The sequence below is a fragment of the Crocodylus siamensis genome, chromosome 5 (genome assembly GCF_052110815.1).
Source record: "Crocodylus siamensis isolate JL-2025a chromosome 5, ASM5211081v1, whole genome shotgun sequence".
Taxonomy (NCBI): Eukaryota; Metazoa; Chordata; order Crocodylia; family Crocodylidae; genus Crocodylus; species Crocodylus siamensis.
In genome coordinates, this window is record NC_143399.1 from 153454555 (window position 1) to 153526643 (window position 72089).

The 72089-nt window shown below is 43.9% G+C and overlaps 1 protein-coding gene across 4 annotated transcripts; it reads left to right on the top strand.

The window, feature by feature from the left end:
• Positions 1–11145: 11145 nt before the first annotated feature.
• TRA2A (transformer 2 alpha homolog) lies at positions 11146–48264 on the top strand. Of its 4 annotated transcripts, none has more exons than XM_090046765.1 (8): positions 11146–11413; positions 21134–21267; positions 28661–28832; positions 33020–33208; positions 45171–45286; positions 45853–45951; positions 47165–47232; positions 47338–48264. In XM_090046765.1, the coding sequence occupies exons 1-8, from the start codon at positions 11378–11380 to the stop codon at positions 47346–47348; spliced, it is 825 nt and encodes a 274-aa protein (XP_089902891.1). In that variant the 5' UTR covers positions 11146–11377; the 3' UTR covers positions 47349–48264. The 4 variants fall into 4 exon arrangements, with proteins under 4 accessions (XP_089902891.1, XP_089902889.1, XP_089902890.1 ...); XM_090046763.1 differs by having other exon boundaries at positions 11150–11413; positions 45853–45957; XM_090046764.1 differs by having other exon boundaries at positions 11151–11413; positions 45850–45951.
• The last annotated feature ends 23825 nt before the right edge of the window (positions 48265–72089 follow it).

A 72089-nucleotide genomic window follows, 5' to 3' on the forward strand; every position in this document is an offset into this window, starting at 1 on the left:
GATCCGGATTAGTGCCTTGCCTCCGCGTAGCCAGGGTTGGGGTGGGGCCGTTACAGTTTGAAGGGTGTAAATCAGTGTGGCTACGGGGTATATCCGGGCGTGACTGCCCGGGGGCTCGCTCGGGTACCCCGCGTGCCTGTGCCCGGCGTGCTGGATGCCGGCGGTCTAACGAGCAGTTTGGTTTATTAAGAATTAGCGGGGGGGGGGGGGAAGCAAAACGAAGGCACGTACAAAAAAAGTATCCAAAATTAATGTAGCTGGATTTGTGCTGGGTTACTTACAGTACCTTTAAAAATAAATGCTTTGCAACTATAGACATTTCTTTTGCCTCTCTCTGCATTTGGCTGTGAGCCTGTCAGACCCACATGCCTCGACATTTCAGGTGGCACCATTGTCTGCCAGAATCCTGTGATTTTCTTGTGGGTGCTTTGCTTGTTATCCCAGTCTCCTCCTCAAGCAAAGTAATGCACAGCCTGTCTGCAAATTACAGTGTATTAATTGCTGTTCCATCCTTGTATTTCATCATCGTCAACTAAGATACTGTTATTTGTGACAGATCTTTCACCCTGGGCTTGATGTATTAATTACCTTGGCTGAAGGGGTCACCCTGAAGTCAGTTCAGTCTGCTTTAAAAAATACTGGTCTTAATATTAATTGTATCATTCATCAAATATGACTTATAGACAGAATAACTGATGCGACACATAAGGCCTTGCCTTGCCCAGCCCGTGAAGGCTGCCTTCAGTGTGAGCCAGTGGTTCAGTTCAGTGGGTCTCCACCTTGTTATGTCCCAAGCAGCCTCCAAAACTTTTGTGAACTTAGCAGTGCCCTGGCACACAACCTAAGACATCCAACATCTTCCCACAGGAGTTTCAAGAGACTTTATCCCAAGTCCAGCTCAGGGGTCTCCACTTTTCCAGAGTCAAGACACAACCCCCCCTTCCCTCCCAGCACCACCAAGCACCATCTTTTAACACAGTGGCACATTGTGATTCACTCATGGGCTAAGAGCAAGTCTACTTGGTTGGTCTAATAAAAGATACCACATTTCCTCCAATAACTTTTGTCTTCCTATGGTCCTTAGACCAACATGGCTACAACCAACACCACTGAAACATGGAAGATGCCAAATTTTGCTATTGAAATGGACACTTCACAACATGAAGAAGAAATAAGCCAAACTCAACAACTACTCAGTCTTGCTGCACTTAAAAAGTGGGTTTTTAAACCTAGAACTTTAAGAATTGACACAACATTTGGTTGATGAATAGCAGAAAGGCTTGCTTTAATAACTACCAACAAACTATAAAACTAAATGACAGAAAAATAAAAAAGACTTTTCCTTAATATTCAATAAGTGAGCTATTACAGTCCTTGTATTATCTTAGCTGCAAAGAGATATTTACCCAATGCAGGCAGGAAGTGGTTTTTTGTACAGCCTGACAGAGTACAGCCTCACTTATCAGCTGGGTGGCAGGATGGCTTCTTGGTCTACCCTGGACTGCACGCACTATCCTGGCAGTTCTGTCTTGCTTTATACTATTTAATTGTATAGCTTTGGAGCATTTTTCCCTGATAGCTGGCCAATTAAAGTCTGAACAAAACAGGGAGGAATAGGATGACCATCATATTACAATTGTTAAATTGCCTGGCTCCTGTTTTTGGATTTGTCTAGGTGTAAAGGCTTGTGTTTCCCACAGCACTGATTAGCTTAGCAGATGCATGTGATGGATTCTGAGTGGTCAAACAGGACGCTTAGAGACATTGGTTACTGGACCTGTCTTTTAAGTATTTGTTTATCAATGGGGCAAATTTGCAACAACTTGGACCAGTGATGGTCTGTTGACAAAACTCCAGACATACATTGAATGATTGAGACATTTGTAACATCTTAGACATTGGATTTTTATATAGATATAGATATATATAGTTATATATATACAACCACTATCATACATTTTCCATCACACCCTCAAACCGCATTAAGAAACTTGTGCACCCATTACAATAAATGCCCCCGTTCCCCCACACCTCCACCCATTGCCCTTCCTTAACCCAATCACAGTTCCTTAGTCCAAGTCCCAATTAGGGGTCTACGGAATTGGATGCAGTATTCCAGCTGTGGCTTCACCAAGGCTGAGGAAAGTGGGAGGATGACTTCCTGGGTCTTCCTGGAGATGCATCAGTAGATGCAAGGCAGAGTTTTGTTTGCTTTGCCAGCTGTGGCATAGCACTGGTGGCTCATGTTCATCTTGTGGTCAATTGTGACCCCCAGGTCTCTTTCAATCATGGAGCTAGTGAGAGTAGCACTACTGAACCTATAAGTATGATGTGGGTTTTCTCTCCTGAGGTGGGGCACCTTGCATTCTCTGTGTTGAATGCCATCCTGTTTTGATCCACCCACCTTGTGATCCTGTCAAGGTCAGCCTGAATCACCAGCCTATCCTCTACTGGGACCATGCTTCCCCGTAATTTGGTGTCATCAGCAAACTTAGCCAGTCTGCTTTTGACACTAGAATCCAGATAATTTATAAATACATTAAAGAGTACTGGTCTGAGTATGGAGCCCTGGGGAACACCACTGGTTACCATGTGCCATGTTGATTTGGTTCCATCAACTATTACTCTCTGGGTCTGACCATGGAGCCAGTTTCCCAGCCAGTGTACTGTAGGATTGTTGAGGCTGCAGTTCCCCAATTTTATGAGGACATCATGGGACACCAGGTCAAAGGCTTTTTTGAAGTCCAAATACATGATATCAACCTCTTCTTCTTTGTCTAGATGCATCACCTGGTCATAGAAGGAAATGAGGTTGGTCAGGCAAGACCTAACCGGCATCAAAGCCATGTTGGCTCTCTCTCAGAATGTTGCCTATTGTTAATGGTTTCTTTAATGATTTTTTTCCAGGATGTTTCCAGGGATTGAGGTCAAACTGATTGGCCTGTAGTTCCCTGGATCTTCCTTCCTTCCTTTCTTGTAGATAGGCTGTCTTCCAATCCAGAGTGAAATGTACTGGTACTGAGGGATGACAGAAGAGGATGATGGGAAAGAGATGGCCAACCTCACAAGGAAGAGAAAGGACTGGCATAGACTTTGCAGAGGGAAGCCCTCCGAAGACACCAGTGAAGGGAACAATATGGAGGATGAGGATGACAGGGATCAATATGACGACCAGTGAAAGCACTGGAATGGTGATGGGTGTGCGCAGGTGTGTGGTGTGAACTTTGTAACAGGACTAAAGTAGCGTAACTGTTAAAGTGTGTTGTTGGACTGTCAAGTGAACTACAGAGGTCACATGCCAGGTTATTATTATACATATACACACATATACATACACATACATACACACATATACACACATACACACACACACACACACAAATACACACACACACATACACATATAATAATTTTTGCCAACCCCCCGACAACATGATCCAGAAGGCTTGAGGTTGCCCAACCATGAATACATGAGTGTAGTGATGCACCACCATACTGTTGACCTGTGCAGGACACTTGCACACCCAAAATGAAAATGTAGCCAGCATCAGTGCTAAAACTTGCTCCTACAACGTAGGTGCAAACATAAAGCAGTAGACGGCTTCTTACAACTACTGCTCCTTGAGACCATGAGATCAGCTCAAAGAAACACATTCCCCCTAATCTGCACCATTTCTGTCTAACCTGCTTTTCATACCACAACATCACTTAAAAGCAAGAACACAGTCTTCCACTACTGCAAATTACACAGCCAAGTTTCACAGATTTGGGGAACTCACAGAGGTGAGTGGGCCCAAACTGCAAGGAGTGAGTCGCACTAGGAGAACCTTTTTTTTTTTTATTGTAGACATTTTATTAGCAAACAGATAACATCAAACAAATTTAAAAAATGACCCCAACCGAGACCTCAAAAAGGGAATACAAAATACAATTTCAAGAAGTTACATAATACTCACATAACTGACATCAAAATCACTTTGCTTAAACTACAGTTTTATCCAGCCAACATCTTACCCTTGCACTGGAAAAAACACCCAGCCTCTCCCCTATCAAATAATCATGCTTAATTAAAGCTGGGCTGAGGTGACCACTGCACTGACCCGCACGTGCAGTGGTGGGCAGGTATACAGAACACCACCACCCCACCCCCGCCGCCACCTGCTCCCGCTCCACAGCCCAACCTCCACCTCTTACACTCTCCACCTTGTGTGATCCCCCCCACAACTTCCCAACTGCGCTCAGCGCCCCTTCCCACACTGCCGTGCGCGCCCCTCCCCCACCAGATCTGCATACAGTTGCCCTCGCCCCACCCACTCTGCTTTCATCATGAGAATCTTCCCGGCTGCCTGGGCTCCAGGCGGCCTGCCCGCCCCGCCCGGGCTGTGGTGACCTGCCTGTGGGGACCTGGTCCTGTGTTGCCACAGGTGGTCCGAGTCCGGGGCAGTCAGCCCCTGGTGCAAGATTGGTTGTGGGGGTTAGGAGCAAAACATCTTACTTGCTAGCCCTGTTGCTCTGTGCTGCAACACTACCCTGAGGCCAGGAGGCGGGTATCAGCCCCCCGGGGCAGAAAGAAGATGCTGCAAGGATCTCAGCCCTGGTCTTGGAGCAACAAAAGGTTGCCTGCCATGTGAGCCAGCCCTTCAGGTCACTGCGTTTCCACCTTGTCCCAAGCTGCCTCTAGACCTTTTCTGAACTTAGCAGCGCCCAGGTAAAGAACCGCTGGCCTGAGGTGCCCAACATTTGACTTCAGGAGTTTCATGGGACTCTATGCCAAGTCCAGCTCAGGGGGTCTCCACCTTTCAAGGGTCAAGAAGCACCCCCAGCACCACTTCTGAGTGCAGTGGCACATTAGGCTAAGATCAAGTGAACTCAACAGCTGTCTACACAAGGCGCTAACTGCACAGTTGTTACTGGGCATTTAGTACCTGCATGACCAAGTACTAAATGACTGCACAGTAACCAGAGTTACTGCACAATAGCATCCCGGCACAGTTGTCTAGCGACACTTACTGTGCAGTAGCTTGTTACTACTGCGTAGTAGCATCACATCTCGGTTCATGCCTGGCAATGCTACTGCGCAGTACTAAAAAGCTAGATTTGTGCTCAGGCCAAATATGGACTGCCCCCTGCAGACTCCTGGCTCCCTGCTGTGCTGCCTTCTCCCTGGGAGCCCTGAATCAGCTGCACCACCGTGACAAGGCACCCCTCTGTCCACCCAGCACAAGTGGGAGCATGACCAGTATGGGGCTTCTGGGCGGAAGGCAGCAGGGTGGGTAGCCTGAGACTGCAGCAGGCAGCCCACATCTGTCCCTGCCCTCTACAGACTCCTTGGCTCTACTCCCCAGCACCTCTGGAGGGGGGAGCATCATCCACACTCCTCCCCCTGCAAAAGTAAGTTGGGGCCTATGGTAGGTCAACAGTTCCCCAATCTGTGTCATTAGTACGCATTAACAGATTTATTATAACATTGATGCACAAATGCGGTTCGTTTCCTTGGAGGTGTGCAGAGATCACAGACACACAGACATCAGCCCACACAAAAGGATGTATTTGTTTGCAAACAAGGTCAGAGTGGGGCATTGATGTCCAAATCAGCTTCTGACAAACTAATTGTGTTTGCAAGCGGAATTTATCTTCTCTCTCCTGAGCACATGTGCAGACACCGGAACTCTTACAGCTACTTCCGTTTCATACAAGCATACATGTAGTTACATCATTACATACATTGCATGTATAGTATAATTAGCTACTTAAGTATGCGGGGCGGAGAGGTGAATATGCAACAGTTCATTAAGCATGCTCAAAACCACAACAGTTCACTAACAGTTCATACCCCAAGGCCACAGGCAGTAGAATTCCAGCTTCTGTAATCAGCATGAGAAAGGCTAAGGCGGGTGAGGGGGAGAAAGAAGCCTTGGGCAGTATTTCTTTCTTATCAGGTACAAGATGCAAGCTGCGCATTTCTAACAATATTCCCCCCTCAAGATGCTTTCTGCTCCCCATTCTTAACTAGTACTCTTAACATCTGCCTTACTACTCACTAGCCACTTTGGGGCCAAAGGAAAAGCTCTCCAAAGCCACCGGCCTCCAGCCTCTTGGAGTCCCCCACAGGCCCAGCAGTTGGTGAGATTGAAGGTACCTGCAATTCTTTCCATCATGTCAACATACAAATTTGCTTCTGGGGGAGCAATTGGGGGAAACGGAGATATAGGGTGGTGGCTAGGGCTGCTCAATCCTGCTTCTCTTACTACATAGATAACAACAAGGCATATTAAGACTCCCGCCATATCCTCCCTCTCTTGAGATCGAATACAGTCTAAACTCTTCCTTTGTTACTTCCTCATCTGATTTTCTGGACTCTGATTAAGCCATCTCAGGCGCACTTGGAGATCACCAGTAGGTTCACAGCTCCACCTGCTGGCTTCTTGTTCCGAGGATGGCTCAGCCTCCGGAGTGAGCTCGTCCTGGGAGCTGGTGTCCTCTGACACTCGTGGATGTCGTTTCACACGGGTATGGTGTATCCAACGGTCATGGCTGGCAATCTTTACAGCGGTGTGGGTTGTTAAAAGTACCTGGAAAGGGCCACTCCACCTCTCAGTTAAAGGTTCCTTCTTCCACCGCTGCACCAAGACCCAGTCTTCCGGGTGGAAGTCATGTACCAGAACGTCTAAGGGCAGACGTTGAAAGGAGGCCGCATACCTGTGAAGAAAAGATAAGACAGACTGCAAAGCAATAACGTACATGTGAAGCTTGCTATTACCTAATTCAAAAGTTAAATTTTCTCGCATCCCAGGGGGTAAGACTCGAGGAGGCTTGCCAAACATAATTTCATATGGGGTTAATTTAATGCCCCGTCGGGGAGTGTTTCGAATGCAAGTAAGAGCCAGCGGCAATGCTTGAGGCCACTTAAGGTATGCTTCAATACAGATCTTGGTGAGTAGAGTCTTTAAGGTCCTATTCATGCATTCCACTTGTCCTGAACTCTGTGGTCTCCATGGTGTGTGTAGTTTCCAAGTGATGTTGAGGGCTTGTGCGACCTCTTGAACTACTCTTCCCACAAAGTGTTGTCCTTGATCCGACTCGATGGATTTGGGCAGAGAATACCGGGGAATGATTTCCTGCAACAGATACTTCACTACTGTAGCCGCAGTGGCAGTCCTGGCGGGCCATGCCTCGACCCAGCCGGAGAGCTGGTGTACCATGACAAGTAAAAACTTATGATGTCCGGACTGTGGGAGCTCGGCAAAATTAATCTGCCATGCTTGTCCAGGGTACGCTGCCCAGGGTCTACCTCCCATTCAAAAGCAAACAATTTTTGACTCTCTCGGTGAAGGCGAATGGAGAAGAAAGCATCTTTCAAATCTAGCACTGAAAATATTTCAGCTTCCCCCGGTACTTGTGTCAAAATCGTGTGTGGGTTCGGGACTACAGGGTGGTCTGAAAGAACCTTCTTATTTACTGCTCGTAGGTCTTGGACCAGTCTGTATGAGACCCCATCTGCCTTCAGCACTCCAAGAATGGGGGTATTATATGGTGAGGACCCTTCCACTAGCCATCTGTACTTCTTGTATTTCTCTATTAGCGGCTTGAGTCCAACTCTGGCTGCTCGGCTGAGCGGATACTGCTTTACCCGAACGGGCCCCTCCCCATCCTTGAGTATGATCCTTACCGGGGAAACCGACTAAGCTTGTGCAGGGGTTCCATCAGCCCATACCGAAGGGTCTACTCCAGTCATGTGATCTTCAGAACTTACTACAGGGCGTTGGTCCTCCAGGAGAGCCATCTGATAGTTTGAGCTCTGCTTGACAGGTAACTGGACCACCATCTGGTCGTCTCTGAAAAATATCTCAGCTTGCAGTTTTGTGAGTAGGTCCCACCCAGGTAGTGCAACTGGGCAGCTTGGAGAATATACAAAGGAGTGCTCAAGCAAATGGTCCCCCACTTTGGTGAGGAGTGGCTTACAAACAGGGAGTCGGGATTGCGTTCCCTCAATCCCTTCCACAAGAACATGCTGTTCACTAGTTCCTGCACAGGGGTTTTTTTCTGGAATCATTGAAAATGTAGCCCCAGTATCAACCAAGGCTTCAAAGTCTCTGCCACCAACCCTAATGGTTACCATGGGATCTTCTTGGGCTCCAACCCAAAGGGTAGTGGTCTTAGATCCCTGTCCCCTTCATTCTGTGTCCTCACCCTTTTCCTCTGCCCGCATGAGCTGACCTCTTGGTTCACCCTCTCTCTTCTCCTTCAACTTTGGGCATTCCCTCTTCCAGTGTCCTTTCTCCCTGCAGTAAGCACAAACGTCTGCTCCCACTCTTTCTCCTTTCCCTTTCTGTATCCCAGCCTTTCCAGGATTACCTCCAGTTATAGCAGCTGCCAGCGCTGCCATCTGTCGCTGAGCCTTTTTATCCTCCTTGCGCTCCTGCACTTGCTCACGATTCCCATATACCTTATATGCAATTTCCACCAGCTCTGAAATTGGTTTCCCAGCACCTCCCTCAGTTTTCTGTAGCTTCCTACGAATATCAGCAGTGGATTGACAAATAAACGTAAGATTTACCATGCGTTGATTATCTGGGGCTTCTGGATCTAAGTCCAAAAACCTGCGGAATGCCTCGTACAGCCTCCCGAGGAAGGCTGAGGGATCCTCTTCTTTTCCCTGTCTCACTTCATACAATTTAGACAGATTAGTAACCCGAGGCACTGCCTTCCCCATTGCTTCTGCTATAATCTCCAGATACCGTGCACTCAGCTCTCTTCCTTCTGCGGTATGATTATCCCATCTCGGTTCCTCAACAGGGCAGGTATCACGCAAGGTACGACCAGCAGCTCCCTCCGCTTCTACCCTGGCTGCTGCAATGCGCTCTGCTGTCCCCAACACTAATCTCCTCTCCTCCGGGGTCAGGAAGGTCTGGACCATCATCTGGACATCAGCCCAAGTGGGTCGATGGGTTTGCCCAATGGATCGAAACAGGTCCCTCATCTTTTCAGGGTCTTCACAAAAAGAGGGGCTCTAATTCTTCCAGTTAAATAAATCTGAAGTACTAAATGGGGTGTAGACAAAAGTTGCATTGCCCCCCTCTCTGATAACCTCTCGCATCGGGCAATTCAGCACCGGCCGTGATTCTACAGTCTTGCGCAAATAATAGCCCTTATTCCCTGATTCAGATGGGGCACTTGGCTGAGGCACACGCTCTGAATCATTAGGTATGCTTTGGTACACCGGTGGTGGTTTCCCTGAGGGAGGAAGCGGTGGTGCAGAGGGACTGGATCCTGAGGAGGTGTCTGATTCATCCTCGCTACTTGTTAGGGTGACAGGAGAATGAGCCTGGTACTCGGCTAATTCAGGATCCCTCCCCCCCTCATCAGACTCAGGGAGTACAGGCGGTCCTCCTCGAGTCTTTCCTTTAACAACCATCACATGAGACTTTACTAAGCATTTCTTAATCCAAGGTGGCTGATTTTGAACCACTCCCAACCAACAATCTATATAAGGAAATTGATCCCAATGTCCATCCTGCATAACTATTTCATGGATAGCTATCACTTCTTTTACTACAAAGGATCCTTTCGGGCTCCAGTGGACCCCAAATGTTGGCCACTCGAGTTGACAAAACTTAATTAAATCATCCTTTTTCATCTTCACCCCATAATCTGCCTGCTTTGCAAATTTCCTAAAGTTCTGTAAAACACAACCCAAAGGAGTACCTGAGTTTTCTACACGGGAGCTACCCGCACCCATATTAATGCCCACAAAAGTGCGCCCAACGCACACCAAATACCAAAAGATCCTAGTCACAGACCGTTCGCAAAAGTACGTCTTACGCACACCAAATACCGGGCCAAAAATCCCCCGGTACAAAACTAAATCGAACAAATCTTTGCCCCCGGATCCAGAAACCAAATTGGGCAAGGGAATTCGTATACTCACTCAGGTATCCTAGAGATCTCGAGCAAAATGCCGGAATGTGTGTCTGGCATCCTCAGAAACCAGAAATTTTGCACAGGTAGCCTTTAACCACCCGGGTACTCCGACTCACGTCTCAAGCCCCCTGGGCGAGCCCAAAAAGGCGGCTTGGTGCGCACTCCCCGTGGCGGCAGGGACGATCTTGTCACTGAGTCCCGGGGTGGTCCAAGAAGCTCCTGCCTGGCTCACCAATTGATGCACAAATGCGGTTCATTTCCTTGGAGGTGCGCAGAGATCACAGACACAGACATCAGCCCACACAAAAGGATGTATTTTTTTGCAAACAAGGTCAGAGTGGGGCATTGATGTCCAAATCAGCTTCTGACAAACTAATTGTGTTTGCAAGCGGAATTTATCTTCTCTCTCCTGAGCACGTGTGCAGACACCGGAACTCTTACAGCTACTTCCGTTTCATACAAACATACATGTAGTTACATCATTACATACATCGCATGTATAGTATAATTAGCTACTTAAGTATGCGGGGCGGAGAGGTGAATATGCAACAGTTCATTAAGCATGCTCAAAACCACAACAGTTCACTAACAGTTCATACCCCAAGGCCACAGGCAGTTGAATTCCAGCTTCTGTAATCAGCATGAGAAAGGCTAAGGCGGGTGAGGGGGAGAAAGAAGCCTTGGGCAGTATTTCTTTCTTATCAGGTGCAAGATGCAAGCTGCGCATTTCTAACAACGTGACAAATTTTTGCTGGTGGTACTTTAGATTGTATTGTTTTAAATTGGTGGTGCTCAATCTGTCAAAGTTTGGGAACCCTGGTGTAGGGTGATGTAATGTAGACAACCAGGGTAAAGTAATTCCTGTCTCATCTTTACCACCCTATCCACGAAACGTTACAACATGTCTTTATTGTAGAATTGTAAAACAAGAGGTATTTAAAGATCTGCTGTCATAGTGGATGTAAATTTCAGTTGGTGTGAGCTAGCTGCACAAGAGGAAGGCGCACACATCAGTGTACAGGGAGTGTGGTTAACAAGAAATGGCTGCTCTGCTCATGCCTTGAACCACGTCTCACGTATCCAGGTTGCAGCCCCAGAGGCTTGGCGGCAAACCGCCCTTCCCGCCTCACCGCGCCCAGCTGCGGGAAAACACCGCCTGGACCTGACTGCGCAGGCGCCACCCCACGGCCTCACTGCGGCGCAGGCGCCCTGTTCCGCACCGTCGGCCGGGCGCCCCGCGCGCGCCCCGCTGCCGGCGGCGCCTCCTTTGTGACGGGCGCGGCAGCCCCGCCCCCCGCGCGCGCGCCGGGCTTAGACCAGGCTGAGGCGCCATTTTGCGCTGCGGCGGCAGTAGGGGAGGGCGGCGCACTCGCTCTCTCGGAGGTTCTGCAGGGAGGCGGCGCTGCCCGGCACTCGCGGGCCTGCTCCGCGCGGATCGGCTCGGTCCGCCGGCACCATGAGCGACGTGGAGGAGAACAACTTCGAGGGGAGGGTGAGTGGCCGTCCCGGCCCGGCCTGCCGGGGGGAGGGGAGGCGGCCTGGCCCGGCTCCTCGCTGATATGGCTCCTGCCTTGGCCCGCGGCGGGGCGGGGCTGGGCCGGGCCGGGCCCCCACCCGACATTTCTCGCCCCGTCTTCCTCTTCCTCGAGGCCTGCCAGGCCCGCGCTCCCCTTCCCCGGTGCCTGGAGCCGCCTCCCCTGGAAGAGCCAGAGGGGGGCGCCGCGCCGCCTTCCTCTTCCCTTCCCCTGGAGCCGAGGCCTCGGAACCCGGAGGTCCCGCCGCCGGTCAGTCCCTGTCTGGAGGCTGGTTCTCGCGCCGCCGCGGGCCAGGGTGTGTGTGTGTCAGCGCTGCCCGGCCGGCGCGGGGATGAGGACGGAGCTGTGGCGGGTGCGGAGCGGGGAGCAGGTGGCAGAGACCCAGCGTCCACACCCCACCGCTATCTCCTCTGTTTTGTTTTGCAGGGACTCTGGTGGCCTTTCAAGACTTGCTCTTGAAGAACACTTCAGAGCCTCCTTGGGTGACCTTCTCTGATGAGCCAGCGGCAGCAGCTTTGTAGCCAGGGAGTGTTGCTGCCAGGGGATATAAGTAATAAAATCCTGAGAAGTGCATTGTTGTATCCCAGTAACAGCTTCTCCTGGAACAGGGGAGTCCCTAGGCTACAGGCACCAGGCTTGACTGCGTGGTTTGCTGCTGCTGGTTCTTCAGGGGAGGCGAACAAAACATGGTTTTCAACAAAACATGTTTTTTAATCTTAATTGTTCTGGCAGGGGCAGCTTTGTAGCTGCACTGTTTCTGGCTAAGTAAAGTAATTGGTAAATGGATATCCAATCTAATGAGGCAGCTGTCAGTTTGAAAAAATTGGGTAAGGAGCATGCCTGCCAGTTCTTCAAAATCTATTGCTTTGAGCACTAGTTCTCTGAGAGATTATTATTATTATTATGATGTATATATTTCTCTGTTTTTTCTTGAAAAAGAGAGCTTCCCTTTGTTTCCTGTAGCTAAAAATTGTTCTTGTGGGATCTCTGGACAGATCAGTTGCTAGTTTTATAGGGGTGTTAAAGCTGACTACCTTCAAAGTCACTTATGACCAGTTGATCAGTTTAATCAGCTATTTTAATTGACTTTTCCACTTACACTTGAGTTTCTTCCTAAACATGATTTTAAAATGAAATGGAGCTTGTGCATTGGATTTGGGAAATGCTTTGATCATATACATATAACATCACTATGTATTTATTTAAAGGACTATAAGCACAGCACTGTCAGAATCTCATTATATTTACCTTTTCATATGTTAGAAAAGCATGAATTATATTGCCTGTTTACCAGGTAATGACTTTTGCTTATGACTTGTTAGGCAGTTGAATTGGCATGGTAACTAGGAATTAAACAATGCACAACAGCACACACTGCTCATTAAACAAGTCAACCTTAAATGTTTTGGATACATAACATTTTTTCTAAATTAAGTATATTTCAGATTTAGAACAGAAAGATTTGAGAAAACTGTCTGTAGTTAGTTTGTGAAACTTTTTCAGATGTACTTTAGTTAAAGTGGTGAACCTAAGTTCCTACTTGCTTCTCTCTCAAATATGAACCTCTTAAGTTTTTTAGGCTATCTTTTAAATACAAAATCAGTAAATCACAAGTGTCAAATTAAAAATGTGTGGCTTTTAAGAGGCCAGAGTAATGTTAGGCTTTAACATTACTTTTACATTTAATTTTGAATAAGTTTATAGCTTTCTTATTAAAGTAACAACAAAAATGGTTTTAAATAATAATCTGCTTGCTTGGAAAAAAAACAACTATTTTTCAATTACTTTTATTAAATACCTTCTGAGTAGCAAATGGCAGCTCCCCTTCCCCCTTCTGTGAAATTCAGTGGAACAACAGTGGCAGAGTAGTAGCAATTACTTTTTCTGTTTTGCTATTTTTGAACAGCTGCTACTTTTTGGGCCAAGTATTTTACAATAGGAGAAACTTACATTTTTTTTCTTAAGCTAGCTTTTTTTTAGTAAATATGTTAATGAAATAAAATAGTATACTAAACTGATAATCACAAACTTGATTTGAAATGGTACTGTTCATTTGGGTGAAGCGAAACATTGTTGATACTGCAGGATTGGGATGTAAGATAAAATATAGACTGTAGTGGTCCTGCTCACTAGGTTTTTTTATGATGTTAAATATTTTTTAAAAATATTAAAAATTGCCACAGGACTGTAAATGTCAGAGCATTCATTCATATTTCAGAATATTCATATTTTAGTAAGTGAATCAGGGAATAAAGGAATTTAAGAAATCAGGAGATATAGGTGGTGAAACATGCTGTTATAAGAAGCAGTGGCATGTATATTCCTTCCCAAAGCACAAGGTACTTAGTTCCGATTTGTATGTACAGGTACCAAATCAATTAGCTTTTGTAATTGGTGCAAATTAATTAAATGCATTTTTCCTTTAGTTCTCTGTCTTGAGATGAAGAGATTATATTGAATATTTTTTCATATGTAAATATACCTAAGTTGGAAAAGTAATTGACTTGCCTCTATTTCCTCTACAAAGATTTAAATAAGGCAATTTTTAATGCCCTTAAGTAAATATTACTTTCAACTTTAAAAAAAACCTGATCTAACAGCCAAATTATGTGACTTCTACCCAGTTAATATTTAAAATAAAATAACTTCCTTCCATTTGTGTTCACTTAAATGTTTGTGATGATACAGCTATTAAACCTTTTTTTTTAACTTAATGAAAATCAGTTTCACTAGGTTACAGTGTAACTTATATATTATGATGCCTAATTACATAAAGCAGAGTAACTGGGGTTTTTTCACTTCTTTAGCTCAGCTGACCCCATTCCTAAAAACCTTGTGTCCTTGGTATTTGCATTCCAAATTCTTTATACGTTTTAACAGTGATATTTATTAGACTGTATTGCCACTGTTGCAGATGTTAGGAAAGCCTTCTAAGGATAAAGTTCATTTGTTAAAGGGGACAGTTGCAGACTATCATAAAAGCATGAGAAACCCAGGAATTCAGAGGAAGACTCTTGTTTTCAGTTGTGCTTCTCTCCAAAGTATTTATTTACTATTGCTGCAAGTAACATCATAGCTAAAAGGCAAGGAAAGAATTTTCAGTTTCTCTTCTGCAGTTGACCCTGCTTTATGTATTTTCAGTATACTCAGGTTCCCTGTGTTATTCTGTCATGTTTGTGGCACACTTACACCTCAACAGGCAAGGGCAAAAAGCCAACAGAATAGTGTTTTGTAAAACCATAAATTTTACAAAACTTGACAATTTTAATAATTGGAACTGCTTTACCTATCTTTTGCAGTTTCAAGTTACTGTTCGTGTCCCCCCACCCCCAAGATTTTTTTTTAAATCCTCTTTTCAAATTGACATGAAATAACCAGATTCTCTGGGTTGGAAGGCACTGACTGGAGCAGTAGTAAAGCCAAGTGACCTTGTTAAACTTGTTAGATTGAGGAAATAGAAAGGGATTTTAGTGTGACTGTTTACAACTATTTAACATCCATCTTATTTCATTTAATGATATTTGGGTAAAATGTCTTTGTTAACCATTTGGTTTCTTCACCTTTTCAAATAAGATGGTATATGACATTGAGGCCTAATGAGTGTAACATTTTAGCTGCCAACTGTAATGGTAGGATAATATCTACTTTCCCACTCTGGGGTCCTGCTTATCAGGAGCGTGTATTTAGTGAATATGTCTAGGATTTCAATCCATTTTATACTTCCTTTTTTCTCTAATATCAAAGCTCTCCTGAGAAATTAGAATTCTAGTTTTAGTTTCTATGATTTGTTCTTTGTGACACTTGTTTCTACAGACTTAAAGCAGAATTGTTATCTAGGGTAGTAGTATTCCTGTTGTCCTATAGTAGAAATCCCTGTAACTGGGCTCAAGAATCATGGAATCAGGAATTGAGTAAATTGCAGTGCTACACTTTAAAACTTTTTTTCTTGCTGTGTTTAGAAGAGTATCAGGGTGATGTGAAGATAATGGTATTTGCTTCTTGTGCACATATTCCTATTAGTGCACAAGGACTCAAAAAAGGCACATGAGTCTTAGTTGCATTCATGTTTCGGTGGTTGATGTTAGTAACATGCCTTTTGTGTTGGTGCTTAGCCTGTGGATTGTAGTTTCAAAATTAGGTTTTTCAAAGCAGTGGACACATTTTACCCTAAATTTCAATCTCTATATATATCTTTAGAGAGGCTTTCATTACTTGTCTTTATAGCTTTACTTTAAATGATATTTTGTGTGTTGATCATGTTGGGATAGCATTTTTTTTAAAGCTAGGGGTGAAACTTTCCTCTAACTCTTCCTTCTCCTCCCCTAGGGAGGTGGGGGTGGTAGTCTCTTAGTACTTGAAGGAGTGTGTTAAAATAATTTTCCCCCCTTCTGAATAATCCACTTACCCTAGTGTGAATAAATGAGTGCTGTTTATGTGCAAGTTCTGCATGGATAAATATAGCAGTTGTACATTTTAAGACACACAAGAGCCTTGTCAGAACCATTAGCACCTTGAGCTAGAAAATGGATGCTGTTTTACTGACTTTTTTCACATGTGCTTTCCAGTGACCTTTGTTTCTAGAGAAATCTTCCTGAAACATTACTAGCCTCTCTCAAATTGTTATCATGCAAACCAACTGTAGCTAATTAGCTAAGCTGTACTCTGTAGTTAGTCCATTGATGCCTCCAGCTCCTATGTTGCTGTTCTTTACCAAGTTTATTGCTTTCTTTCACTTACTTGGGCTTTGTCTATATTATAAAGGTCTGTTAGCATAACTGTTGCATAGGGGTGTAAAAAGATCATACTAGTGTAGCTGGCAAAACCTGGTGGGGATTCTAGCTCTTCTGGTAGAAGTCCTGCTGTTTATTAGAAGTTGGCATAGCTCTCAGAGCAGAACAAATCTGTCACGCAGTTCCATCTCTCTGGGAACCTGGTCATGTTATTTCAGCCGTCCTGTAGTATAGTTTAAGCCTTTAATCATCTACTGTTTCATTAAATGAGACTAGCAACTACCATTTGTGCTTGCAGCAGTAAGAGTGGAGCTTGTAGCTGTGTTGCATCAGTTTGAGAGGAGCAAGCTTATAGCTGAGGAATGGCTAGGAGTACTGTTATCCTGTAGTCTGTGATAACAGTTCACTTGTATGTTTCTGGCTGAAATATTTGTAATGACATGCTACCTGTAGCTGATCAGTTAATATTGACTAGTCTGCCGTGAATGGCACGTTAGAGCAAGAGATGTGCTTTGCTTTGCCCAAATGTACTTTAGTTCTGGGATGGGATGTTTATGGAATTTAAAGACAAGGTAGATGTGCACCTTTATAGATTAACCTTCAAGATTTTTGTGAAGCCAAGTTCACTTTATACAACGCTGTCCTTTCACAGCATCTGATGAAGTGAAGTGACTTAGAACAGTGCCTCTCAACCTTTTTTGTACCAGGACCCATTTGTAAACATTGGCCAATCCCAATCTGCTGCCTCCCAGCCCCCCAGGCATGTGGGGTGGGGATAGGGTGGCCAACACAGAGGACCTTCTGGTTTTCTGCTATACTGTCTTCTATTGAAGAAAAATAGAGGACATAAAGATGGTGGATTTCATATCAACAGAGAATAACCAGACAGTTCTCTATGATGGCCATCCTAGGTATGGGGGGCCACAAACAGCCCTTTGCAGGCTGGAATCTGACAGCCTGCAAGTCAAAAGCCAGGGTTTCTGAAGTTTTCTCATTTAACGGAGAATCCATCTGTAGCATTTCTGGATCTTTTTCAAGTTTGTTTCATATGTTCTTAGACTATGGGTTGAGAAATACCGATTTAGAATACAATAGATAGGCGTGCAGGAGACAGAGTTAAGGGGGGGAGGAGAATAGAGGTGTACAGGCTGTACAGACAAAGAAGCTGTAAGAACAAAGGGGCCACAAAAACTAATCCAGGTATTGAGATAATAATCCATAGTCCTTGCTTAAACCATACTTAACAGTCCAGTTTGGATGATTTTTTGTTCCACAGCTTCCACATGGATTTTAAGAAATGTAGTCTTAACTGTTGATGTGTATTGGTCACCTGATTAAGAGGGTGTGGGGGCAGGGAAGGTGAGGTTGAACGGAGAGACTCTCAAGCTAAGCATATTTGGTTTAGGCCACAGTCAAAGATAAAGCCATTTTGATGCATAGGAGAAGGCAAAACTTTTAAACCAAAAGAGCTTTTGAGCAAACTTGTCCTGACTAAAACATGTATGGACAGTCCCTTTGCTTGAAAAACAATGATAATAGAAAGTAATAAGTATTAAATTTTTTTCCCTGCTGAGGTGAGATTTTTTTTTTTTTAAGTTAGAGGTTTTCTGTTCATCCCATAATACGCGTATACAGCAATCGGGTTTACCCCATTGTGTTTCGTAATAAAACTTTAAGGCTGTTGTAGCAGGTTTTTTTTCCTTTCTCTGTTATCTCATGGTAGGGCTTGGGGGACACACACACACACACACCACTTGCCAACAAAAGAGCTCACCCTGTACTACATGAGTCCCTAGGAGTCATGAGCCTGTTTTTATTTTTTTCTGTTTTTTTTGATGAATTGTATCTTGCAGCGTCTCCCTTGTGGACATAAACTGTCTTGATAAAAAGTTGTCCCTTTGAAGTTTTGTGGGTCTTAGAGCTAGATGTTTTATGTGGTATGAGAAGACGTATTATAAATCAGTGCTACACAAAACTGTCAGATAATAGCTGTCTCTTTAGAGGCAGTCTGTATCTCCAGTTAACTTACAGCTGAAGAGTTTTGACACTTGTAAGAACTAACTCTTGTTGCTGTTTTAAAATTGGGACAGTTGAATAATCTTAAGTTTAAAATATAACAACTGAAGTCACTTAAAAATAAAACCCAAATGGATGAATATTTGATCTACAGCAGAGGTTCCCAAACTTTTTCTTATTGTTTACCCCCTTCCAGATTTACTAGCTGCCTGTGTACCCCTACCAGCATATGGTTTATATTTGAACCCCTTAGTGCCAATTACTATTATAATGCAAATTAAATCCACCATTGCACAATTTCTCCTGCATACCCCAGGGGTACGTGTACTACAGTTTGGGAACCCCTGGTCTACAGTAAATGAGCTCTTTAAATATATGCATTCGTGTCACAAATGGTAAGTTGGAATCTCTTCATTACTGCAGTAGAGGCTTAAATTTGTATGGGCAGGAACCCTGAATCACTCCTTAAAACAAGAGTCAGGCGTATAGCCTATGGGTCAAACTATACCCCAAGGTACATTTCTGTAGACGACAGGACATATTTAAGATGGGGTAGCATCTGTTTTCGCTGTTTAAAACTGAAAATGTTTAACCCTCCCTTTTTTAGAACAAACCTCTGAGTAGGGTATATAGCCAGTAGAGTGTTATCTTCCTCATTTTGTAGGTACTCTGAAACAGTGATGAAGGAATGGACTTTTTCCCATTTCCCTTTGATTAAAGGGATAGTTTAAAAAATGAGCGAGGACACAACTACAATATTGAATGTTTAATTTTTTTCTCATTTTGACTAGAAAAGTGACTGGGGAATTATGCACACAAAAATTGAGTATTATTGGAGGGAAGAAACAAATGTCAAATACAATGAAGGAGTAGAAAAAGGGAAAGAAAAGGCAGGAATAGTGGTTGGTATAAAAGGGAGCATATTTTGAGAGAAGTGTGAGAATGAGACACTGAGCCTTCATGTATCCCTTGATTTCTGTGCAAATCTTGAGATTGTTACAGTATGAATTTAGGATTATACACTCTCATGCAGTAGAATGTCCACTGATGACAAACAGGTCATAGACGTGCAGTTTTACCCCTTTTATCAGTGTTTTGATATCAGTGTCAGGTACCATTGGCATCTCCTTTCTTGTTCTTGGAATCTTGATTAATTACCATGGGGAAGTTTGTACAGGTACTGTTGGGGGATGAATTGAGAACTGCAACTTCTGTTTCAACTATTCCTTTTTTGTGCTTTTAAAGGAAACTGAGGTTAAGAAAACCTATGAAAATTGACTATCGTTTTAAAGGGGGTGGAAGAAAACACTAGAGAACTGATTAGGTGAACTGTAGAGTGAAAGACTGATCTGGAAATAGGCTATAATATTAGCAGAGTAAGAGATACAGTTAGAAAAATGTAGTGATAATCAGTGCGTAATCAATAGTAAGAGAAATTATGAAAACAAGAACAAAATAAGGATTGGGGTGGGCTAGGAAACCCTTGCAAGGGAGACATTTCCTGTGCCTTCATTCCGTTTATTTGTGCATTTTTAATACTTTTATGTTTAAAAATGTACAACTATTTTAGGCAGGTTTAGGCCATCAATAACCAAGTTCCCTGAAAAAAGTTTTTAGGGAAAAAAAAATCCCCATTTGCTCTTTGTTTGCTTGTTTTCCTGGCTATTTCTCTTTGCATGTTCATGCAAGTGAAAATGTTCCTTCCTGTCTCTACTGGATTGCTTTGAACTACAGTATCAAAATGGTATTTAATGCTCAAGGAAAACAGGATAACAATGAGGAAGAAAATTGTTGAAGAATCACGAACTTTTTAGTTTGGGTGTTGTGCATATCTATGTGCATGTATTATGTAAGTATGTACATAGATGGATTTTGACTGGGAAGCTGTGCTCTAACCAGCTGGTTAAACAAAACATAATTTAGTAAATTTTTATTAGACCAGCAATCCAGCTAATTATGTTGAGAAGTGCAAACTCAATGTTTTGAGACAAATATACATTTTATATCAGAACATCTTAATATATTTTGCGCTAATTAATTGATAATATATTTGTGTATCTTAACAGAATTTCTAAAAAATGAGGAAAATTACATAGTCTGAAATGGGAGGAGGGTAACTTTGAAAATACAGTAAAAAATAGATAAATTCAGTAAATTCGTTGTTAAATCCTACAAACTTATACAATTTTAAAGATTTTTTTTCAAAAAATTGTTTTTATAAAATAGTTACTTGCACTTTACCTGCTGGCTTGTCCATTTTGGTAGATAACATTCTGAACTCCAGCAGAGTCTTTATAATCCCCACGTGCTTAAATATACTAAATGTTCTTTTTCCATTAAGGTTAATGTTCGTGAAGAAATTGAAGAGTTTTTTCCAAGAATGTGGAAGATAAATCAAGATAAAAGAAGGCTAATGAAAAGTATTAAAGATCAGAAAATTAAAATTGAATGGGGGAAAAAATTGAACAGAAGATTGGTCAGATAGAAGCACTTGAATTTTTTTTAAGGCTATAATGAATTGTTTGAATTGGGGAAGAATACACGAAGTATGAAAAATGAAAAACTCAATGAAGAATGAAGAAAAGTAGAAAGCAAGAGTGAAGTAGAATTAAAAGAATCTGGAAGAATGAATGGGTCCTAGGTTAAGTAAATGTATGGTTTATGTTCCAGTGTCTGTATGATCAAGTTGTAGATGAATTTGCATGATTACTTAGTTAATAGCGAATTGGTGATCTGGTTCAAGTAGGGAACTATTTGAGGACAGCATACAGTATTAACAGTGGGTTAACAAAGTGAAATTTGTTTTGGAGGGTGTTGCCTAACCATTTGTTTTTCAGGAGCAATCAATATAATGTAATTATTGTACTGTAAATGTTAGGAGTTAGGCATATATGCAGCCAATGCCATTTGTAATACTGTTTTTTTTGTTAGGAGTCTCGCTCCCAGTCAAAATCTCCAGCTGGGAGTCCTGCTCGTGTAAAATCGGAGAGCAGGTCAGGATCTCGCAGTCCATCGAGGGCATCCAAACATTCTGAATCTCACTCTCGGTCCAGATCAAAATCCAGGTATGTATGTACTCAAGCTGATAAATGTTAATGCAGCAAAGGAGTAGCTCTTTGATGTATAGTGTTCAATTAATTTTGTCCATAATATCCAGTAAAAAAATAACCAGAGGGAGGAAAAGAAAAGCCCTAGTATATTTTCCTAAGAAATTTTCTTTTCTGAGGAAGGAGCTGGTTTGCTATGTTGGTTGGCCTAGAAATAAGTAATAGTTATTGCAAATATTTAACATGGTTTGTACTAATATTCAGCTTTTGTAAGACATACCAGCTTATAACTTTGAGCTTAGGCATGCTGTACTCTGACTAAAAAGTTAGGGAACTGTCTCAGTTGTTGTAATCATCATCAGACCCGGCTTGCACTGGTGTGGTGTATGTGTGGCTCCCCCATTCACTGATTTTCATCTTAGTGTGTTAACTCTAAGCCAGGGGCCGGATCTGGCCCATGGGGCCCCTAAATAATTTAGAAAATTAGTATTGATCTGCCTGCCTGTCCAAAAATGATAGGAGTCAGGTCAGTAGGAGCCAAGGGGAAACGGCAGCAGGACCCAGCAGCCCTGCAGCAAGGCCTGCCCAGCTCTGTGCCCCCAGAAGCCTCTGCCCACCAGGGGCTTCTGGCCTGGGACACTGGGAGTGTTCCTTCCTCCCTCCACCTGAGAGGTAAACTCAGATAAGAATGCAGGGGGGAAGGACAGAGGAAGATCATAGGTAATAGCCCCAGTCGTTGGAGCTGCGCTAGCTCCGGCTGAGTCCTGTGTCATGGCCATGCAGCTGGGAGGCATGTGGTGCTGCAGCAGCAGGTAGGAAAGCAATGGCAGCTACAGGCAGGGGGAAGGAGCAGTGAGTGAGTGTGCGGGAGTACAGCGACAGCTGAGCAGGAGCGTGGGGCCTGTGCTGGTGGGGCCCCCGCACTTCCAGCTGTTGCTGCGCTCCCATGCGCCCGTTTTCTGCCCCTTCCCGCAAACCTGTAGCTGCCATGTCCCTGCATTCCTGCCCACTGCCAGCTGGTCCAGCACCACATGGCTCCAGACTGCATTGCTGGCACATGGCAGCGTGGGGCCCATGCCAGTACCCTGGGGCCAGGAGCAGGAGGGGTAGAGGGCAGCAAGTCCCACACACATCCCATCGTACACCTGCACCTACACCCCCTCCTTATGTACCCACTACCATGCATGCAGACCCCCACACACCCCAGCCACACTTTAGCCCCCATACCCAGTCCCCTGCAAACCCCATATGCACCCACATACACACCCATATGCTCCCACACCCCACATACCCACCACCAGAGTTGTCCCTAGGGGTGTGTGGGGTCCAGGGCATATCAGCCTGTGGGGCCGGGGAGTCGAGAGTGTGCTGAGCCAGTGGAGCGAGGGTCGTGGGTGGCTTGAACTGGCAGGGCCCAGAGTGGTCACCCTGATTCATGCCCCCCACCCCACCCCCTATGCCCCCCACTCCCCCACAATATACAAGAGTAAGATTTCATTTTAAGCTATTGTGCAGTCACCTCTGTGTACACTACACAAACGCATGTAAATCAGGACAAAAGTAATTTTTTGAAATCAAATTAATGTAGATGTTCAATTTTTAGAATATAATTTGGTATTTTTCTGGTTCTGGAATGGCAAAACCCCTTGCTGAGAGGAGTACTTCCAGGGGCAAGGGGAGGGTCTTCTGATGGGAAAGGTCAGGAGTTAAGGTGGTAGAACTTCTAGCCACAAGATGGTGACCAGGGGGTGGGGCACCTGCCAAGGGCCAGGGTCACCCATGTGACCCTCAACAGCTTGCAAAAACTCAGTAAGCGGCCCTCCACCTGAAATAATTGCCTGCATAGTCATGTAAACACATTGGAACGCTTTTAGGGTGGTTCCTCTAGGTCTAAATGCAACCGCAGCATCAGTAAATGTAACTTTCTTACCTTTTTGTTTATTCAAGGGGAGCTCTGTCTATAAGATTTGGCATTTTAAAGTTTGATTATTACTTTTAATTTCAGAAGAGGGGATACAATGTAGTGGTTACCCTTCAAGAGTTGTGTTGTATTCTTGGTTCTGTCACAGTTTTTTGGTGTAACCTTAGGTGAGTTCCTTAGCATTAGGAACAAAGGCACAAAGTTCAGACAGGGGCTAATGCTTTCTTTTTCTTTTCTATTTAGATTTAACAATCTTCCCCACCCCCTCTTGTATATATCCATATACCATAAAAGAAAGGGTGGCATCTGATTTTTTTGTGGGCTTTAATCTCAGTTGAAACCTGATTTCTGCTGTAATCAAAATGTTACCAAATGTCAACTGTACCAAATTAGCATTCTGTATTCCCGTGTTGCATACTGTAAAACATGACTTGATTGTTTTCCATCCTTGTCCCTACAAAACTTCAGGGTTACCCTGAAACTTTATAATATGTTTATTTTCTTAAATGAAAAACAAACGAACAAAACCCACCCAATCCATATTGATGGGGATCTACGGAAATTGAGATTTCATGGATTTTGCAAAATTGGGCTTGCCTACAAATTCCATGGGGAGGGACACAATTTATTGAAAAAAAAAAATACTGGCTCTTCTGGAGGATTCAGCAGGCCGCTGGGGCAGAGAGGGTTGGGGGAGCGGTTTACCCCTTCAGAAGGCTGTCAGCAAGATAGCTGCTGCCCTTTGCCTCTGGCTGGGAGGCCTGCCTGTCATGTGGCCCCTCCCTTCTCCACCAGTTGGCAGCAAGAGGCAGAGCCGCATGACAGACAGCCCTCGCAGCCAGTCAGTGACAAGGGGTATGGCCACTGGGGCCTCTTGGTCAATCTGCTCCCCCACCCCTGACACTGCTTACACCATGCTCTGCTTGCAAAATACTTGTCAGGCCCTGTGTTCTGCCCACAACATTAGGGGTCAGCCACCCCTAATTTAATGGATCCCTACTTAGTGCTAAATAAAAGGATCTCTTAATATTAACAAAATGAGTCTGTTACCCCTTTACAGACAGGTGTGTTTTCCCAGTGGAAGGGAATTAACCCTATTAATTGGAGACTTGCTATTTTGGGTATCTTCAAACTTGCAAGTTACCTGCGTAACTGACCTTTTCCTTCTATGATGATCTTTGCTGCAATAAGAGTATTATTTGTTACCTGTTATCTTATAGGGAGAGTGTGTTGCAGAAACAAGTGAGGTTTTTAAACTTCTGTGTTTACTTGGAAAAACTACCTGCGTCTCTGCATTTATGATGACCTTGATGGATTAGGAAGGGAAAAAGCAAAATGAATACAGTTGTACTGTTTAAAAATTATGAGCAAGATAAATTCCATAGGATGATGATCTTCTGTTTACTAAAAAATTTTCCTTAGCCTGTTCAGTGGAATTATAATTTGTGACTTTGACTTGTTGCTACACAGGCAGAGAGAGCTCTCTTGAGGAAATGTATTCGTTTAATTAGAGCAGATCGTGTAAACCAGAGGAGAAGGGGGGCAGTTACTGTGGGCCAAATCTGGCCTGCACGTGTATGTTGCTTAACCTGTGGGGTTTCCCATGGACCACCCACATCCATGGACTAGATTAGGTGTGTGGGATTTTACTGCCACTGCTGCCAGAGCCCCTGAGGTGATGTTATTCCTTACTTGTGCAGCTCCAGAACCCAGGGAGTTAATGACAGTCATTACTTCTCTTCCCATTTACTGCCAAAATCAGGGTTTTTAAGTCTCCCATTTCCATCTTGTTTCATGCGTTGAATGTCATTTCCTGCTGCCACTTCTCCTCACCCCTTTGCCCAACTGCTGCTCTGGCACCACACGATTCCCAGCTGTGTGGGCCAGGATCACAGGACACCGCAGGAGCTGGCCAGGCCTGGCCCCCACAATTCCCTGGCTGGCTCTGTGTGGTGCCAGCCATGTTGGGCTGGTTCTTGCTATGTTTTGTGGTCCTGGCCATGCAGCTTGGAACCATGGGCAAAGGGTGGAGGTAGAGAAGTGGCAGAAGCGAGGGCGGGGAGGAGAAGTGGCAGCAAGTGGTAGTGAAGGGTCTGTGCCAGTGCCCCATGGTCAGGGGTGGCAGGAGCACCCAGTCCAGGCTGGCAGGAGCTCTGCCTGTCATGGGCCGTGAGTGCCCTGAGGCCTCGCAGCCTGCTGCTGCCACTGCTTGGCAGGGGCTATGGGCAATGAGGGGGGAGGGTTTGAAGGGGTGTCCCACTGCACACTCCACCATACACATGTACCCTCACCCTCCCTCACATCGCCATACACCCATGCACAGTCCAGCTACCTTCCTTTCCACATGCCACAACCCCCCCAGCCAACCTTCCCCCACAAACCTCATACCCACTCGCACCTCAGTATCCACACACATACACCCATATGTTCCTCCACACCACATACCCATCCCATACACATCTGCACCCTCCCCCAACATCCCACAGACGCACCCACAGCCCCCCCACAAACCTATACCCACCTGCCCATACCCTCCACCCCCTTCAACATACAAGAGTAAGACTTCATTTGAAGCTGTTATACAATCACCTCTATATACATTATGCAAATGTTTGTAAATCAAGACAGTTATTTTTTTTAAATCAAATCAATGAATGTTATTTGATATTTGATTTTTAGAATATAATTTGGGCTTTTTTTGTGGTTCCGAGATGACCACCCCCCCTTGCTGAAAGCAGTAGTTTCGGGGGCAAGGGGTGGGACTTTTAGTAGCAGAGGTTAGGGGGCAGGACTTCTGGTCCCAAGATGGTGACCAGAATCTGTGTTATACTGGAACATGTGGCAAATTAGTCAATAAAGCAATGCCGGTGCAGAAGAAAGCACAAATATCATTCTGAAATATTAATAAGAATGCCCTACATAAGATCTAGGTGTTGATTATTATTCTGGACTTCATTAGTGAAGCAGCACAAATAATGTGTCCATCTTGATTTGGACACATTTTAGAAAAGTTTGATAGGCGAAGTGGAGAGAGATCATAGGAAAGCAGGAAGAACAAGAGGTTTAGAAAACATGGCCTGCATGTGAAGTTTGAAGGAATTGGATTTGTTTATTAGATGAAGAGAGAAAAAAAAAAAACTGAAGCAGATGTAAATATTCCGATAGGTAAGAAGTTGTTGTGGTCAGCAGTCTTTGTGTGGTTGCAGAAAGAAGAAATAGTAAATCTCTTTTGGGGATCTACTTTAACTAGATTTGATACCACTTTGGCAAGGGAATTGTATTAGGTGCCCTCTTGAAGTTCCCTTCTAGTCCTTCATTTCTATAATTCTGTTTTTCTGCAGTCATGCAACTTAAAAGATTGTAATCTATCAGTGCTCATTATATGGGCCAGGCCCAGAGTCACTGAGGACCTAGTCAGGGAACTTTTGGTGGACTAGACATGTTCAAATCAGCAGGTCCTGATGATCTCCACCCCGGAGTGCTGAGGAAAGTGGCAGAGGTCATTGCAGGATTCCTGGGACAGCTTTGAGCACTCATGGTTCTCTGGCAAGGTGCCAGAGGACTAGAAAAGGGCCAATGTGGTCCCCACTTCCAAAAAAGGGAGGAAGGAGGATCTAGGAAACTATAGGCCCATTAGTCTTATCTTGGTCCTGGGGAAGCTCTTTGAGAAAATTATGCAGGAGCACATCTGTGAGGGACCAGCAGGGGAGATTATGCTTAGGGGCAACCAACATGGGTTCATTAGAGGCAGGTCCTGTCAGACCAACCTGGTTGCCTTCTATGACCAGGTCACACAATCCTTGGACACGGATGTCGCAGTGCACATAATCTTTCTGAACTTTAGGAAGGCCTTCGACATGGTCTCTCACCCTATCCTCATTAAAAAATTAGGCATCTGTGGTGTCAGCATCTACACAGTCAGATGGGTTGCAAACTGGTTGGTGGGCCACACCCAGAGAGTGGTGATGGATGGGTCTTTTTCAACGTGGAGGGATGTGGACAGTGGGGTTCCCCAGGGCTCAGTCCTTGGACCCGCATTGTTCAACATCTTCATCAGCAACTTGGATGAGGGGGTGAAAAGCACCTTGTTCAAATTCATGGTGACACTAAGATGTGGGGAGAAGTGGGCATGCTAGAAGGGAGGGACGGGCTACAACTAGATCTGGGCAGGTTACAGAGGTGAGCGGATGAGAATAGGATGGGTTTCTGCACAGAAAAGTGCAAGGTACTGCATCTGGGGAGGAAGAACCAGCAGCATACCTGCAGGCTGGGGAACTCCCTTCTTTTCAGCACAGAGGCAGAAAAGGATCTTGGAGTCATTATTGATTCCAAAATGAACATGGGTCACCAATGTGGGGAAGTGGTCAGGGAGGCTAACTGCAACTTGTCCTGCATCCATAGATACATCACGAGCAGGTCCAAGGAGGTGATCCTCCCCCTCAGTACGACATTGGTCAGGCTGCAGTTGGAGTACTGTGTCCAGTTCTGGGTGCTGCAGTTCAGGAGGGATGTGGACAGCATCGAGAGCCTCCAGAGGAGGGCCACTTGCATGACCAGGGTAGGCCCTATGAGGAGAGGCTACAGGACCTGAACCTGTTCAGCCTCCACAAGAGAAGATTGAGAAGGGATCTGGTGACCGTCTACAAACTGGCCAAAGGGGACCAGCAGGCAATGGGAGAGTACCTGTTCCCCCAGGCACTACCGGGAGTAACAAGGAATAATGGCCATAAGTTGACTGCGAGTAGATTCAGGCTAGACCTCAGGAGGCACTACTTCACGGTCAGGGCAGCCAGGAGCTGGAAGCAGCTTCCAAGGGAAGTGGTGCATGCTCCTACTCTGGGGATCTTTTAAAGGAGGCCAGATAGACACCTTGCCGGGGTCATTTGACCCCAGCATTCTTTCCTGCCTATGGCAGGGGGTCGGACTCGATGATCTGATTAGGTCCCTTCTGACCCTACCAACTGTGGATGCAAAATCGTGTAATTCTGCTTTCTGAATCAACCTGTTAAATTGCTAAAACCAAACTGCTACTTATGAAACTAGTGAAGTACTTTTGGCCCTAGGTTTGTTTTACTTCTGAGCCTAGATTTGCCTCAGTTGTGCAGATTTAAAGTACTACTGGATCTTTGTTTCCCTCCTCATGCACGATGCACAAATCATAGGGCATAGAGTTTTTATGTAGATGCTTTGCTACAGATGTTTCTTGTTAATTTGGCTGTGTGGATAATCTTTGTTTTTAAAACTTCTTAGATGCATATCAGAAGTATAACTGCCATCTCAGTTGTGCTGCTGAACAAACTTGAGGGAATTCAAAACAATTATAGATAGATTTGCAATTTTAGAAGTAGTAGATGAAGTAAAAAGTAGAATCTAAAAGGATATTTTAAATTTTGAAGTAAAGTTTATTTAAAAATCCTGTGGGGTCTGCATCTTTTTATATACCATATGTATTTGGCACATAAGCAACTGAATGCTTTTTTTTCTTTGAAGGTCCAGATCAAGAAGACATTCTCATAGACGTTATACTCGCTCCAGGTCCCACTCCCATTCCCATTCCCATAGGAGACGATCTCGAAGCAGATCATACACACCAGAATATCGTCGTCGAAGGAGCCGCAGTCATTCTCCGATGTCTAACCGAAGGAGGCATACTGGCAGCAGAGTATGTGGTATTCATCAAGGCTAAGTATTAACCTAAATAATTAATTCTTTGTTAACTGCTTTCTGTTAAAACAAAAAAGAATATTTATCTTACGAGTGCGTGTGAAAATTCCTGTTTTTGTGTATGTTAATGAAAGAGGTAAGATCTGAGACATCCAGTACCCAGGCTGACTGCAGGAGTACGAGAAAGACATTGCTTGACTACTGTTTGAACCAATTCCCTTTCACTTGATGCTAGGTGTTGCTCTGCAGAATGATGTTTTTGAGCAGCATTATGATGTCTGGACTCTGGGTCTTCAGATCTGCTGTGCCTTCCTCTGCCAATCTTTCCTCTTTGCGCCCTGCTGCTTGACTACTTATGCCTGCATAGTTCACAGCATATTGTATTCAAGAACACTTGTGACTGTGCACATCTTATCTTTACTAAAGACGAACTACAGTTAGGATCCATCTTTTTTGGACCTTTTTGGTAAAGGGTTGCCCTGTGGGCTCTCTTGTTTGTTTAAGTGTGAATCATTTCTGCTCTGTGCAGGTTGCTGGAGCATATCTAAGGAGTGGCCTCAGCATGAGAACTGAGCCTCATCCTAGTCCTCTGCATACAAGATGAAACAAATCTCTTAGTATCTAAAGAGTAAATGTGCATGTTAAGGATATACATTTTCATATGCTTTTTATGTAAATCAAAACCAAAATTTCACCTGGGAACTGTGGGTTATAATCAGTCTGTCAGACAAGGTGATCTGCAGGGTCTGGCACAGCTGTGTTAACACCTCTTCCTCTTCCCCACCCCTTCTCCGCCACCACCTGTCTTTGTCTACAAAGGGCCCCGAATTCTGCAGCAGGCTATGCCTTCCGTCCCTGAGTTTCCAGTAGCCCAGTGAGCCAGACTGCCTGGAACAGCTCCACGTGCCAAATCCAACTGAGGGGGGAAGTCAGAGTGCTTGACACCCCTAATAGTGCATTAGTTCCAAGTCTCTTCCACACACAAGCTTTTTAGAAACCATTACGTACCTAATCATAAATTTAATGACCATCTGTGGACCAGTTCAGGATCCCCATGTTGACAGCCTCTTATCTTGTCATGCGTTTCAGAACTCTGCATCTGTTTCTGAGGTTAGTTTTTCATACTCTGGGAGCCTCAGGTGGGCTGGTCTCTTTTGGCTTCCAGGTGTTTAGTACTAAGCTGTCTACACCATAAAACAGCAATAACAGCTGCAGACCACAGACTAATACTTTGATTCTCCAGATCCAAAAAAATGGTGATTTTTATTTTCAACTGTTTAACTCTCCTAAAACTTAGTACAGTATCATGGGACAAAGGTAGGTCAAAGTCATCTCCTTTTCACTTTGCAAATGTCTGTTACAAGCGAAGAACAGACATGTCAGAAAAGGGTGCAGGAATCTGATAGAGTAGCTAATACAGCTCCCTGCATGGTAGTGTATTTTTTTTATTAATAGGTGTTGCTTACTGTTTCTTCATAATCTTCCAATTATAAATACTGTCATAATCTTCATTATAAATAAATACTTTCATAAAATGTGTTCTATTTCTTTAATGTTATTGGTCTTTTTTCTATACTCAAGGATAGTTGCAGGGACAGCAAAAACTGTGTTAACCGGCACCTTACAAGCCAGCATGCTCTGTTAACTGGCATGTCGACTTGGAAGGGAAACATGAAACCAGAAGTGCCCACCGTGGCACTTCCTGTTTCACAGAGCCCCCACAGCCCAGGGGCATAGCAGGCTGTGCAGGTCCCCCCTCCCTGTCCCTTGGGGCTGCGGGAGGGGTGGCAGTGTGGTGTGAGGGGCTGCAGTACTCCAGAAGTGGCAGGATAGGTGGCGGCCCAGACAGCCTGTTTGGTCTGCTCAGTTATCTGGCATATTTTGCTATCCGGCACCCTCCATTCTCCGTGGTTGCCAGATAACAAAGCTTTTACTGTATATTGCTTCACATCATCATGCCTTTAAAAACAATACAGAATCTGGGTAGGAAGTGTCTTAAACGAAATTTTAAAAGAAACGAATCTAACCTAGTCAACTAAGAAAAATTGAGTGGTTTTGGAATTTATTTGCATAAGACTAGATCTGTTAATTAGTAGCACATTTTCAAATGTTTTTCTCTATTACAGTATAAGATTCATACAAATGAAACATACACTTAAAGCTGATACTTTAAGCACTAATTACTTCAATTTTTTATATATCTAGCTGTATATCTATATATCTATAAAATATGCAGTTTGCCAATGTTTTGGACCATAACAGAAAATTTAGGGAGAAGTCCTTTTGGAGCAGTTATTTGCTTGCTTTGTATTTATTTACCTGTACCTACTGTATTATCAGCTTTAAGTGTGTGTTTCTGCTTTAACCTTGATCTTCTTGAAGAATGTTAAGGTATCCCTTAACATTTCCAGATATTTCTTTCCTGTTTATCATGCCTTCTTACATGTAGTGTAACTTTTAGAAAATATGATCTGAGCCTCTTGTTCAAGAATTCCCTGAACAATGAAATGAAACTGAAGAATACCTAATTTTGTATGCCTGTCAGTAGCTTGAATCTGGAACTAGATTACTACTGCATATAGTCGGGCAATACAGTGAGCTTTCACTGTAGAATTTTTCCTTGTGCTGCAGAATGCCACCTGCATATATTCCTGATCTTAAGGTGGCAAACAAAAAAGTTCAGTGTAAACAAACGTTTTTGTTATGTTTTGTTTTTCTTGAGTTTGGAAAGGCTGAAAATATTTTTCCATGCTTCACTGAAATAGGGAGCTGTTTAAATCAACAGTTAAATTTATACAATACTAACTTTTATTGCTTATCCTTTTAGAGGTACCATGCAGTGATATTTTTTTTCCTCTAATGCCTTAGTTTGTTTCTTAAACATCACAGATGTTGAAAGCCTCAGTTGCAAAACTCCTGTTGCTCAGGATAACTTAAAATAGGTGGCTTATAAAAGTGATAAAGTAGCCTTGAAATAAATGTACAATTTTATATTTAATTTTTAATCTACTTCTTAAAGTCAAAATGAATCTTCCACAATTTCTATCATATACCCAGAATGTTAATCCAAGAACCTTAAGCTAGAATTTTGGTCTGTCTTGCTGCTTGGTACACGTTCCTATGGATACATCCTGTGGCCTAAATAAGATGAGGCATTAGTCTTGATCCAATTTATAATGATAGGACAGGTGAACTTCACTAATGTGAAATATGCTTTTGATTCACAGTTGCATGCAGACATAGCGGAAGGTGGTAGTAATATTTAGTCTTAATGGAAAATTGCAGGTTTAACTAAGATCTTCATATCTAGAAAGAGATAAAGAACTCAAAATGCATGAAGGAATTGTGTAAAATGGCATACATTAATGTCAGCCAGCCTTTGTATTGAGGTCAAAGGTGGGATAGAGAGAGAGATGAGGTCAAAGGTGAGGTTTAGATATATACATACATCTATCTCTGATTGACCATATGTCCCGGATGTTGCAGGCTGCCCTGGTCAGTTAAGGTAAACCAAGGCAAAAGTCCTGGATGAGGCTGCTGCTGCTGCTCCCAGTGCCCAAGCTGGCTCTTGCTGAGCAGCACATGGAAGTGGGGAAGGGGCTGGGCTGGCACCACTTCTCAGCTGGGATAGTTACCTACCATCAGCAGCTTCCTGCCCTGTTGCTGCAGTCCTTGCTAAGGCCCAGGCTGTGCATGGCAGCCCCAGGTGGCTGCTAGCGGCCTCTGCACTGGGGGAATGGAGCCTAGCCAGGGGCCTCTACAATATCCTGTCCCACCCTGCCATCTGGGGTGTAGATGTGCTGGTGCCTCCTATCCCAGATTCCCTTAATAATATGGTCCCCCTAGATATACTAAATGTGGCCTTTTCTCTTTCTATCAGTTTTCTTTCATGTTATGCCTGAAGCATCTTAGTGGTGCAGTGTGGGGAAAGCTTGTACAGCAGCTTTCTTACTCTATCTGCTCCAGAGCTATCAATCCAGCATCGTGCCACAAATATTAAATTCACCTTTATTAAATGTTGGATTTGGAAAATACATTAGGTTAAAAGTGCTAACCATTGACTACTTGACTGAACAAAGTGTATAGCGTTTTCTCCTAAAACATTTTGAAATGTAATTGAAAATAAATACGGCAGCACTAACACTTCATTGGAATTTATTTTGAATTCAATGTTTATTTTACCAGGCTAATCCAGACCCTAACACATGCCTTGGAGTGTTTGGTCTCAGTTTGTATACCACAGAAAGGGATCTACGTGAAGTCTTTTCCCGCTATGGACCTTTGACTGGTGTCAACGTTGTTTATGATCAGCGGACTGGTCGATCACGGGGATTTGCTTTTGTTTATTTTGAAAGAATAGATGATTCTAAAGAGGTAAGTTCATGCTCTCCTTACTGAGTTTTCGTGATTAGGTTAGATCTTCATAAATACATTTTTTTAAGACAGAAGAGAGAAATTTATTTTGTGAACCCTTACACTAAAACAACTTTCAGTATATTCGAGATCCAGTTGAAGGAAGGTGTCAAATTAAGTTCAATCATTATTTATGTCTTACGATGGATTGATTTAAAGTTTCAAACATTTTTTTTTCCATTTATATTTCTTTTGCTTCCTAAAAAAAGGTGTATATCATTAGTTGATATCAAAACAAAATATGTAACTTTACCACTAGGGGTGCACCGGTAAAGATTTTTTTGGCTGATAATTAACCAGCCATATCATGTGATACCAATCGATAGCCAATATGCATCCCATCAGTAAGTCTGTGGAAGGAAAGGGGGTGCAGATTGAGGCCCCTATAGTGATGGGGAGGGACAGGGCACAGGACATAGGTGTGGGTGGCTTGCCCAGGAAGGGAGGAAGGGGTGACAGTTCTGTAACCCTGTGCGTACTCCCAGGTGAGGCACAGGGGGCATGTGCCCCCAGACTTGTGCGTGGGGCAAAGGCAGGCTGCCCACTGTGGGTTCAGGGTCAGGGGGTGTGCTGGCTTTTTTCTGGCAGGGCAGCTGGGCCAGGGCTGCATTCCAAGCGGGCAGGGGCAGGGTGAGCAGCAGCAGTGTTGGGAAGGGAGGTTACAGGGTGGCTACAGGAAATTTTGGGGTGGCCTTAGCCCACTCCATAGCCCTCCTCCAGCACTGCCACCACCACCCACCCCACCCAGCCCCCCCTCTAACTGGGAAGAGGTTGGCAGAGCCCCTAACCCCAAACCCACAGCAAGCAGCCCATTCTCACCCCGTGCACAAATCGGGGGGGGGGGCGGGCACATGCCCCGATGCTTCCCATAGGGATGCATCCATTGTGTCCTGTGCCTTGCCCCAGCTGGGCAGCTCTTGACCCTGCCCCTCCCTCACTATGGGGGCCTCTATCTACCCCCTCTACCCCCACCACAGACTTACCAGCCAGATGCTGCTCTCCATGCTGCCAGGCTGCATTCCTGGCTGTGTGCATGCCTGAGGCTGCACACTTGCATGCACCATTTATTTAAAGCAAAATATTGGCCACACTGGCCAAAAAAAGCCAGTTGCTGATGTCGGTTTTCCTTCTATCAGTGCCAGTACAATATGGACCAATATATTGGTGCACCTGTATTTACGACTGTTCTACACAGTTTTGCTACCTGAAAACTCCAGTATAACTGTGTACATGTAAACAGTTACATAGTTAAAAATATGTTATTTACCATCAGTCAAATTCCTTCTTTACTAGGTAGTAATTTTTGCGTCTTATCAAGCAGATGCATTGGAATAGTAACTGGAGTTGTATGAAATGCACAAATGGCATTTTAAGAGTATCGAGGAAATTACTTTAAATGTTTTGGACATATATATTTCTCTTATATATACATTTTGAATTTTTACAGCTAAAAGTTTTACTGAACAGAAGAAGTAATTTTAAGCAGTAACTTAAACTGCTTATTTCAGATTTGTGAAGGAAAATTTCCAGCTTCTTTAAATTTCTTGAGAGAGTACCTTGTAAATGTACATGGAAGTGTTGTTTTTAGAGGTTCTTTCTGAGGCGTGTATTAGTTTTGATTATTTTTGGGCAATCCTTTAGTTTTAATTAGGAGATCACACTTCTCTTAAATTCCCATACTGAATTTCAGTGAGCTATGAGTTCAGTGCATGTATTTCTTACTTAAATGTTTCCAAAGATTGTAATAATTATAGGCCTTATTTCATAGGTTTCATAGGCATTAGGGCTGGAAGGGACCTTGCAAGATCATCAGGTCCAGGCCCCTGCCCAATGGGCAGGAAGTTGGCTGGGGTCAGATCAACCCAGCAAGATAAGCATCCAAGTGTTTCTTAAAGGTATCCAGTTGCACTTCTGGGGGAAGTCTGTTCCAGACTCTGGAAACTTTTCTTATGTCCAGTCTAAAATGATCTTACAGCAGTCTGTGAAGGTTAGACCTCGTCTTCCCTTGGGGTGCTCTGGTGAACAGCCATTCTCCCAGTGCCTGGTGTACACCCCTTATATACTCATCGGCTGCCACCAAGTCACCCCTGAGCCTTTGCTTCTCCAGGCTGAAGAGTCCTATGCCTCTCTACCTTTCCTCCATAAGGCCTGTTCTCCTGACCTTTAATCATGTGCATGGCTCTCCTCCAGACTCTGTCAAGTTTCTCCACATCCTTTCTAAAGTGTGGAGCCCAGAATTGGATCCAGTACTCCAGCTGCGGCCTCACTAAGGCCAAGTAAAGAGGGAGGATGGCTTGGGTCTTGCTTCAGATGCTTTGGTAGATGCAAGCCAAAGCTTTATTTGCTTTGCTGGCTGTGGCATCGCATTGGTGGCTCATGTTCATCTTGTGGTCATTTATGACCCCCAAGTCTGTCTTGGTTGTGGTGTTAGTGAATGTAGCACTGCTGAGCTTATAAGTATGGTGTGGGTTTTTTCTCTTGAAGTGGAGCAACTTGCATTTCTGTGTTGTCATCAGGTTTGGATGCACCTACCTTGTGAGCCTGTCCAAGTCGGCCTGAATCTCCAACCTATCCTCTAACGTGACTGCACTTCCCTATAGTTTAGTGTCATCTGCAAACTTAGCCACTCCACTTCTGATACACTAATCCAGATCATTTATGAATATATTAAAGAGCACTGGTTTGAGTACTGAGCCCTGAGGGTTGGTCACCCTGTGCCATGTTGACTTGGTTCCATCGACTACTACTCTCTGGGTCTGACCACAGAGCCAGTTCCCCAACCATCGGACTATAAGGTTGTCGAGGCCACAGTTCCCCAATTTTACCACGAGGACATCATGGGAGACCAAATCAAAGGCTTTTTTGAAAACTTAAGTATATGACATCAACCTCTTCTCCTTTGTCCAGGTGATGCACCACCTGGTCATAGAAGGAAATGAGGTTGGTCAGGCAAGACCTACCCACAACGAAGCCAAGTTGGCTGTCTCTCAGAACGTTGCCTTCCATTAGCCTCTTGTTGGTGATTTCATTGATTGATTGATTGATTGATTTTTAATTCCCACCCTCCATCTTTCCAGGGATTGAGATAAAACTGATTGGCCTGTAGTTCCCTGGATCTTCCATCCTTCCTCCTATTCTTGAAGATGGGCCTTAATGCTTTGTATTAAAAATTGATTCCTTTTTAAGATTATTTTCAAATTGAAAAAATTTAGGATATTTTAATTTTGGTAGTGTAATTATAATATCAAATCAGCCTTTTATTTGAAAAATGTTGATTAGCCTTGATGCTTAATTTATCTGCATCTACCCATTGAGACCCTGCTTTAACCTCACTACATCTAATATAAAATCTCTAAAGGAACATGGATTTCACTGAACTGTTTTAGTAGCTCTTCTCTTTTCCCTAAGCATGTCTCAGAAACCTGAGGGATCTCTAGTTTCTTTCCACTCTCTTTATGACAGGTTTTTGTGTTGGTTGGTTCTAGTCTATCACAACTTGATCATTTGCACCTGGGTTTAAGTAATCTCTGTCTTTTGTTTCCTAAGTAGGGGTTGCAGCACTTGAGAGTGGGATTAGCCCGTACACAAATTCAGTTCTAGCACTTAGGCCAATTTTGCAAGTGGGGCTGAGAGTCCGTTGGAATTGAAATGATCTTTGGTTTTATCTGAAGTTGCCTGGATAGAATCAAAACAAACGTCGAAAACTGAATCTCTCACGGGGCAGGCTAGAAAACTGTTAATAAAAAGTCTCTTTCAAATGTTAGGTCCAGTACATTTTTTGTTGTCCTTGAAATTGTGTTAAGACTTAAGGCTTTGATGGATACTTATTTTTGCCCCTTCCCCCAAGTGTTGCGTGAAATGTAAGGGATGGGCACATACTTGGGGAAGGAGAAAAAGTAAAAAGGTCTTACCCCCAAACGTATTTAACATGCTTAGTGATTTTTCATCTTTAAGAGGTATAAAAATGTTAACCTAGAGACCCCACAGTATCACATAATTATCTTTGCTTGACAGCCAGGAAATCTTAGGCATAAAGGGTTTACTGCCTTGAGGAAGATGCCCAATGTTGTTGCCAGATGTAGAGCTGGCAGATAGTAGGTTTCAGGTTTTGTAATCTAAGGCTGCTTCTATGCTGGGGTGTACCCTTTAATACAAGTAGTTGAACAATTGAAAATGTTCAGCTTCCTATTCCAGGGTAGATAGTCTTTTGTTAAAGAGGGAGGAGGGTTTTTCTGGGGTGTTCTGTTATTGGACCTGGCACAGCTATCCTGTGCGTACCTGGACGGTCTGTTTAGAGGTTTAATTTCCCTATTTTTAAAATGGAATAACTAACTGGGGATGAGAGAGTTAGATGATGATGCATTCATATGAGAGGTTTTATCCCCCCTAGATGAATGGTGACCATGCATCCCAATTTGGCTGTTACAGTCCCAGATTTCATAGGCTGGTCCCTAATGGCTGGTGAAAAGTCCTGGAATAGCAGGTATGTGGGGCGCAGTCTGGTGGGGAGGCAGAGTGGCATGATGCTCCAGACAAGCCGATGGACTGGAGCAGTGTCCATTCCAGCCTGCCTCCAGCTGCTGCTCAGATTGAGCCTGCCAGGTAGGAAGGGTGGCACTTGCTCTAGTCTGCCCACCTTGTTTCCACACTGCAGCAGTAGTGCCTGCATGCCCATCTGCCTGGCGCAGCATGCCTCCCCACCAGACTGTGCCTGGTGTCTCTGCCCACCTGTCTCTACCTGCAACAATGCCACTGACTAAGAAGGGGGAGGTGGGGACGGTTCTGAATTTATGCCTTCTGACCAGTTCCCAAGCTGGGACCAATAACACAGACTGATTTTAATCAGAATGGAAGCCTGAGGAAAAATAGGACATCCTTCACAAGGAAGTAGGATACCATCTGTAAACTAATACTAATTACTAATAAAAAGGGCTTGCAGAAGGGCCTGAAGGACTTGAGATCTTCCAGGGTGTAGGAAGGTCTTCACAGGGCCAGATGTCTGTAAAGGATGAGTGAACACCTTTTGAGTTCTGTGTACAACTTTTCTCTAAAACAGGGGTCTGAATGGGGGAGGGGGGGTATGGAATTTAAAGGAACTGCCTTGGTGACAGTTTAAAGGGGCAGCTTAACTTCCTGGTCTGTAACCTTGCCACTGAATTTGCTATTTGCTATTGGCATTCATCATGCCTTTCAGCAGCATATGGTAATTGGAGAGGGACACAGAACAAGGAGGGGATTGGAGTTGCCAGGATCAGTGATGGGGGCACAGGATTGGCAGCCTGCGGCAGCAGCCAGGCTATAAGAATCTGACCCAGCACTAGTAATAAGTTGGTAACTTTTGCTCTAAAATACTAGTTTCTATTTAAAACAAAATACTGAGATAGCTTACTCTTCACTGGATAACACTGTTATTGTTTCTGAGGAAACAAGTGCCAGTGCTGAACTGAAATTTCTTAAGGCTGTAAGTATGGTGCCCTCAAAGATACAGTTTGCGTAGGATGTTAGGCAGTAAGCCTTCATGCTCTCTTTACTACTATAATTGTAAACTACTACAATTGTAAATTGTAAAACAAACTGTGCTTGCTGACAGGGGGATATGACACATGACACTTTACTGGAAGAGGAAGTGTGTTGGTTCAACCTGGCTCCCTAGCATCTATATAGATTGAATCAGCTTTAGACAAAAGCATCCAACTAGCTATTGGATAGAAGCACTGAAAAGCCCTGCTGAAATGCACAATCTATACAGACATTGGGCTAGCTGGCTCAAACTAATACAGTGCCTCTTCTGGGCATGTGCTGTGCTTGGCATCCTGAGCTTAAAGTAACTTCTGGGTTGGAGGGGGGACGGTCCATGTCTGTAAGCAGCCTGTGTTACTAAATGTACACAGAGTGAAACAGTAGCTCTGGGAACCTTGAAATTTCCTCCCCCTTCACAGTTGAGGGTAGACTCTGAATCTTAAGTGTGATAGTTTTGCTGTCAGACTGGTTAGGTGCCATTGTTGGCTATGTTTGCAGATATATTTCTAATGTATTTATCTCGCAATCCTAAACTGTCTTTCAGGTTTCAGGAAGGAACACCTGCCCATCGTATCAAACTTCCATCTTCCTTCCTGAGTACTTGCAGAACATTATTGCACATTTTCAATACAAAGTCTGTAGCATTAAATGCCATTGAACACTGTCTTGTAGTTAACGCTTATTTTAACACAAATTGAAAAATCCTAAACACCTGTAGATGATGAGTTTTTACTTATTGTCATCATATTTTGGATTTTTTGGTCAGAGTTTTAGATGGTCATACAGGCAGATTTTGAAATAGTAATTTTGATGACTGTTTTTATGCCTGTGGATCAATTTCCAAAGCAGGGTTGCAAGCTCCACAGAAAATCATATGTAGCAAATTGGCTTGCACTGGAAGTGATATTGCTGTAAAAAAAAAAAAAAAAAATCAGGAATGTTTGGTAAAATCACAGAATAAGTCCCTCCATTTTGGCTTTTGATGTTGCTATTCCATGATATAGCCAGAGTTGAAGGTGCAACACTACTACAGTGAAATCAGTCATTCCTGATGAATAGGAAAAGAGAGTTCCTCCTAAAGTTCTCATGGAGTACTATATTCTATCTTCTCCCCTACCTTTTGAAGCTAGCCAAAATTGCAAGACGAAATAGTACTGTTACTAAAAAGGTTATTTTAGTGGAGTTCTCACTGCTTGAACTTGGCAGTCTTATTTCACAGCTCATCCTCTATAAAGCATGGCTGCCTCAGTTGCATGTGTCGTGTGTGCTTTGCTTTGCAAAGCTGTTATGAGCGCCTTCTGCATGCTTTTTTTTCAACCCATTACTGATCAAAATTTCCATGGAATTTGCAACTAAATTCTAGTTGTGGTTTCCAAAGAATACCCAAATTATTCCAGCTGTGAGAATATTATTTTCTGGATGTTTTTTGCATTTTTAAAGAGCCAAAAGACATGCAATCTATATCACTATATTACTTAATATAGTTACATATACAGTTATATAAATTAACATTGTATATGTTTTGTTATATGTAATGTTTTATGTTGAACATGATAATTTATGCAGATGCTTATAGTCTGTGTCTGTTAAATTTAGTCTTGGGTAATGGCCTGTTTTTGTGACTTGTATCTGGTCATTAAGTTGACAGTCCCTGAATTTACCAGACTTGCAGAAGGTTCCTTCTGGGAGACATTTGTATTAAAGAGAAAAATCAGTTCAGTAATAATTTTCTTTTGAAGATGCTTCAGAGGATTGATATTCCATCTTAAAATTATACCAGAGAAACATTAGTGTATTTTTTGTGGCATACTGAAATCTTTTTTTACTGAAATATCTCGATGGATTTTCATCCTACTACTCTGGGGCTTGGTGTCTTCTTGGATCCATAATTACCACAGGCACTGTGTATCACAGGAAAAATATGTAAAAATATGCATTGTTGACAAAAAATATATATATGTAGCACTAGAAAGCCACCTGCTTAACCTTTAGCTAAAACGCATCATGGTGCTTCAATAATAAAATATTACAAATAGATGTTTCCTCACTAGAACCTCAACTACAGTATCTACGTTTTGGTAATAAAAATATAAGAAAACTCATTGCACGTAGGACTTGGATAATTTAGGACATTATATGGGATTAGTGGTGGCAATAGACACCATCATTGGCAGTCTAAGCAAAGGCACCCAGGAGTGTTCAAGTGTGGTTTGAATTACTTCCTTGTCCCATAGAGATCATTTGTCTAAGTAAATAACAGCATATTGATTCAAACATGACAAAGTGTGAACTTGACATGTTGCTAGATGTTTTGTCCTGTAGATGGAGCACTTCAAAGTTATTAGTGCATCACCTTTTAAATCCCAGATGACCAGAAAAATATTCTGACTTCGTTTTGTAAATCAAAACATTGAAACTAACTGTTCTCCACAGTGCTGGCATGTGGGTGTATTCAGAAATAAATTTATAGTGATATTTACTTAATTCTTCATGCTGATTGTCCAGAGTGCTTAAAAACTGTGTTCACCACTACAGTCTTAAAAAAAAATTCTAAACACAAAACTGTTGATGTGCTAAAAGAGGTCAAAAGAGCAGTAGACTTGTGGGATTCATTTTAGACGATAGTGAACTATCCTGAAATTCTTATTCATTGATATGCTTAACAAGTATTAAATTTTTTTAAAGTATAAAAATTCTGGTATCTAGCAGTCCATATTTTTCTACCATAGTTTTCAAATTCTTAAAGTCTTTTTAAAAGAATAAAGATCCTTTGACAGGTTGTTTTACCACAGAAATTAAGAAGCAAATTAGCATCTTAGAACAATCTATTTATTACCATAACTACCTAAACCAGAGCAGGAACCTAATTTATTGTTCAGTGGAAATTAAATTCTGAATTTGACTTCCCCAGGTTACTTTGAGAAAAGAGGCACTTTCTTCAGATATTTAATTTTGCATACATCCTATTCAAATTGTAATGAAAGCTTTTGAACAGTGTATTGCTTTTACAAAAGTATTGTTTTTAGTTCATCTGTCCTTATTCCTATTGTATTTTATTATCCTATTGTTTGAATTGCATGGCTTCTTTGTGGGAGTGCTTACAACCTAGGAAGGTCTCTGGCTTCTGTTTTCTCACAATAGCAACACTTTTCATGTAAGTAATCTTTTTAGGGATTAAAAATAAATGTACAGGAATTTCCATCTGTTCCCAAAACTAATAACTACTGTTGATGGTTTAAACATTTTATTTTTCAGGGTAATGTCCCTGCAACTATGTAAATTAAGTATGCTTTGCACCTGCCTCATTGGTTTCACAGCAGTTATTGCTTCACTAAGTTGACAGTACTACATAGCAGTTTGAGATGCTATAACAGCTTCATATTTAAGGTGGATGGAGTTTCATTTGAAACCTACAGTATAGTTACCATAACTGTTAAATCTTTATGAAAGATGTTGACAGCTTCACAAGTTACAGCCTTCCTATCTACTGTCCAGGTGCAAGACACTTCATCAGCATTAGCCTTCTCACAGTTTTTACCAGCATGCTCCAAACCTCTCTTGGAGGTTCTTCCTGGGGTGGAAAAGCTGACTGATAGCTTGTGCCTCTGTAGAATTCTTGGCCACTTAGCTGATACTTTCACTTAGAATAGCAAATATAATAACATTTTTATGTGTATATTAGTCCACTAGGGTGGTGACAAAATACCAACTTGATGTTATGGTCAGTACTGATTTGTTCCAGAATTAAAACAGTACTTTTAAAGTCTCATTCTTGTGCTTCCTTGTCCTCTGCCAAGTTGCAGAAACATGGTCTTATTATATTTAAAAAAAAAAAAAAATTCCCAATGGAATTTTCAGGAAAAGCTAAAAATGTGTTCTAGAAATCCCATCTTGCACCATTTTGCAAAGTCATTTTAATTTCAGCTTGATTACAACACAGAAGTTTATCTGATAGAAAATCCATATTGAAATAAAAATGGACAAATCAGCAGCTAAATGCAACATACTAAGCTTCTAAAAAGATAATGGATTAACATGAATATTCAAGTTTTTTTTCTCTTAAATTTGGAGTGCACTGATGCTTTTTTCTCCCACCTTCTGCACCCCTCACCCCATATTTTAACAGGGGGACTTTTACCGTTTTGACTCAAAAGTTTTAAACAAAATGTAGCCCCCTCCCCCCCCTTTCCCAAATTTGATACATGGATGGTGTAAGTATCTTTGCAAATAGTTTGCTTTCTACAGTGGTTTTAAATTGATTTCATTTTGTTTTGAGGAACTTTCCTAGACAGGTATTTTAATGTCTTAATTCATATATATACTTAGAGTAAAAAGTAAATGGAAATGAATTTTGAAAGCAACACCTCAACCTAGTTGCAATGATATATACAAACTTTGTTTTAAGGTATAGAAATAAACAAACTGCCATTCCCAGTGCATGTTTTATGTGTGCTGTAAGTACATGCAAACAAGTTTAATCCTGCTGTTTCACCTGTGGGTTGCATGAAAGCAGGCAAGGAAACAAGCTTGCAAAGAACCATTTGTTAAGTCATCTTGCAACAGTTTTTACATGTCACAGCTTCTAAAACATTGTATAAACTTATTTTTCTTAGCTCTCCACGGTTTAGAATAGAGCAGTTTGTTTTTCTTAAGACATCTGTGAAAGGAGTGGCTAGCAGCTGAATGAGAAGTGGGAGTGTTGGAGTGGGGGTAGAACATTTAAGTATTTTCTGGTGTCCTTTGGGGAAGTTTGCTCTTAATTTTCTTGGGGGCTGGTCTTTCATTACAAGTTGCCCCAAGACTTTATGGATAATGAGCTATAAAACTAAATAATACAGAATTGTGTTTTGTGTAAGGGATTCAAGACAGTAAGAGATGATTGTTCCTGTATATCAAACCTAGTAGCTATTTTGTTGTGTTCGAGTGGAAATCACTAGGTGGCGATATAATCTAGAGTTAAGCAGCATGAGTAAAATTTGGATGCTCTAGTGGAGAACTCTGTGTCATGTCCAGTTTGAGGATAGAAATGCTGGCCACATTATTGCAGGGTTGGTTGTAGCCATGTTGGTCTAAGGCCATAGGCAGACAATGTTTTTTGGGTAGATGTGATATATTTTATTAGACCAACTAAACAGTTGGGAAAAAGTTCTTTGCAAACTTTCAGGCATTGCTGTACCTAAACTCCTGTGGTCCTGGGCAGACTTTTAGTATTGGCCCCCATTTGCCAGAGATGATGATAACAATCATTAATTTCATCATATTCAGGCCCCCTTTCTCTCTGGGTACTGGGCAACCACCCTGTTCGCCCATGCTTGTGTCCAGCCCTGCTTTTGGGCACAAACACCCTTCAAGCATTGGGAGACTACTGCATTATTGTAGATTTGTGTTGCATTAAGTTTAGCATTAAATGATAAGGGTATTTTTGGTCAGGTAAGGGCCTTAAAAAAAAAAAAAATGTTTCTCAATCCCGTTTTGTTTTAGCAAGTTACAATTCTAGTTGCTTTCTGTCTGCAAACAAAAATGTTTAATCAGGGAGCAGCAGCAGGTTAGTGTGCTGTGTTGGTCTTTGCAGCCATGTAATGAGAATGCACTTTGTGCTGATTTGCAATAAAAAACTTCGTAGGGTTGCAAGGCTTTTGCTTATTTTACATGAGAAGGAAAATACCTTTGATATCAGGCAAACGAAAGGTCCATGTTAACTGCTCCATATATGCATCCTCAAGCGCCCATTACAGCGGAAAACTCAATCGTGTAAAAGGGGCCAGAAGTTGTTTGCAAATATAACAAATGGACTGAAGAGATCGGAACCGCCTTTTCTTCCAGCTCAACTCGCTTGTCCAGAGGTTGAGTCCTGCAGAAACACTTTCCGTCTCAAGCGGAGCGAGCCCTGCTTTGCAGGCTTGGGCATGGGGCGAAGGGCCATTGTATCGATGGAGCAGGGGCTGTGCGAGCCGGGCAGGCGCGGGGCGGCCGAGGCGCGCGCTGCGCCGCCGGGGCTGGGGCGGAAGGTTGTCATTAGGTATCCATGTAGGCTGAACCCGCCATTTTATTAAGCTCTGGAGTAGGTCCTTGTAAGGGAGATGGCAGGAGGCTGGGAGAGCATGAAATGGCAGCCGACTAGCAGTAATCCGGCCATATGCACCCTAGAGGAAGCCCCCGCATTGCACGGCTACGGAGCCGGCCCGCCCCCGGGGCAGAGCAGGCGCAGGGGAGGATGCCGCTTGCTCCGCGCCCCGGGTGCTGCCCGAGGAGCGTGGGCACGGCGAGCACAGCGCTGCCGCGCGGCGCGGCGCGGCCCAGCCCTGGCCGCGGGGGGCACTGGCAGGCGGCGGGAAGGGATGTGTTCTCGGTCGGGATCCCTGCGCTGCAGCTCGGGTCGGTAACGTGCCCGTCTCCCCTGCAGGCGATGGAGCATGCGAACGGCATGGAGTTGGACGGCCGCAGGATCCGGGTGGATTACTCCATCACCAAGCGAGCGCACACGCCCACCCCCGGGATCTACATGGGCAGACCCACACAGTAAGGAATTGACTCTTGTTATGTAAATGGCATCAGATCGGCGTGGAGCAAGTATCTTAACTACAGCGCATGGAGTTAAACTGCGGATACTCAGCAGCCTTTTTTACTAGAAGGGAATCTTTCTTTTGGTTTGGGGTTTTCCTCCGTTGGTTGGTTGGTTAGTTAATTGGTTTGGTTTAGTTACAGTTGTCTTCTAAATTACTCTTAAGAGACTTAAGTCCTTCTCTAGTATAACTAGTATTATGTGGATTTTTCCAAAAGTCTCATAATGCCACCTGAAAAATACTTAAAATAAACTGCAAAATATCCTTTATCCATCCCAACCGTTGAACCCTATTCAGTCAGTAAGGGAGAGTTAGGTACCTAATACCATTGTGGATCTGAGTCTTAATGTGTGTTCCTAAGCCCAACAGAAAAGTTGGGTTATTGAGTCTGACACAGAATATTTGGGGAAGGATTGCCACTGAAGAAAATGTTTTGACTTTCAGAGTTACCATTTGCAAGAGAAGCAGATTACTATACTTGCATTGTACTTGTGTGTGTGTTTGTTTGATTTTAACTAGCAGTGGAGGTGGCGGTGGTGGAGGAGCAGGCCGGCGTCGCGATTCCTATTATGACAGAGGGTACGACAGAGGATATGATAGATATGAAGAATATGATTACCGGTACAGGTAACTAGGTTTTCAATAATAACATGCTCTTAAGTATGGTGCTTTTGGGGAGGCACTTGTAGTACAAGCAGGAAGCTAGTATCTTTAAAATAAACTGCATGCCAAAAAATGCTTTGTAGACAGAACCTTACTGTAGATGAAGAATGTGGGGAGATTTTTTTTAAAGATCTGCTATGTGCAGTATAATGCTTTCAAGGTTTCTGTAATTACTAGTACAAATTAGAAAAATGATCCCATCTTTATTTCTGTAGGGGAATAGAATGATGCCATGCTGATGAGGAGGAGCTGGGTGGGAAAGAGTAAGATCTTGAGAGAACAGTTCCCTTCAAATAGCACTTGGAAAGCAGCTGATGAAAAGTCCTATGTGAAAGAAGTATATGAGCAGTGTCACTCAAGTAATTGTTAAATGCTGTGGTTAGAGTAATTTGCTTTTTGAAGTGCTGGATGCAGCAGTTCCCTTCATTCTTGTGTGGAGCATGAATTCCACTACCTTTCTCGGAAGTGGCCTGTAAAAGGCAAAAGACTTGAAAAAATCAGAGTAATCAAACTTCACCAAGTTAAATTGGTTAGTTGCTGATGAGCAAATTTAACAGAGCCTTTATTTTCAGAGAAGAAAGATGGGAGAAAGGAGAGTAGGAGTAGAGTCTAATGTAATGTAATGCAAAGATGTTAAATTGGAGAGGGGAGAAATTTAAAGTTAAAATTATAATACATGTAAATAGAGGAAAATGGAAAACATGCAATATTTTAAAACAAAACAACACTGAAGGGTAAGTCCATGTCAGATACTGTTTAAAAAATCTTGCTTCTTCATCCTTTGTCTGAAATGTGTGGTTATTTTGAGGTTCTGCAGGTATACAGCCTCAAGCACTGTATAAGGTAGAAAGAGGTAGTTTAACAGTGTTATTCTGAAGGCAGCGTAGAATTTATTTAGAACCTCTGCTTTCTGCAGGTCCATTCATAGTATCTGACAAAGTAATTTGTTACTTGGGAAAGTTCATACTTCTCTGAACTAGTTAGCTTATAAGGTATTGCTCTGCCCTGCCTTTGCTCCTTAAATATATCATAGCAAGTTACAGTCAGCATAAAAGAAAATCATCCATACAGTCCAAGCCTGTAAGACAGATTTGGTCCTTCACTACTGAAATAAGTAAATGTTTAAAAAAAAAAAAATCATAACCAAATTCAAATTTTATTTACTTCAAAGGAGACGATCACCTTCACCTTACTATAGCCGCTATCGATCGCGATCAAGATCCCGTTCATATAGCCCAAGTAAGTATTTGTCATCAGGTTATTAATCTGTTATAGTGTTTGAGCTTGACAAATGAGAAATCATGTGGATTTGATTGTTATAGTAACACTGCCTTCTCTTTCCAGGACGCTACTGAAGACCAGAAGAGGTGCAGTTGAAGATGAGATTTTTAAATACCAAGTTCAGATCTTAGCTTCCCCTTTGCCAACCTTCCCTTCCCTGCCCACCCAAAGCTCTCTTAAAGATCTTTGGTTTATTTGGAATATGCATATTTTCAGTTGAAGTATTGCAGTTTTCCATCCTTCTGAAAATGTAATTGTTGTAGTTTTGTGTAGTTAAACATCTTAAGCAAAACTAAATAGGAAACCCAAAGTATTGATACATTTTGTAAGTCATTCTGGTTTTGTTTTTAAAATAATTGGACTCCTGCCTAATCAAATAAGAAGAGAGCAATGATATGTTTAGAGCTTGCATGTCATATGTAATATACACATTCAGATGCTTTAATATAAAACTGTTTCCACAATACTTGTTAAATCTTTCTGTTGAAATGTTTGCCTGTTACTTTTGAAAAATACATACGGCTTTGACCTTTTTCTGTAAGGACAGGTTTCTTTTAGTCATGAACCAGAGGATTTCTTGTCAAATTAGTTGCTTTGAGTGTAAAATATTAAAACTGTAGAGAGAATTTTGGTTTTATTTCTTTGGGGAAAAAAACAGATTCTTGTATGCTGAAAATTCTGGCAGTGTTTTCTAAAGATTTAGACTGCTACAACAGTGAACAGCATTTAGAGTTAAAATTCTTGCAAATCTGTTTTTTGTTGTTGTTGTATTCAGTTTAATGTTTCCCCCAAAATCAGTGCAGGGAAAAAACTATTTATTGAACGTAGCAATTAAATAATTTGCTGTTCATATAAAACAAAATCCTTTTGGTATTGCAATGATGGTCAGGCAAGTTCTAGTTTCCAATCTTTTTGGAGTTAGCAGTATGGATGGAAACATTACCGTTACATAAGCCTCTTCTTCCTCAATAAAAGTTAATTCCACCCAGATGGATTTTCCTGTTGTCTTCTTTGTATTTACAGGTGACTTGGATCTAAGTCAGTGTCGCTTGATTTTAATGGAATTAAAACTAGTGTTCATTTTGTGTTTCCAGAGTCTTATTTGGTACTGTTACTTAAGGATAAGAACCAGTTTTTAATTACCCTATAGCTGCTAATTTGTGCCCCTGTGTATACCAAGTTGTGAAGTTTTGGCCTAAGAAGATGTAATAATGCATGTAATCCTTATGTTAACAACTGGATAAATTGTCTGTTTTAAATACCTATCTACTGGTAAATAGTTTTTACTGTAACAAGGTTTGTATTTTTTGTTTTGATGTATCGAGCTATTATCTTTCATGCTAATTTATACTGTTAATACTAATACTAACTTAAGTATCTGATAGAATTGTTTTTAAACTAAAGTGTTCCAGTTCCATCCTTCCTTCCTGGATTGTAAATCGGAAATGAAAGCCATAATTACTGCTTTGGATAACAAATGGTGACTTGTTTTTGTTTCTCACCTTCTGTGATCAGTAATAAATTCAGCATCCTTTCTTTTCATAGCATGGGCTGTGTGCATTAAGCATTTTGTAGGCAAGAAAATGCCTTATTTGTGATTTGCCAGTAGGGGAAGAGACTTGTATTGTAAAACATACTTTGACTAAAGAAATTGTTTATATGGATAAGCAATACTCCATAATAACCCTTAATATGTAGACTAGTGATCTACAGGTGATCCACAGTAACCTTAGTGTTTCATATGATCTGAAAATCTGTCTCTATATAATGAGGTAGAGAGAGAGAGTCTAAACTTGGGAATACAGCATTGGGAGGGAAAAGCTAACTATTCTGCATAACAAGATTGATGGAATTCTGTGTCCAGTTCAGACCCATAAGTGTTAAAAAGTTCCTGAAAAAAATTAGTACAAATGTGATATACAAAGATTAAGGGCTGGAAAAGATCTCTTACAATGAGAGATTTGGAACACTTTTAGTTATGATAAGATTGAGGGGACTTCATTAAAGGTTATAAATATTTGGGGGGGGAGAAGATTCCAGGGAAGGCTCTCTTAATCTAGTGGGAAATAGTATAACAAGACAATAGCTATTAAATAAAGTTAGTCAGATTAGAATAAGAATTAAGACTTTTGCAACTAGCATAATTAAACATTGAAACAACCTATCATGGAAAAAGGTGTCATCTTCATTTATAAATCGTCAGATCAAGACTGAGTAACTGGATTAAATTCTCTGGATGCTATTATCAAGAAGATTGGATGGTCCTGTCTGCTTTGCGGGGAAAGAATATTCTGCCTGTGCATGAAATTAGTATTGTATTAGGTGGTGTACTGCTGTGTTTAACTCTTTCCCTGTATAGCTCCTTACCTGCTTTGCTCTGGGAATTGCAGCTCATTTTTGTCAATTTCTGCCTGTGAGGAAAGGCAGTTGCATGCTTAGTCTTCTAAACAGGAAAACTGTCCATGGTCCTTGGAGTGTGTGTATATGCATTCTACTCATGTGGCTAGCACCGTCATCAGCTTCAAGTACAGTGGGTATGTACATACCTGCAGCTGTAATATGCTTACAGCGTGGAAGCACGCCATCAATAGCTTGAAAGAACAATCTGCAGGAATGAGTTCTGTTGCTTTCCAAGTCTGAAACTTCTTTAAAATGATGAGACCTGAAGAAAAATGTTGCATTTGCAAGCTTGTTTAAATCTATCCCAACCATGCAGTTGGTCCAGTAAAATACCACCCACAAAAATCCTTGTTTCCATGCATATTTTCTGGACCATCATGGCTATAACGTCATTCAACACTATCAAAGGGGGTACTAGCAACTTTTTTTTTTTTTTACTTGAAGCTTGGTTGCTGTACCTAGGATGTTGCAAGATTTAAAAAAAAAAAAAAAAAAAAAAAAGGCTTTCACCTATGCTACAGTCTGCACATTAAATAAGTAACAGTGAGACTAGGGAAGTTCTATATTGTAGTAGTATATGTGTTTTTCTCATGATTTGATTTTATTTTTAACTACTTATATAGGCCATTAATATTTTATCTAGTCAAAATAGTACTGTATAGTACAAAATAATACTAAGTCAACACTAGTCTTGCTTGGATAACTTTAACACATTAAAGGTACCTATTACTGGCTAACTATAAAAGTTTACATACTTCTGTTCCTTTTTGTATTTAATTCAGTTTGTTTTATCTTTAGTACATGAGCAGGGCCAGAGCAATTTGAAATGAACGTCTCCAAAGAAATAGTCTTACATCATAACTAAAACGTCAGTTAACACCAAGCTTCATTCATCTGTCATGTGCGCTAAAAAGATACTTAGGTTAACAATAGCATTATGGACCAGATGTTTGGACACAGACTGAATTCTTCATGGATTTTTGCCTTGCAGATTTTGGGCCTGAAATTTAATTTTTCCTTTAAAATAATCCAAAAGTGTCTTTTTTTTTTTTCTTTTCTTTTTTTTTTTGGTCATCATTTTATTTAAGGATCCTAGAACAATTTTTTAAAATTTTGGTTATGCGTCAAGCACCCTTCTTTTAAGCATTAGCTTGACTAATATGGGAGCATAGGGAAAGAAAAAATAGGGGTCAGTGATGCTCAGGGACAGTTGTTTAATAGCAAAACAGTGAAGAAGTACTATTTGGTTTGCCAGAATGAACAACCAAAGAGATTGATTTGATTCCCTGTGCATCAGATAATTCCATTGTTACACTCAATGGGCACATCTACATGTGCAATTCAGCTAAAGAAATTCTAGTGCTTACTGCGCTGGAGTTTTTCCTCCAGGGCGCTGTGTTTACACATGCACCTGGGAGCACAGGATGTTGAGCTGGGTTGAAGCAGTCCCAGCTGGCTGGGGGCCTAGGGGCTTAGCCTGCTGGCCCGGGCTTCTCCAACCTGCCTCAACTTGCTGTGGAGGGGCTGGCTGGGGCACGAGGATGCTCTGGTGCAGGGCTAAGCAGGCAGCCCCTGCCCTGAAGCACCCTCATGCCCCAGCCAGCCCCTCCAGTGTTTACAAATGCATTGCTGCAGAGTAAAAACCTCTGAGGTGTAGGCCTTGTAAAATAGAAGGACTATCCTGCAGAGTTCATTAGTTTACTCCTGCTAATACCACTGCACATGTGGACATATGATGTTTACTGTGGAGCTAATTAGTTGGCTCAGCAGTAAAAAGCTCTCAGATGTACCCGATGACTGGTAATTTAGCAAGTAGGTATGGTGTGAATTGAATACTTTTTTGAGTAAGGTTTTATTGCAGTCTCTGGGACAGAGACTGTTTCTATTTATATAGTATGTATAAATGCAAAACTCAACCAGGGTGATGCAGTGCCCCACGGCGCCTCGAGATCCTTTTAAGGGTGTTGCAGGATCCTGCTCAACATTAGCACTGTTAGGTGTTTAAACACCTGTATGTGATTTGCAAGATAAAGATAAGAGCTTTAAATAGAAATCTATAGTGTCAAAAGTATTCTGGAACCTGTTGTGGCCTTTCTGAGTTCTTTGCAATAGAAGAATTGCTCTGTTTCAGAGATTTCATAGACATTTGGGCTGGAAGGGACCCCAGAGGATCATTGAGTTCAGCCCCCTCTCATTTTTCTTAAGGGTGCACTGATAGATTTTTTGGGCTGATACTGGTTGCTGATTTTTAATAAGCTAATCAGCCAACACTGATTCAATTGCTGATATGCATCTGGGGTCTGGCTGGTAAATCTGTTGTGGGGAGAGGGGGGAGGGAAGGGATGTTGTGGGGTCAGATTGAGGACCCCACACTGAAGGAGGGAGTGGGGCAGGGGCAGGCACTGCACAGCCAGGACCGAGCATGGGACAGAGCTATGAATGGTTCATTCGGGGTGTGCAGGGTGGCTTCTGCTGCTGCATACAGCCCAGGAGGGCATGAGGGGGCATGTGCCCCTGGATCTGCGTATAGGTTGGGGCAGGCTGCCACTGGGGGCAGTACTGGGCTCTTCCTGGTGGGGGAGCTGGGCCAGGCTGTATTTCAGGCAGGTGGCAGTACTGGATGGGGGGGAGGGGAAAGGGCTGCAGCCACCCCAAAACTTGCTGCCATTTGCCCCGAGTGCAGCCCCAACCCAGCCCCCGGCTGAGAAGAGCCTGGTGCCACTGGCAGCCCCAGCCTAACCCTCACCCTGCAGCAGCAGGAGCCCCCCCCCAGTGAACTTGCAGCTCCATCCCATGTTTTGCCCTACCTGTGTAGTGCCTGCCCTTGTCCCAGCCCAACTCCCTCTTACCACAGGGGCCTTGATCTACCCCCACATGCACCCCTTCCTGCACAACCGGCTTACCAGCCAGACCCAACTGCTCTCCATGCTACCAGGCTGCTCTGATGCATCAGTGCACCTCTAATTTTTCTGTAGTGAAGAAATGAGTGAAAGCTACAAGGTGGCATTTTGAGGGGTGTCTCAAGTCTAACAAGGGTGCAGCAAGTCTAGAAAGATTGAGAACCACTGATTTGGATATACCATGCTGTATGTGCAAAGCCCTCTGTAGGTGGAAAATGATGCTTGTTTCATAGTTTCTGGGGTCGGAAGGGACCTGAGTAGATCATCTAGTCCGACCCCCTGCCATGGCAGGAAAGAGTACTGGGGTCAAATGACCCCAGCAAGGTGTTCCTCTTGAAAACCCCCAAGGTAGGAGCCTGCACCACTTCTCTTGGAAGTTGGTTCTGGATCCTAGCCGCCTTGACTAGGAAGTAGCGCCTCCTGATATCCAGCCTAAATCTACTCTCTGCCAGCTTGTGACCATTATTCCTGGTCACTCCTGGCAGTGCTCAGGGGAACAGGGACTCCCCCAGTGCCTGCTGGTCCCCTCTGACTAGTTTATAACAGGCCACTAAATCCCCCCTCAGCCTTCTCTTTTGGAGGCTGAACAGGTTCATGTCCTGTAGCCTCTCCTCATAGGGCCTGCCCTGCTGTCCCCTGATCATGCGAGTGGCCCTCCTCTGGACCCTCTCCATGCTGTCCACTTCCTCTTGAAGTGCAGCACCCAGAACTGGATGCAGCTTGTCCTGTTCTCTGTTTTGGAAAGAGGCTTAGATATTACCCAGGAGCCTTGCTTTTTTTTTTTTTCTTTCTTTCAATTTCCCCAAGAGCATAAAGACTACCATATTTTGCCAAATCTAAGACTACTTTTAATTTAAGAGAAACCCCCTATAATTAGATTCTAGATGCAGAAAATTTATACATTTCTTACAACTTTCCATGAATAGAACCTAATGATCGGAGGGTCATCTTGAACTCATCCCACCAACACTGGTGGGGAAAAGCAGCAACATGGGGCCATGTGTATGTGTGTGTGGGGGGGTCCCCTGCATTCTCCCCTTGTAGCCTCTGCCCTACTTCTCCCTTCCACCCTGCCACCTTGTACTGGAATCCAAGATAAGGGGCATTTTTTCTCCATGTTGAGTAGAGGGAGAAAACCATGTCTTGGAATCAACTAGATGTGGTATTTGGGCTAACTGTGATCAGAATAGATACGTATAAGGACAACATTTTCTATTTAAGGCCCAAGTATATAACATTTCCTCCTACTGCTTAAGTTTGAGCTAACTGGTTTAGTGCACTAAGTAGACAAATCCCCAACTTTCTACGGCAGTTTTTCCCTCCCTTTCCCACACCCTCCCTTTCCCACACCAGTTAAGCTCCGGAGCGGTGAGAGACACGCAGGTGAAGCCCACTGCGCCCCCGCTCCCCCGAAGCCCCCCAGACACCCCTTAGCAGCCGCAGAGCCCTCTGCCGACCCCCAGCACAGCCGGAAGTAAGCGGGCTCGTGGTGGGAAGGGGTTAACTCCTCGCTCGCTGGGAGGAGGCCGCTGCCTGGTGCCAGGCTGGGTCAAGCCCCCACCCAGGCCCCTACCTGGCCCAGCCCCCCAGGAAGCCCGGCGACCAGGCTGTGTAAACAGGCGCTCGAGTCAGGGCAGAGTTCACACAGGGGAGGGCGTGGGAGGGCACGAGACCTTGCCTGCGACCCCCCCAGAGTAGTCAGCCCCAGCCGGAGCCAGCCTACCAGAGGCATGACACGGATGGGCACATGCCGCACCCTGAGGGTCCCCTCGGGCTCTGCGGCCCCCCCATCGGGCACCTCAGAGACGGCCACCCAGATGGAGCCCGCGGTTCCGGGCTCCACGCAGACGGAGCCCCTGGCTCTTGGGGGCTGCCTGTCCCTTTTTCAGGTTCTGGGGCCCGGGAGCATGGCCACCTCCCCTTGTGGGGTCTGCTCCCTACTGGGGTCTCTGGCGTGCCAGCTGGAGGAGCTCCAGGCCACAGTCCAGAGACCGCGTGCCATCAGGGACTGCGAGCAGGAGATAGACTCCTACTGCCAGGCCCTTCGCCCCTGGAAGCTGCAGGGGAGAGCACCGTCTCCCTCCACAACTAAGGAGGACTCTGGGACCTCCCACTCTGCCCAGTCAGGGGCATGGACCAAGGTGGTCAAGGGCCCGAAGGCCCGCTGCACCAAGGCCCCTCCCTCGCCGGAGCTTAGCAACAGGTTCGCACCTCTTGCAGCCCCAGCAGAGCCTGCTCAGTTGCCAGCTCCTGCAGGCAACCCAGGCTCTACCGCAGCTACTGCCCCCGCTCTCCCCAAGTCAAAGCGAAAGGTGTTTGTTGTGGGAGACTCCATCCTGCGGGGCACTGAGGGGGCAATCTGCTGCCCCGACCCCTTAGCCCAGGAAGTCTGCGGCTTCCCGGGGGCCCACATCCGAGACATTGCGGAGAGGATCCCGCAGCTCCTCCGGCCCACAGACCACTACCCCATGCTCCTTATTCACGTGGGCACCAATGACACGGCTCAGAGCACCCCCAGCCAGGTCATGAGGCGCTACAGGGAGTTGGGAGCGGGGCTTAGGGGTCTGGGAGCTCAGGTGGTGTTTTCGTCGATCCTCCCAGTCTCGGGCTATGGGCTGAGGAGGGAGAGGAGGATCCACACAGTGAACCAAAGACTGCGGAGCTGGTGTCATCGGGAAGGCTTTGGCTTCCATGACCACAGCCCGCTCTTTGGCGAGAGAGGCAGCAAACTGCTGGGAAGAGATGGCCTCCACCTCTCTCCCCTGGGGAGGAGGCTCTTCTCAGCCAGGCTGGCTGACCTGCTCCACTGGGCTTTAAACTAAGCCCGCTGGGGGATGGGGGGACTACTGCCCCTGCTAGCCGGCTGAGCGACCCTTGCAAAGCCAGCAGACCAAGGCACTTAAGGGAGCCCACCCCTGCCCCAGCCCTGGCACAATCTGTGGACAAGGCAAGAGCCCCTAAGGCACACTTGCCTGCCTCTACACTAATGCCAGGAGCCTCGGTAATGAGCAGGAGGAGCTTGTCCTCCTGCTCAGTGCAAAGAATTATGATGTCATTGGGATAACGGAGACCTGGTGGGACTCTCCCATGACTGGACCACTGGTATAGAGGGCTATACCCTGTACAGGAGGGATCGTGTTGACAAAAGGGGCGGGGGTGTAGCTCTCTATGTGAAGGAAAGCTACATGTCCCTGCAAGCTGATGTTGGCGACTGGCATGGACAGCTAGAGACCCTCTGGGTAAAAATTCGTGGGAAAAACGGCACAGGGGACACAACGGTGGGAGTCTACTGCAGACCTCCCACTCAAAGTCCTGAGCTTGACCAGGAGTTCACCCAGGAACTGACTGAGGCTGCTTGCTCCAGGACCTTGGTTGTCATGGGTGACTTCAATTACCCGGACATCTCCTGGGAAGATCACTCAGCAAAATCCGAGCGGTCGCAAAGCTTTCTCTCGTGCGTGGATGACCTCTACCTGACTCAAGAAGTCTATGGCCCAGCGAGAGGCAAAGCGCTGCTCGACTTGGTACTGGCTACGGGGGACGACCTAATCGGTGACCTAGTGATCGATGGGAAGCTGGGTGACAGCGACCATGAGCTGATCACCTTCACCATCCGCCGTAAAGCTGGCAAGTCAGTCAGCAACACAGAAGTCCTTGACTTCAGAAAAGCCGACTTTGACAAGCTCAAGAGGCTTGTCGGTCAGGCCCTCAGGGACCGTGACCCCAGGGAGATGGGAGTTCAAGAAGAGTGGTTGCTTCTCAAGGAAGCGATCCTCAATGCACAAGCTCAATCTATTCCAACACGGAGGAAAGGCAGCAAGAAGGCACAGCAGCCCTCCTGGCTCTCTAGGGACCTAGCGGACCTCCTGCGGCTAAAAAGGAAAGCCTACAAAGGATGGAGGACAGGATTCACCTCCAAGGAGGATTATTCTGCACTGGTCTGGTCCTGCAGGGACCAAACCAGGAAAGCCAAGGCTGCAACTGAACTCCAACTAGCTTCAAGCATCAAGGACAACAAAAAGTCCTTTTTCAGATATGTGGGGAGCCGGAGGAAAAGCAAGGGCAATGTTGGACCCCTGCTAAACCAGATGGGGCAACTGACAACTGACACCCAGGAAAAAGCCAACCTATTAAATAGGTACTTTGCGTCAGTCTTTCATCAGTCACACGGGATGCCCATGCCTGCTATGGGACAGGGAGATCCGGGTAATGGGGATCCCCTACCCTCCATAAATGCTGACCTCGTGAAGGAACATCTTGAGAAGCTGGATACCTTCAAGTCAGCCGGCCCTGACAATCTGCACCCCAGGGTACTCAAGGAGCTGGCGAACATCATAGCTCAGCCCCTGGCACGGATCTTTGAAAACTCCTGGCGCTCTGGTGTAGTGCCCGAAGACTGGAAGAAGGCCAATGTGGTACCGATCTTCAAGAAAGGGAGGAGAGTGGATCCGGCTAACTACAGGCCCATTAGCCTGACTTCTATCCTGGGGAAGATCTTAGAAAAGTTTATTAAGAAGGCCCAGGCTTGATGGACTGGCCCAGGCTAACATCCTAAGGGATAGCCAGCATGGGTTTGTTGCGGGTAGGTCTTGTTTGACCAATCTCATTTCCTTCTATGACCAGGTGACCTATCACCTGGACAAGGGAGAAGAGATTGATGTCATATATCTTGACTTCAAAAAAGCCTTTGATCTGGTATCCCATGATCGCCTCTTGGCCAAACTGCCCAGTTGTGGCCTTGGCTCCACCACGATCCGCTGGCTGGGAAACTGGCTCTGTGGTCGGACCCAGAGGGTTGTAATTGATGGCAGTCACTCATCGTGGTGCCCTGTGCCCAGTGGGGTCCCTCAAGGCTCTGTCCTGGGACCCATGCTGTTCAACATCTTCATTAATGATGTGGACATTGGAGTCAGGAGTGGACTGGCCAAGTTCGCCGATGACACCAAACTTTGGGGCAAAGCATCCACGCCAGAAGATAGGCGGGTGATCCAGGCTGACCTGGACAAGCTCAGCATATGGGCGGACGAGAACCTGATGGTGTTTAACACCGAAAAATGCAAGGTTCTCCACCTTGGGAGGAAAAACCTGCAGCTTCCTTATAGGCTCGGCAGTGCTACGTTGGATAGCACTACAGAAGAAAGAGACTTGGGGGTCATCATTGACCACAAGATGAACATGAGCCTGCAATGCGATGCTGCGGCTAGTAAAGTGACCAAAATGCTGGCTTGCATCCATAGATGCTTCTCGAGCAAATCCCGGGACGTCATTCTCCCCTTGTACTCAGCCTTGGTGAGGCCGCAGCTGGAGTACTGCGTCCAGTTTTGGGCTCCACAATTCAAAAAGGATGTGGAGAAACTTGAGAGAGTCCAGAGGAGAGCCACGCGCATGATCAGAGGTCAGGAAAACAGATCTTACGATGACAGGCTGAGAGCCATGGGACTCTTTAACCTGGAAAAGTGTAGGCTCAGGGGTGATCTGATGGCCACCTATAAGTTTATCGGGGTGACCACCAGGATCTGGGGGAACGTCTGTTCACCAGAGCGCCCCAAGGGATGATGAGGTCGAACGGTCACAAACTCCTGCAAGACCGTTTCAGGCTGGACATAAGGAAGAATTTCTTTACTGTCCAAGCCCCCAAGGTCTGGAACAGTCTGCCAGCGGAGGTGGTTCAAGCACCTACATTGAACACCTTCAAGAGTAAATTGGATGCTTATCTTGCTGGGATCCCATGACCCCAGCTGACTTCCTGCCCTTTGGGCAGGGGGCTGGACTCGATGATCTCCCAAGGTCCCTTCCAGCCCTAATATCTATGAAATCTATGAAACTCTCCCTTCCCCCAAACTGCATTGCAGAGACCTGCTCAGAACTACTATTTGGGTGCCTTGCTTGTGTTTCTGTCTTGCCAGAGCAATGTCTAAACCTCACAACCCTCCCTCCCCTACCAAAGCTACGTACTTAGGGTGCCTGAAGACGTGTGGAACGCCTGCTCTGACATGCTGTAATTGCAGTGCATCAGAGCAGACTCGATTAATTGAGTCTGCTAGTGTGCTAATTGGCATGTATTCAGCATCCCCACATTTCAAAATGGCAATGGGGGTGCTTCAAGCTTTAGTTAAAGCATCTCTATTGCCATTTTGAAGCATAGGGATGCTGAATAGATGAGACACCAAGGCTGGGGGAGTGTGCCAATTAGCATATTCCAGCAGACTCAATTAATTGAGTCTGCTCCAACTAAAGCTTAGTGAATGAGCATTAGTTGAAGTGCCCCTGCCACCATTTTGAAGCATGAGAAGCTGAATACATGAGACCCTGTAGAAGCTTTAATTACAGCAGCTGCCAAGACTCACTTTAACTAAAGCTCTCTCCCTGCTCCCTGACCCTCAGAGCAAGTGTAAAGACCCTTGTATGTCAAGAGGAGAATGTTTAAACAGTAAGAGAAGGATTCAAATGATCTCTACATGTCCTGGAGGACAACCATGGCTTAGGTAGTTATTTCTAAACCCTCTCTGTCTTAGAAATGATAGAAAATTTGGGCTGGAAGGGGCTTCCAGAGGTAATCTAGTCCAAGCACCTTTCTGAGACAGCAGCCATCCCTATCGAAACCAGCCTATCCAAACTTATCATCTTAGCAAACTTTTATGGTAGTGTTTTTGAATAGTAAGGATTTGGGAGCTTCATGTAGCAGGGTAAGCAGCCTAAGTGACAAAGGATGCTGGGCACTGAAGAGTACTCTTATGATTATTTCATAAGCCCGTACTGTGGTTCAGACCTTATATTCCACTTACTGAGATTCAGATCCCAGTTAACACCTGGCTACTGTTGATAGCAGGGAATTAACCAGGGAATAGTAGATCCTCAGAAAAAATCCCAACCTCAGTAGTTTGTCAGTTGCTGAGATTTACATGCGTGTCCTGCATACAGACACAATTAAATTTGCCTTTCAGCATTACACCTTTGCAGTAACTGCCACTGAGCCAATTAATCTCTAAGATGCCACTGTGCCTACCTTCTGCCTAACCTCTGTGAAATAGAGTTTCACGATACGGTTTTACCAAGAAGCAGCCATGGTACAAAAAAATCCTGTAAGAAGCTGCAAGTCCTGAGATGCTGTGGCTAAGTAAACTTCTCCCAGGAGAAACTGCTGAGACCATCACCAGCGAAGGTAAATGGGGATGCATCAGTGTTATGATATGCAGCCTTCCTGGGTCTTCCCCTTTGTCATGGTAAGGAGGCCAGGAAGATATATAGTAAGACCATAAATTAGATAATAGTATGGGCAATGCTAGAGACTGTCCCTTGCATGAAATGTATTTCCATTTTGTGTCACAACTGTGCTTATTAAGGTATCTAAAAGATGAGGATGCTCTCAATCAGGTACCCCACCAGGATTTACTCTCCAAATCCTCGGAATGGAAGACTTTTCTTAAATATTTTTTTCTGGTACAAGTTCAGCCCCCAAGCTGACTGAATAATAAACTCTCTCAAGGGAATGGGAGTTAAAATTAAGGCACAATCAAGATCTTTGAGGAAAAAGCATCTCTGGGGCATCTCCCAGGTCAACTTAAGAGTCCACTTGTGGAAGATAAATATATTTCTTTGGGGTCCCAAAACTAAAAGGAGACGTCTTCTTTCAGAAATATATACTATGACTCTAGCAAGGCTTTTCACATGGTCTCCCAACATTTCTGCAAGCAAGCTAAAGAAGTATGGGTTGGATGAATGGGCTTAAGTAGATAGAAAATTAGCTGGATCATTGGGCTCAAAGGGTAGTAATCACAGTTCAATGTCTAGTTTGCAGGTGGTATCAAAGGGAGTGCCCCAGGGGTTGGTCCAGGGCCAGTTTTGTTCAATATCTTCATCAGTCATTTGGAAGATAGGATGGAGCACAACTTTGGCAAGTTTGCCGGGGGGGGGGGGGGGGGGGGCTAGGATCCAGAAAGACCTAGACAAATTGGAGAATTGGACCAAAAGGCATTAAGTTTAATATTAATAAGGAAAAATGCAAAGTCCTGCACTTACGATGGAACAATCCCACACGCCAGTACAGACAGGACTGACCAGTATGTCTCCAGAAAAGGACACAGTGGCTAATAAGCTGAATATAAGCCAACAGTTTGCTCTCTTGAAGGTTAACAGTAGGCAGTGCAGCATTGGTAGAGTGTTGCCAGCAGATGGAGGAAAGTGATTATTCCCCTCTATTCTGTACTGGTGAGGCCACATCTGGACTCCTGTGTCCAATGTTGGGCCCCCTTGCTACAGAAAGGATATGGATAAATTGGAGAGTCTAGTGGAGGACAACCAAAATGGTTAGAGGGCTGGGGAACATGACTTATGAGGAGAGGCTGATGGAACTGGGCTTATTTAGTTTGGAGAAGACTATGGGGAGATTTAATAACAGCCTGTAGGGGGCTCCAAAGAGGATGGAGCAAGACTGCTTTTAGCGGCCCAGAAAACAGAACAAGGATCAATGTTCTCAAGTTGCAGTGAGGGAAATTTAGATTAAATATTAGAAAAAACCTTCCTCACTAGGAGCATTGTGAAGCATGGGAACAGGCTACCAGGAGAGGTTGTGGAATTTCCATCCTTAGAGATTTTTAAGACCTGGGTAGATGCAGCTAGTTGGTGATGGCCCTCTTTTGAACAAGGGGTTGGACTAGATGACTTGCTGAGGTCCCTTCCAGTCCTTATTTTGTATGATTCTATGAATAGACTGTTTGATTTATATTGCCTCTCTCTCCTTTGACAATATGACTAGTCAGAACAAGCAGGCTGGACTGAGTCCTCAAACTCATTGCCCTGTACTACCACTATGGTATCATACACCATCTGTCTTGTTTCCTAGACATGTCTCTGTGGATACCCCCCCTTCCCATAGAGCTTCTGAGGCATGGTTCCATCTCATGACAGGGGAGAGTGGCTTGAAACCTGAAATGCTGAATTGCCTGTAATCTAATCATACAGTATAGTAAGCAGACAGCATTCTTGCAAGCCAGAAATAAATCAGCCTTTTAAATATACTGTTGAATTCAAAATACTTGCCTAAAATGGAAAATAGTTAATAGAATCATAGAAGTAGGCTCGGAAGTTGGTTCCAGCTCCTAGCTGCCCTGACTGTGAAGCAGTGGCTCCTGATGTCTAGCCTGAACCTACTCTCAGTCAACTTGTGGCCATTGTTCCTTGTTACCCCAGGAGGTGCTTGGGGGAACAGGGTCTCACCCAATCCCCTTAAGTTCAAGTTTGTTTAATATGAAGGAGGCTGATCCAGTTACATGCATGCTAAACATACCCTTGTCATAAGTCTGTAGGGTTATGGAGAGTTCAGTTAACACCTTCAGGAATTGCCATTCTCATGAAACTACAAGATTCGTTGCTGACGTCCAAAGTGGTAGCGTTTCAGTTGGCAACTAGCGCTGGTCTCAGCAGACTTCCTAAGGAACATCACCGCTAGCTGTCTTCGACAGCATAGCTCTGTGAAGGCAGCATCATGAAGGAGAAAAGAGCTTGTTTTTCAATGGTATTGCCTCCATAGATCTGTAGTGACTCTCCTCTGTTTCACACATGGGACCCTAAAACTCATGAAGGTAGAAGAGGTCTGAACTAAGTACAGGCACTCCTCAGACTTGTGACGCAATTAGTTCCTGAAACCCACATCTTAAGTCAAAACGTTATCACTCTGAACCGATTTTCTCATAAGAAACAATGTTATAAATGGGGGATTTGTTCCTGAACCAAGGCCTGATACCCTATTTTTACAAAAAATACCCCAGAATCTTGTAATCAATGAATTACAGATGAGTAAAATAGCTACATTAATGTATTTATATTGTAAATAGCAATCATATTGATTTGGAAGGGCTTCTTTGAGGTGACTTTGCTGGACTTTTTGAAGGGCTCTTAATTGGAGTCTTCTCAGGAGTCTTGGCCGTAGGTTTTTCTGGTGTCTTGTCTGCTTTCTTAAAGAAAGTGTCCAAGGAAGTTTGAACAGATGTTCTCCAGGGAGATGAGCAACACAGCGAACTTGTTTGCTGGCGTGGCATCGCATTGGATCAAGCATTGTAAAGTCAAAACTGGAATCAACTTCCAAGAGAAGTGGTGCTGGTCCCTACCCTGGGGGTCTTTAAGAGGAGGCTAGATGAACACCTCGCCAGAGTCGTTTGACCCCAGTACTGTTTCCTGCCATGGCAGGGAGTCGGACTAGATGATCTACTCAGGTCCCTTCTGACCCTAGAAACTATGAAACAAAACTGATGTCATAAAGTTGAAATAGGGTGTCAGTTATAAATGTTGTAAGTGCAAAACTTTGTAAGTCAAGAACTGCCTGTACTTGATCAGTACAGCATATTCCTGAAGAATTTGGGACTACCCAACTGTCAGTACTACTATAAAAGGTTCTGTGAGGAACAGGCATGCAGTCGAGGCAATGCTTACAGGAAATGAGCTACCGGGGGATAAATGACCTCTTTAGTTAAAACAAAGATGCTGAAGACATCCAACTATCCTGTATGCTTCCAGTAAGCATCTTTATCAACCTGAATGGAAACATTTAGCAGCTAATCTTAACAAAAGTATACAAAATTCATCTCTGTCCAGGTCACATATAGCTTGTTCACTACCTGTTGGGCAAAGAAAGAATATTGTACAATGCAATTTGGATGGCGTCAGCACGGTAGATCAGCTTTCTTAGCACGTGCTGTCTTACACTTGTGGCATTTCACAATCTACCATGCCTCCTTTACAGTAATTCTCTCTCCTCTTCCTTCCTGTGCTAATTACCAGCAGTTCCTCTTCCTTCAGACTAAAAAATTCTGTACATGAGTGCATGGGTGGCAAAAGGGCATTATTTCAGGATCAAGCAATTGGTCTGTCTGGCACTTCTAAAAAAACAACAAAACAAAACCCTGCAGTTGCTTCTCATTCAATTTGATTGGTAACAGGAATCCTTCAGTCCTCAGGATCTCTGGCTCTTAGTTGCGTGCTAGCAGTTTCAGACTGGGGGAGTTAAATAATGTGCAATGGTTTTACTGCTTAATAAATATTAATTTTTGGAAGCTGGTTTCTGGGGAAGTGTGTCAGTAGAAAACAAAAACAAAACAAAATGGAAAACTTCCTAGTATTTTATCTAGATTAAGCGTGGGTGATTTCCAGTGGGTGTAGCTACTTCCAGCAGTTCCTCTTCCTTCAGATTAGTGGTTCTCAACCTTGTTAGACTTGGGGCACCCCTTGGAAAATGCCAGTTCTCAGCTTGCGCTTATTTTTTGACTACAGAAAAACAATAGAGCAATTCTGTTGTGCAGAACTCGGAAAGATCACGCCAGGTCAGAAATGGTGTTGACACTATGCAATCCTATTAGAAATCTCTGTGTTTATCTTGTGAAGCATGTGTAGGTATTTGTACACCTAATAGTACTATTATTGTGCAGCACACAGTGTCACCTTGAAAAGGAGCTTGCAGCACCCAGGTTGAAAATCACTGCTTCAGGCAAACAGGTTGGGTTTTTTTACTAGTTTTCAGTAACCTTGTTCAATTACCTCTGGGCTTTCCATGATTCAGTCACACCAATAATTGAACATACAGAAGTTGCTGCAGAAATCTCTTCCCTTCAAGCTTATGCTCCAACTGGTTTTCTTGGGGCAGCTTACCAGTGCTCAGTTCTCTTCTGTCTGGGCACGAGCTCAAGTGACAAAGTGCCTCTGTTCTGGGACTCTCCTGCCACACATGTTCTCCCTTTCCTTTCAGTGGTACGTGAACAGTAGAGTGATGAGCTAACTCAGACCCTTCTCTCCCTGCTCAAGTCTATCTGGGGAGTTTTGTCTTACAAATATACAGTTGTCCAATAGCCCTGTTTCCCCCAAAAGCTTAAGGCAGATAAAATGTTGTTTACTGGCCCTTGAACAAGCTTCTGTGACCTGCATAAAAGAATGCAGGTCACAGATATTTAGTTAAGGATTAGTAGTTTGAGGATAAGAGATCTGCAGTCCCCTATTCTAGAAGTCATGGTTTGCCATCCCAAATGACCACATCATACACAACAAACACCTCAATATAGTAACGATCCTGAAATCTGTTAGTTCATTCTGGTAAAGAATAATTGTATTAAAGATTATTCAACAAAGGGAGAACATTGAGTTTATATAATTGTATCTGCAATTGCTGAATGCTGTAGTTAAGGCTGACTGTCTAATAAGAATGGATTTGCACCAATTCAATCTCTTCACACTCGCTCAATGAGCAATAACAATTAGCAAGTAACTTATAAAGGAAGGATAGTTTTTCTTTTTCTGATTTAATTTTTTTTTCCTAATTCCACTCATCATTTTTTTTTATTTCTCTTTTGTTTTCCCTCCTGCAAATCAACTAAGCTTTATTTCTTCAAAAGTTTTGCAGACTTTATACCACTTCTTATCACTTGCTTGCCTCCTGTCTGTCTCTTCCATGGGCTGGGTCAGGTAGGTTAAGGAAAACTAAAGCCTGCTACTTGCATTTCCTTTCGTTAAAGCTCTCTTTCCCCCAAATTCTGTCAAACTGTTTTTTCAACATTCTGTCCTTTCACCAGATAGTGGGGCAGCACTGGAGACATACTGTTTGCATATAGCAACAAAGGAAATGTCTTATTCTTTTTTTCTGATGTGCATATGATGAAGTGAGCTGTTGATTCAGTTAGTCCACAAGTATCAAACACCTTGTGACTTAGGCTGGTTCCTTATGGACGGATCCAGCCTATAGCATGAAGAAAAGACAGCAGCAGTAACTGCAAAACTGAGTGACCAACAAAATATGCTGGAGCTGTCACTGATGCACACCCTATGCTGCAGCAGCAACTCCAGCTCTGGCTCCAGCATGGGGCACACATGCATCTTACACGGTGACAGGGAAAGCAGCTGAAGGGTGACTGGGGAAGTGCCAGCCCTTGCCCAGCCTTCTGCCATCAGTCACCATGTCCATCAGGGTCTGATGCCCTGGAATTTATGGCAGGCCACTCCCTTTGGCTGTGGCCCGTAATTTTCCATAGCCCACTAGTAGCCTGTCTGGCTGGATACAGCAGCTCCATGGATCTGGCCCAATAGTTACATGTTTGACCCCACAAAGTTACCCTACCATGCTTTCTCCTGACTTCAGACTCGCATGGCTACCTCCCCCTTCCCATTCTTTGTTTTGTGCTTGTACAGCACCAAGTTGGTGGAGTCCTGGTCCATGACCAGGGCTCCTAGGTACTATAGTAAAATAAATAAATACTGAATAACTTGTGTGCATTTATTAAAGCTGACAGATCTGTATCTCAGCCTGAGGTTGAGAATGAGAACTGGCCTCTTGTTTCAGTTTTTTCCAAACCTTGAGCTTTTTTTGTCCTTTGCTTCTGCTTCATTCCATTTTTCCTTTTTTTTTTCTCTGACCCCTTTCAAACACTAGGCCAATTTGCAGGACACGTATGGACACGTGATAGTGCAGACAGTACCAATGTGTTACTCAGGGGCTGAGCAAGTGCCAGATAAACCCATCTGATGCACCTAGGGTTTGATCATCAAGGTTCCTGGTTTTCTCTGATTAAAATAAAAATTCTCAATTTTTGGATTAAAAAGTCACACAAATTGCACATTTTTCCAACCCAAAAAATGAGGGACAGGTGGTGGTTATCAGAGAAAACCTTCCTTGATGATCCTACAAATCTGCTTGTGGAGTTCCTGATAGAGATACTTTAGAATGGTGTTTAATCTAAGTTATCCTGTTCTTGTTACACACATGCAAAAAAAAAACAACCAAAAAGTGGGTGAATTATATTTTCCTACTTTAAACAACATTCCCAAAGACTGAGATTCAGGCACTCTGTGGACAAGATACGTTCTCTTTCTGATTTTTGTTTTGAATCATATGTCTATGGGAAGTCTGAAAGGAAAATATCCAGCAACCAAGAAAAAGTAAGAGTAATTTTATATAAAAAATATAATTACTGCATAGAAGGTAAATTTAGCTATGTTTATCCTTTTTCATACTACAAGAACTAAGAGAGTTGAACTGAAAAAAAATAGCACTTTTAAAAACATTACTGTTGTTAGGTTTAAACTAACTGGTGGAACCTGGCTGCAATATATGAAGAGCAAGATTTTAATAGAAGGTAGAAAAAGATTTGATGTTGGTAGAGACAAGGACATCCAAAGAAGAGAAGTGATCTTTTAGTTAAGTCAGTCAGAGCAAGTGAGTTAGTAGGTCTGAATTTAGTTCCTAACTCTTCCACAGATCAGTTGCATTGCTTCATGTTTCCTTGTCTCTTTTTCTTTCAAATGGTATAATGTTTCCTCTCTTTGTCTTTATCTCTATTGTCTAGGTAGATCATAAGTTCTTTAGGGCAGGGTCAGTACCTAGAATATTTAGGACTTCAGCCTTTTAGGACCCCTGAAATGCTTCTGTAATAGTAATAATAGTATTTAATGTAATTAGTTACATTGGGCATAATAGAAAACGTTTTACTACGACACCCCATTTGTTCTTAATTTTTTGAGTCCAGCCCTTGACTGTGAGGGATTACAACAGGGGTGGGCAAAATGTGGCCCAAGGGCCAGATGCAGCCCATCAAGCCATTCCATCCAGCCCGCAGAACCCCTAAAAAAATTAGAAAATTAATATTTATCTGCCTCTGGTTGCCTGTCATGCAGCCTTCAATGGCTTGCCAAAACTCAGTAAGTGGCCCTCCGCCCAAAATAATTGCCCACCCCTGGTTTACAAAGAGACTACATCAATAGATTAATTATTTCATGATGGTTTATTAAGGGGGGGTCCTACATCATCCTCTGAGGACAGTGGATTAGATGCAACTCTTGGCTGTTTATATAAGGAAAGAATTGGGGGAAAGATGCAGAGGGTTTTCAAAGCCATTCACCCTCTAATGGTAGGCTGATTGGTTGGAGTCTTCTTTTTTTCTAAGTTGCAAGGAAACCAAGGAGGAAATTAACTCACCTCCTTGTTGTAGTTGGGAATAGGGGATATTCAATACAGCAAAAGCTGTGTTAACCAGCACTTTATTAGCCAGAAAACTCTCTTAACCGGCATCTGAGGGATGCAGCAAAAGCGAAACTGGAAGTACCACTTCCGGGTTTCGCCACCACCGCAAGCAGCAAGTGGTTCTTGCCACTTCTTCATCCCATGGCCCAGAGCAAAGCAGCCTGCACAGGGCCCTCCTCCCTGTCCCCTGGCACACTGACACCACACCAGATGGTACACATTTGATTAACCGGAATATTTGATTAACTGGCATCCCCCGTTCCCGGGGGATGCCAGATAACAGAGCTTTTACTGTATTCTATTAAATCTCCGTTTCTTGATGTGCTTTTTCTCCTGTTGCAATAAGGATGTCCTGTAGCAATTTGGAATCCTTGCTTCAGGATTAAGGGCTAATGTGCCACAGATTCTCAAGAAAACAATATAAAACCAGCCTAGCCCAAATATTTATTTTGGAATATTTAGACATTCAGCAGAACTAGCATTATATAGCAACCAATAACCAAGACAACCAATGCAGTAATATTTCTAGAATAGCTAGAAGTGACCATATTGCATTTTTTCAGTAGATCTTTGAAAACACAAGATTAACATGCATGCAGTTTGTAGGTTTATGCTTCAGTGGCCAGTTACAACTGCACTGCTGAGCTTACTAGAGAAATTCTGCCGTGTTTGACAAAAGGGTTAAACATGGCTTCCCTGTGAGGTGTTTTGAACAGGGATCCTGGTTTTCTCTGATAACAAAAAAAAACAAAACAATTTTTTAATTAAAAAAGTAGCCCCAAATCTACATTTTTTCATTATGAAAATGAAACACCACTAATAGATAAATAGATGGATATAGTCATGTTTCATTTTAATCATGGAAAGATATGGATCTTGGCTTACTTTCTTTAATCCAAAAAAAGTGTGTGTGGGGGGGGGAGGTGTCATCAGAGAAAACCCTGGTTATGAATGGATCTCCAGCTAATGTGGAAAGGGTCAGATGCTTTCCCACCTCTTTTCCTCTCAACCAGTAGCAACACTGCACAGGAAATTTCAAGGTGCTAGGAGGACTTGTATTTAGACCCGACAAAAACCCTTTAAATCTTCATGATTTCCACAAAGGACAAATAAAGGACCAAGGGCTTCTAAGTGAAGTGAAAGCTGTCAATGTGAGTAGACAATGCACCTCTCAACATCTGTGTATATAAATGGACTATTTGAAATTGACTATTTAAACTGAAGAGGGGGGTGGAATTAACCCTTTAGAAGGTTTAACATTTGCTTTCCCCATTCCCAGGTCAGAAATAATTTCATAATCTCTTAATCTTAGGACTCACGGTAAAGTCTGTTTTTTAAGAAGAATTTGGAGAGGTAGGTGGAATGTAAGTTGTTTTTCTTGTTGGGAATGCTAAGATTTGGGATATTTTGTTAAGGTTGGTGTCGGAGGATGGATCCGATGTCGTTGGTTCTTGCCATAACCTCCGCCTCCCCTTGTTGGGACCGTCCTCTGGGTAATCCACCAGGAACCGCTCCTTTGTAGGCTGAATGCTTCCAGACCGCCTCCCACGACTTTGATGATCTCCTGGTTCAGTGTTGATAATCCGGCGCGTGTCAGTCCGAAGGCGAGACTCCTGGGTCCTAGGGGTCCCATGTTGTCGAGGGCTCCTCTGCCCCTACACCCTCGCCCGTACCTCCATAATGTGAGCAACAATCTGGCCAGCCCCCTTATCAGGGTATCCAGCCTGGGGTCCGTAAACCGAAAGATAAGGAAACAACTTAATACTGACAGCCAGAGATTCCCCGGAGCTTGGGGCCGGTTGGGCCTTTTGTGAGCCTCCCCGGTCCTTCCCTGTCCACCGTGGGGCTAGTCCCCTCTTCCGAGCCTCCGTTTAACTCCTCAGCTTGCTCAAGGGTCCACTGGCCCCTCTCAATCTAAGTTGGGGCACTTTTACCCTCTGTAAATGCCCCTCTATTAGAGCAAGTACAGTCCGCCTGCTCCTGCCGGGTCGAGCCGCTCCAACCGGCTCAAAACAGTCAGTGCCCGGGGTGGGCCGGTTCCTTCCCGGATCCCGAACCCTGTTGGGGATTACCCTTACCGCAAAAGGTCCTTCTGCACCGCCAGGCTCCTTGCATCCATGCCTGGGCGCTCCCGCTGGCATCCACTCCGCCGCCGCTCCTTTCCGGTCCCTCCTCCTGAGCCGCTGCTGGCATCTCCTTTATAATGGGCCGGGCAGCCTCATTGGCTTTCTTCTGTGCGTAGCTGTGGATGGTGAGTGTCCCCACCTTAGCATTTTGCCCCGAGGGGCATAAAATAGATTTGTAAGTTCTGGATCGTGGGGTTTTGGGGGCCGCTGGCTCCCCTCCTCCCCCACATATCCCGCCCCTCAAGATGCTACTGGGCATTACTCCTTCCTTCCTCCGTCCCTGTTCTTCATCCTTACTATCCCCTGGTGCTTCCTCTCCGCACCTTGACAAAAAAACAGCGACTGTATTGTCCCTTCCTGGCTTATACGCCACCCGGAATTGAAAAGGTTGGAGGGCCAGAGCCCAACACGTGATGCGCGCATTATCAGTCTGGGCTGTGTTCAGCCATCTTATCGGAGCATGGTCCGTGACTAACCTGAATTCACACCCCAGGAGGTAGAATCTAAAATAATCTACTCCCCATCAGACCGCTAAGCATTCCCTTTCGATAGTAGAATACCATTTTTTGTGGTCATTGAGTCACCGGCTGGCATAGGCTATCGGTCGCTCTGCTCCCTCTACTTCTTGAGATAACACTGCTCCCAGGGCGTACGCTGAGGGGTCCGTCTGTAGCGTAAAAGGGAGATCAAAGTTGGGTGTATGTAGATCTACATCCTGACACAAGGCCTTTTTTAGGTCTCCAAATGCCTTTAGTTGCCTCTCGTTCCATTCGACGTTGCCTGCCTTGCACCCTTTCGTGATTTCAACTAGAGGGTTAGCTATCTCGGCGAACTCAGGGATGAACCTTTGATAATAGCTCGCCAGCCCGAGGAAGGCCTGCATTTGTTTCTTGGTTGTGGGAGCTACATAATCCTGGATGGTCTTTACTTTATCCATGAGGGGTTTTATGCGGCCTTGTCCAACCAAGAACCGCAGATACTTGGTTTCCCTTTTTCCTATGGCACATTTTTTTGGGTTGGCAGTTAAACCCACCTGCCTTAATTCTCGTAGAATGGCCCTGAGAGCTTTTAGGTGCTGTTCCCAGGTCTCTGTATATATTACAATATTGTCAATGTAGGCTGTGGCGTAGCCCTGGTGGGGTGCCAGGACCCAGTCCATCAATCTTTGAAATGTGGCTGCAGCCCCATTCAGGCCAAATGGCATCCTCTAAATTCAAACAAACCCCATGGTGTGCCAAACGCTGTTTTCGGTTGGTCTTCCTTTCTTAATGGTATTTGCCAATAGCCCTTAGATAGGTCAAGGGTGGAAATAAACTTTGCCTGCCCTATACGTTCTACCAGTTCATTGACCTGGGGCATTGGAAACGTGTCAAACTGGGACATAGCATTCAATTTTCTGAAGTCCACACATAGTCTTAAGCTCCCGTCCAGTTTGTCCACTGCAATTAGTGGACTACACCATGGGCTGCGTGAAGGAGCAATAATTCCCTGCTCTAGCATTTTTCCAAGTTCCTTTTTTATGGGCTGAAGTCTATAATATGGAATTTGGCGCCACCTTTCCCTAGCTATCTGTCCCTCCTTGATAATAATCTTATGTTCGACCCCTACCACTCTTCCGGGCTGCTCAGTGAAGACATCCTTAAATTCCCTTATTAATTCCTTCAACTGGGAGAGCTGGTTATCTTGCAACTGTTTCCCTATTGATATTTGGTCCCGAGGTTTGCCGTTCTCTTTATCGCTACTAGTGGGTGTTCCGGATCCGGCCGTCTCAGGGTCACGTGAGATTAACAGGCCTTCTGGCTCATGCCACTCCTTTAAGAGGTTAACGTGGTATATCTGTTGCTCTTTTTTAGCCCCTGGCCGTAATATCTTATAGTCAACTGGGCCTGCCTTCTTAGTGATGGTAAAAGGTCCTTGCCATCTTGCCACAAACTTACTGGTCGAACTGGGCAATAAAACTAACACTTTTTGTCCCACCCTTAACTCTCTCGTCTTGGCCTGGCTGTCATACTTTTCTTTCTGATTGTCCTGGGCCTGCTCTAAATTCTGCTGGGCCATTTTGTTCACTGCCCGTAATCACTCCCTTAGCTCCTGTACATGTGTGGAGGCTCCCCTTCCCGGATCTGGTTCAGCCTCCCACCTTTCCTTTACTACATCCAGCAGGCTTTGAGGCCGGTGTCCAAATATCAACTCGAAAGGTGAATACCCTAATGAGGCCTGAGGAGCATCTCTGATGGTGAACAATAAGGGCGGAACGATCAAGTTCCATTTTTTTGGTTCGGCCTGGGTGCACCGCCGTAGCATCCCCTTTAACGTTCCATTAAAACGTTCTACCAGGCCATTGGTCTGAGGGTGATACGCAGCGGTTCTCAAGTGGCACACCCGCAGCACCTT

Excerpts from the sequence above, each read along its gene's own strand:
- TRA2A (XM_090046762.1), top strand. The coding sequence starts at position 11,378 with ATGAGCGACGTGGAGGAGAACAACTTCGAGGGGAGG. Across the intron at positions 45,287-45,849 it reads TACATGGGCAGACCCACACA|CAGTGGAGGTGGCGGTGGTG; the intron begins GTAAGGAATTGA and ends GATTTTAACTAG. Across the intron at positions 45,958-47,164 it reads GAATATGATTACCGGTACAG|GAGACGATCACCTTCACCTT; the intron begins GTAACTAGGTTT and ends TTTACTTCAAAG.